General features: G+C 33.1%; 1 protein-coding gene, 1 long non-coding RNA gene, 1 other non-coding gene and 1 pseudogene across 5 annotated transcripts; 3 read left to right on the forward strand and 1 right to left on the reverse strand.

Annotated features, from left to right (window-relative positions):
• Window positions 1–1,068: 1,068 nt before the first annotated feature.
• On the forward strand, window positions 1,069–56,388 carry tsl (membrane-attack complex domain containing protein torso-like). 3 transcript variants are annotated; one of them, XM_090116838.1, is made up of 8 exons: window positions 1,069–1,411; window positions 38,297–38,410; window positions 50,941–51,165; window positions 51,701–51,823; window positions 52,257–52,431; window positions 53,831–53,965; window positions 54,452–54,586; window positions 55,018–56,388. In XM_090116838.1, exons 1-8 carry the CDS (start codon window positions 1,395–1,397, stop codon window positions 55,276–55,278), a joined length of 1,185 nt encoding a protein of 394 aa, XP_089972964.1. In that variant the 5' UTR covers window positions 1,069–1,394; the 3' UTR covers window positions 55,279–56,388. The 3 variants fall into 3 exon arrangements, with proteins under 3 accessions (XP_089972964.1, XP_089972963.1, XP_089972962.1); XM_090116837.1 differs by lacking the exon at window positions 54,452–54,586; XM_090116836.1 differs by lacking the exon at window positions 53,831–53,965.
• Window positions 22,553–23,717, forward strand: LOC149897201 (uncharacterized). Its single transcript, XR_016458231.1, has 3 exons — window positions 22,553–22,969; window positions 23,096–23,157; window positions 23,232–23,717. It is a non-coding gene; the product is annotated as an uncharacterized LOC149897201 (long non-coding RNA).
• On the forward strand, window positions 37,540–37,655 carry TRNAL-CAA (transfer RNA leucine (anticodon CAA)). The gene is made up of 2 exons: window positions 37,540–37,577; window positions 37,611–37,655. It is a non-coding gene; the product is annotated as a tRNA-Leu (tRNA).
• Window positions 53,187–53,417, reverse strand: LOC149897203 (cytochrome c oxidase subunit 6B1 pseudogene; annotated as a pseudogene).
• Window positions 56,389–60,846: the final 4,458 nt, after the last annotated feature.

Below are 60,846 nucleotides of genomic sequence, written 5' to 3' on the forward strand. Positions count from 1 at the left end.
TAATTAATAAATAATTATTAAAAAAAATTATGAGGCGTGCACTTTTGGATTTTCCAAATTATTTTAGTTTTATCATTAGAATTATATAAAAATAATCTTTTCTTTCTTTCAATCACATGTAGTTACTAACATTAAAATAAATAATACATAAAATAAATCATTGAGCTACTATCGATTAGCTAGTCAGTAGTCGATTAATTAAATAAAAGATACCTATTATACTTATAAGTTTTAACTAGATTGCGATTTGTAATGCGATGCGCTTAGATTATGGATTGGTCTCCAATCTAGGCATCTGCGATAATAATTATCTACTTCATATGTTTTAAAATAGGTATCTATGTATATTGTATATTAATTATTTTAAACTCACCAAAATATTCATAATGTTGAACAAGTTGAATCTCAAACCACCAAACTTACAAGTGCTTACGATAATAAATTCACCGTAGGAAACGCAAAAATAAAATATTCGAAAATCGAAATTCGAATCAAACTTAAATTCTGAAATCTTAATTTTTTTATAGTCATATTCAGCCATGTAATTTTTATAAAAATTTATCTTAAAATAAAAATATACTATTATTATTATAACATTAAATTATTATTTATTGTTATGTACATAAAATAGAACTGCACTGTGAACTGCACAAAGTGAGTTCAACATAAACGCCATCTGTGAAAAGATTGTAAAACTAAATACTACATTTGGTTTCGAGAACGAATGTAGCGGTATAACGTTGTGCTCATAGATGTCGCTTTTTTATTTATGTAAGCGCCATCTCTCGTTCAGTTTAAATACCTCTATAACAAAGCGAAATTATCAAAAATCCTCACAGTTAATTCTAGATGGCAGTTGTATAAAAAATATCAATAATATTTTGGAACTTTCATCACTTTTTAATTTTTGATAAAGTTATAATTATTTTTTATTGAAATAATAATATTTTTTACTTCTTTTAAATGTTCTTTATCGTGAATTTTTCTTAAACAAATAAAAATAGAACTTTTAAATCAAGTCAAGCAAGTTAGCTTAGTTTATGTAGATTACAGTTCAGTAGTCAGTCACAGTCAGTGACCGAAGTGAATCGTGAGAGGAGTGTTCCCGCGCTAAAAATAATAATCAAAGCGGCCGCGTCTTTTCAAGGAAACTCCAAACTTACATTTTTTGTGACAAACAGTATGAAGTTAATGTAAAAATCAAAGGAGACGGGACGTATACTGTGTCCGGTGACAATAATAATGCAGTTTGATTCGTAAAAGTTTATTTTGCTGTGATTTTGCGTTACCGCGTCCTGTGTCATATTGTTTGTGAATGGGTCAAACAGTGCTTTAGCTATGGAAGGATGTTATTGACGATTAAATTCTAAACATCCTTGACTTTACTCTATTTAATGGGATTTTGTTGTTGGTAAGTTAACTTTTACTTTGCTCCTTATATTTACGAGTGGATAACCTTAAACGATATTTAGGTCTGATTTTTTAAACTTAAGACCTTGAGAAAATTTATTTTGATTTATGCTATCTTCAGATTTCAAACCAACGTTAAATTAAAAAGCAGTTAACAATTATTTATGTTTATTTTACAACTTTCGACATCGGGAGGTAGATAGTCAAATAGGTACTACATAGGTATGTAGTCTAGATATCGAAGGTAAATGGATTTAAAATTGTTAACACTAGCGTACATTAGTCGTAAATCCATGTTTATTTAAATAAGCAATAAATATTATGTAATAAATACTTAATTGATAAGGATCTCCATACATAAACAAATATTATTTAATGTTCATTTACTATTAATTAACATTAAATTATGATTAGACAATGCAAGAAGGATATTATACCTATATAAATATAAATAAATATAATTTCAAATCTGTTTCGTGAACCCCCAAGGAATAAGTACTTACAGTTCATTCTATTTTTTGCACTCCCATTTCAAGTTTCTACAAAGACGCACCGACAGGTATTTTTGGTCTCATAGGTACCTACTTCTTATTTAACTTATTCATCTGTGTACTTTGAAGGCAATCTATTATTATATTGTCTGTGTCCTTATATAAATTAATTACCTTTGTTTTTCACTGATCGATTTTTCGATCGAAGCCTTTGAGACCCTTCGATATAGATACCTACATAATATTTCACGAAATGCTCTGGTGTTTAGTTGAAGGACAGAAACGCAATCCTCTTATTTAGGTATATATTTGCGGTTAATAAAATAAAATAAATAATTACTTCAATATCTTAAACTGATAGTAAAAGGTTAATGAATAAATAGACTATTAACTGCTTAATTTTATATCATTTTTTGTAAACTGTATATATTATTAATTAATAATTAGTATTTACTATTTATCATATTATCTCTTACCTATGCAGTTAATTTTTAAAGAACATATTGAAAACATTAGCATAAAATAATATGTAACCACTTAAATATCACCTTGGACAACACAAACAAAAAACCTCTTGTAAGTAGGGCATGCACCCGGGTTTACCCGGTTCCGAAAAACCCGGGTAAACCCGGGTTTTTTGATGATCTTGAGAACCGGGTCTGAATAGTATGAAACCCGGTTCTCCCGGTTCCGACCAAAATATTAAAATATAAAGTATTATTTATATTTTGCTGCATTATTTTAACAAATTTATTGTATCTGGCAACGTCAGACTCACGTGCATCGGGAATTTTCGTGCCACGCCTCAAGCGTGGCTCCGATTGGTTGTCTAACATTAGATGCTATAATTTTCCTACGGTTGTATTACCAAAAAAAATTAGGCTTCGAAAATGACAAAAATTAGGCTACAGAAATATTTTTATTAGATTTCTCGTGAATTTGAAAAGCTGTTAATTTTACTGATTCTGATGGTCCAGTCATGTTTTTGTTTTTGGTATCAAGCTGAAATTTATATCGAATACTAAAGTCTTCGGTCCCTTTTAAGTGAAAAAGTCGAACTCACAAGCCAACGCATCAAAAGATACAGCCGTAAATGCTGAAAATTTTCGCAAATTTCGACATTCGCATGGGACTCAAAACCTACAGCTGGGTACTTTTCATGTTTTTATGTGATACTAGCGGTCCGTCCCGGCTTCGCCCGTGGTACATGTTTACGTTTTCTCTACATAAAAACGATCCTCGTACTTCAAGGAATACAATAAAAAAGAATTATCGAAATCGGTTCAGCCGTTCTCGAGTTATGCGCTTACCAACACATTTTGCGATTCATTTTTATATATAAGATTATGATAACAAGAGCGCCGAGACAACCGTCAAAACGCTAAGGAATAGAATACGCTATCGATACAAATTGACATAAGCGTATGATGTTTTGCCTAAGGAATTTTCATCCAGTCGAAATTAAATAAATTGTGCAAAACACAATTAAACAAATTTTTTCGAGATCAATGGATAAAAAATAGGTTTTTCGTAGAAACGGTAGCTCCTAGGAAAAAATGTATTTAACCTTTTTTATAGATAATTTTATGATGTACAATTTTGGTTCCAGGTGATTGTATGATAAACTTACTGTCTCGGCGAAAATCGCAAAAAAAACTATTCTTTTATTAATTGACCTCGAATTAATTTTTTTCCGAGTACCGTAATGACGGGAGATTTAAATATTTTATTTTGAACAAATTTTGGCAAGATTTGAATTTTGGTCGTGGTCGTCATCGTCGTTGGTAGTTTGACCGAACCATTACCAAAATATCATGAGCTTATGTCAATAATTAGCGTTAGCAATTTCTATTCCTTGGCGATACTGACGTTTGACTAAGGGCCAAGGTACTTTTAATTTTTATAAGACTGATAAATAAAGAGAAGTATTGAAATTTTGTTTCTTTATTAATTTAATAAAATAAGACACAAGCCGCGTAAAATAAATGGCCTATCAGGTACTTTTACAGTTACTTTTGTTTAATTTAGTATTTTTTCCGAAGTATTATAAAAGAACCGGGTAACCCGGTTCTACCCGGTTCTGAGCTCGATTTGGAACCGGGTTTCAGAAACTTGGAACCGGATCCGGTTCTGCATGCCCTACTTGTAAGTAAAGGCCACTCAACTTAAAATAAAATAATAAAAAAACAACTTTTTTGGAAGTTGGAAGTTTTTAGTTTCATTGTACCTAGTACCTACCTATGACGTAGGTAGTTACGCATCATTGTCCCCAAATTTCCGCGTAGGTATATCAAGTTAAGCAAAATACAATCTTATATATAAAAATGAATCGCAAAATGTGTTGGTAAGCGCATAACTCGAGAACGGCTGAACCGATTTCGATAATTCTTTTTTTATTATATTCCTTGAAGTAGTATGTAGATGGTTCTTATGTAGAGAAAACGTAAACATGTACCACGGGCGAAGCCGGGGCGGACCGCTAGTTTATAATATTTATTTAACATCAGTTTCATTGATACATTTTATTACAAACAATAAGGTGATCAGCTTCTTATTCAGCTCTAGACTTTTATGAGACAGACATCGAACCTAAATAACTTCAACCTTAGAATAAACAGTGATTTAACATAGCCGAAGTCACGTGCCATTACTATAGCGTGGAAAATCTAGTATTACACATCACAATACCTACACGTGTATGTCGCTTAGCTCAGAAAATCTCGACATCTCGCATTGTTCACCTATTTACGGTAGATAATGGATTTTATCTTACATACATACACGCGAAACTGAATATGGATGCATGTTTGTATGTCTCTTGGAGGCAAAACGGCTGATTGGAATTGGATGTGTTTTTGTTACAAGGAAGATAGAATATAATCATAGAATATAATGTAATGAATAGAAAATGTAGGTAATTGTCTGTCAAATTTTTATCTGGATAACGAGTCAAGCCGTGATTCAGATTTATAGGTACATAATTTGAATGTCAATAATCAAGAAGAGCATGTAGAAGAACCACGGAGCGGCATTACACTATGTTACGTAACACATGGTAATACTTAATTTGTTTATTTGTTTATGATATTATTTTTAATAATACCCTTTAACAAATATATTCACTCGCACTTATGTGATAATAGTACAACTTTTAGCATATATGGGCATAAATTTATTACAGTGGATAAACAAATACAATTATCATTATAGTACGGGAGGCAGCGTTAAATTCTAATATGATTATTATTATTTATTTTTTTTTTTTTATTATTTTACGATAAGCTCTCTAGAATGCACTTTTTATATTTCTGAATCTAAATGAGCATCGTTCTAATTATTATCACAGAATGTTAGAATATTGTAGTTCCTAATTAATGCTATTTTTAACTATCGACGTCGATAATATTATTTCAATTTAGCGTAGACTCTCGCACTATAATGGATATTTTTTTAGCGTGTAGTAAACTTTGTATGTAGATACATATTTGTTATTCAATATTATGTTTCCTGGGTTTGTGTGTTAGGTATTTTGATGTGTTATTTTTGAAGTGAAACTTCTTTATCGGGGTTAGAAAAAAATTTAGTGTAACATTTTCCGTTACGCGCCATCTTTGATTCGACGTTCTTCTGTAAAGTTGCAAATAGTTAATTATTTTTTTTAAATAAGGTTTATACAGAAGTTTCACTTCTTACGTGTGTACACGCACACATTTTTTTTATTAACTTACGTTCGAAACTAATTTAAAATAATTGTTAAAATTAGGTAATATCGAAAGGAATTATAAATTATTAATTAATAATACAAATTATTAGATGTATAATAATTATCAGTAGGTAATCAAATCTTAGACCTTAAAAAATTATGGTTTTACCACTACCACAACGCTCAACAGCTGTCAGATGACACTCCAGTTCCACATCTTTCTCACAAAACCATCATCAAAACATATTATTCTTTTAATTGACCACAAATGACATAAACATTAATAAACCAACATTATTAATTAAAACTTCATTAATTCATTTCAATTTACCGTTCTTTTAGCGTTAGCTATAGGTACCTAGTACCTACTATTAAGCATTCTGTGATTAAAGCCACGTGATAAACAAAGCGTAGGTGTGTTCTATTTTAAATAATAATTTATTGAAATTGAAATCATTTCCGTAACATATCATATTATATTATCGATAAAACTTACAGGTTTTAAGTCCTTGGACAAATGTCACGCAATTTAAATCAGATGTGATATTACGTTTATATCTTTAAGTGCGATATGGTTATTGGATCCTAATATAATGTTCAATAATACATGCATCGATTTTCGTAAAAATTCCTGTATTGAAAGAAGCATAGCTATGTTCTTCAGGCACTACAATTTCAAAGTCGAGTACGAGTCTACTTGCATGCCAAATTTCAGCCCGATCCGTCCAGTGGTTTGCAGCGTTGATAGATGTCAGTCAGTCAGTCAGTCAGTCACCTCTTTCATATATCTAGAGATATATCAACCAAACACCACAAATTTGAAACCCTTTTAACTATACTAAACTTTAATTTCACCATCATTGCTATCAACGCGAACGTGGGCACTTAAAATCATTATTCAGTTTCTCTGATTACGAAGATGTCGTGATGTTTTTTTTTGAATCTGAATATATAAAGGGGAATCGTGAATTGAAATCACGATGCAAAATAAATACAATTAAATTATAATAACGCGATTTTAAGTTATTCGGTAGAAAAGCTGATTAGGAAATCGTTGCGTGTAATATTTATTTAAAAATACAATTAATAATAACGTTATTTTAAACTTATAAAAGTACTATAGCACGAAGGGTATCAATTAAATTTTATTCATTTAAATCGAGTATTTCGCCCTCTTCTAGTTTTGTTTTAAAAATGAGTCTATAGCCATTAATATCCTAAAATATTATCTCTTTATAGATCTTTATTTGTGCATATAATATTTATCTAAATTCGTACAAATATAATCCGTAGGTACCTATATAAAAAATATATATTGATATCTCTTGTAGTAAAATTGTGTCTTCGTGAAACAATTTTCGTGAAATCAACCCCTCCAATCCCAACCTGATGTAAACACATGTGCAACTTGTTTATATTAAGCACTCAGAATATAAACATAATAATTTCAATAATATTATGACGTATTTATCGATATTTTCCTTCAATTCGTCCTTCCATTACTTCGATGGCATTTGGCGAAGTTAGGGCTGTCGATGAACATTATTTTATTTATTTAATTTATCTACATTCAAAGTATCTATATATATCAGTTAACTAGCGGTCCGCCCCGGCTTCGCCCGTGGTACATAATATTTACGTTTTCTCTACATAAAAACCACCCTCGTACTTCAAGGAATATAATAAAAAAAGAATTATCGAAATCGGTTCAGCCGTTCTCGAGTTATGCGCTTACCAACACATTTTGCGATTCATTTTTATATATAAGATTATAATAAATGACAAACGTTACTAATTTCATTGAATACGCTTCAGTGTTGGATTTACTGATTCATTCAACTCATGTTACATAAGGAAATTAATCTCGAAATATTTTTCAAACTCCCTCGTTGGCTGTCAATATTTAATAATCTACATTCTACATAATATACCATTTCACTGGCTCTTCAACTCTATCGACCGATAACCGATTTTAAAAATTCTTTCACTATTCGAAAGCTACATTATCCACGAGTAATATAGGCTATATATCATCATGCTAAGACCAACAGGAGCGGAGTAATGCGGGTGAAACCGCGCGGCACAGCTATTATTTAATACGGAAACTTACGAAATATGACTAAAGTGACAACCCTATCTTAAATACAAGCAAAATAACATCCAAAAGGATTCTCGTGATGCAACAAACATGTTTGTCAAGAACACGTGTCATCGTCATTTTGCAATGGATGTTATGAATTTTGTATGCAATTTTGTTGTCAATATTCAAGTTGCAATTATTTTTTTGCGGGTAGATGTATGTGTATAATGTAGGTACTATGTAGATAGGGTTGTGAGATGTTTGATAATATGGAGTGAATTCTATAAAAAATAAAATACATATTGATTAATTGTAATATTTGCAGAATACTACAATTAATCCCTATAGTTTTGCACGCCTCATAAGCGAAGCGTTGAGGTGGGTACTACTGTCACTTCGCGCAAAACATCTGATTTTTCAAACTTAAAATGTCTTTATGTATCATACATTGCACTTGTAAGATAATACATACACACACATATTAAGAAAAAACACTATTTTTAACGTTCATGATATTTTTGATGTCATTTTTGTTATTTAAACTAGTTAAAAAACAGTTTAAAAAAGTTCTGTCTTGGACGTCCGTGTGTCTGTATGTGCGGATCCTTTTTCTTGTTAACACGATAGCGACCGAAATACTTTACTAATCGAGTCTTTTTTTTTCTCTTACGCTTGAGTATGCTCAGGAATAGAACCCTTTCATTTTTCAGGGTCTGATTCGATGTGGTTTAATTGTTATTAAATAAACAAAAATAATAATTAATAAATATTTATTAAAAAAAAATTATGAGGCGTGCACTTTTGGATTTTCCAAATTATTATTTTAATTTTATTTTAAAATTTTACACATGAAAAGCTCTGGGTTTAAGCTGATGTAAGAAGGCAGTTCAAAACTTGAAAGGCATTATCTTATATCACAAATTTTATTCTGAGAATTTATGTATCCTCTTAACCGTTCCCAAAAACGATTGAGGTTCTTTTTATTCGCCGCTACAGTAAAATAATTCGGATTTAACAAAAGGTAATCGCAGTGTTTTAATTTTAAATCTTGCCTCTCAATCATCTTGTTTTCAGTTCTTACTTGTTTCTGCAGCAAGCATCTCCAGCTCCACTAGGGTAAGGTACAACTTTATAGTATTTTCAAGATGGATAAACGCTATCTATTGGTGAAAACAGAATGCAAATTGGTGCAGTGGTTTTTGAACTTATTGAGAACAGACAGTCCCGGCCGAGATCATTTTATGTCTTTTAATGATGAAGACGCCATCCAAACATAAGGGGGCTGTGAAACATCCCCCATTAAACTGCCAATACATACAGTGATTGCGTATATCCGTCCAAGACGTATATAGGTTATAGGATCACTGCAGACGGGAAGCACCAATTGTGATGAGATCACGCGAGGTCAATTGCTATTCACACATGATTTGATGTTCACTTGACGGTTAAGTTGATTTGGATTTGGTGTAAGTAAATAAGGCATTGTATAAATCTAACGTCTTTCAAGAGTCTTGAAGTGAGTCTTTGAAAGGATTCAGTATATACTATATTGCTACTACTCATATGCTTACTGGAATATTGCGAGTTCCTATAATAACGACAGGGCAAAAGGTGCACACTATATTGTACTTATACTATACACATCGTATGATAGAATATCTATATATGAAGCAATTGGAACAATTCTTAATATTTTAACAATATAATGTTACATTGGTTATTTCCATTGAAAATTTTTATTTGTGATAACTCGCAAGGTTTCCAATTAGCTTGGCTACCTTATACCAGAAATAAGTTTTAAATTACAAAATCAAAACAAAAAATATATATAGTGCAATTTGACTGTCGGATTTTTTAGTTTGATAGGGCAAGGTTACAGTTTTTGGAACTTCCACGTTCGAAGCATATAAATTTTTATATTCATCAAGTTTTATCCCCCCGTCTTTACGTGCTTGGATAAAATAACTTTCAAACCAACAAAAATATTCAAAAAATTTGTCACGGCATGTCATAACCGTTAAAAATTTCTTAAGCCCAAAACGATTCGAATTGTGTATCATGTAGACTCGATTTGAATGGAAATATGGTATTGGCGACTTAAAGGTCATATTGCGAAACTGACCATCTCGGTATTCGGAGAAGCGGATTCATTAAAATATTATAATATATTATTAATGACGTAGCCATGACCTGCCTGCGTATTGATATTGTAGAGGCTTTAGATACAGTTGGTAAAATGCTTAGCAATAAAGTAGTAACTAGAATCTCTTTGATTATAGGAAAGCATACGGTTACTACTTACTACATTAGACTTTATCGGAGTATAATTTACGAATAATTCACGTAGTCTCTACTGAAATTACCTATTGTTATTCGTTAGCATAATTTTTCTCTTTTTAATTGAGTTCAGAACCTTCAGAGTTACGTTGTTTTGGCAATGTCGAATAAAAATAAATATTTTTAAAGTTATCACTACAGGTATCTGCTATCTACATATATCACATACATATCACCATGTAACCGTTCCGAAATCTATACAAACAAATTAAACTATTTTGTTTTGTATACTAGTAATATTATATATATTAAATTGTAGATGTATGTATAATTAGGTCGTATTCAGACATCACGTAAACAGTATTATCAACAAAACATCTGTTATCTAAGATCTAAAAGCCCCTATGCTGTGAAGTTGTATGCTGCATACTAACAGACATAATGCAGTTTTGTTATCTATAGATAGATAGATGTAATCTAATCAATAATGTGTGTTTGTTTGTACGCTTCTAATTAAATCGAAAAATGGCTGTGCCGATTTTAATAAAATTTTGCTAAGTTTATATTATAGGTTTGAGTTTGTAAATGAATAAATGACACCATTAGACCGGAAGCGGGAAATTTGGTTTACAGATAAACGTTATAAACAAATTTAACGAGTTATCATATTTTAAATCCTTGAAGATGAATAAAAGTTTAATTTAATACAATACAAATAATTTATCGTTTCATTTTTCCAATTGCGCAAGAAGCACAGATAATTAATATAATGAGTGTAGGTAGGTAATAAAATTCTTTGCATGCTGACGTAAATGCTTTGATGATTTGCTCGACAGGTGTCTTTAGAGTTTAGACTCATCTTAACAACATCTTAATTATAAGCGACACTACATCAATAAAAAATCCTGCAACCATTGATATTATAATTAAAGTGGATAGGTTATTAGCGCTCCAGGAGTGACACGTCATAAAGTGGCTAATTAGCCACCTTTTACCACAGGTTAGATACTAGCTTTAACTTCACTGGTCTCTTCTTGATGTTTCTTCGACAATTAATCATGTGTTTGTTAGTGTGCCTTTATCGAAGATGTGTTGTAACCACAGGTTGTAACCAATCTACACCTTTTTACTTATAATATCATTGCCTTTAACAATATTAAATTTATTTTTTAAATATTTAAGCACTCATATTTTGTTTTCAATAACTACAATTTTTAATCGACCTAAAACAATAGCTGTGCTCATTCGTATCGCATTTTTTGTCCATTCTTCCTTTCTGTCACATTGCCAGGCTACCTGTCAGCAAAGGTAGCACGGGTTGAATACTAAACAGGTGACCGGCTTTGCTTACCCCGTTACGATGTTAGCTGAATATCGTTTGACAGTGCGCCACAGTTCAACTTCTAAACAGTTAGTAACTGAGCGTGCGAGCTGAATTGCACTTTGTTGCTTAGTAACAAGGTTGCTACCCCGTTACCAATGTTAGGTGAATATCGTTTGACACTGAGCCACAGTTCACCTACTAAACAGTTACTAACTGAGCGCTTGTGCAGTCAAATTGCACTTTATTGCGCAGTACCATGAGTTCATATTTCCATAAATTGTTGTGTCAAGTAGTGCTTCTTTACATAGACTTTCTGAAGCTGCATTTACCGCATTTTGCCATCCCGTTAAGCCTTTTGATCTACTTTTATAGAAGGATGTTGAGACCGTAGTCGCTTTAGAGTGTTTATATATTCTATGGTATATTTAATCATATTAGTTCAGGATCCATCGCCCATTTTTGCACTTGATTACTATCAAGCTAATTTTCCGTGAGTAGCTTTATTTTGATGAGACGCCCAATAAGTTCCTGTACGAAACTCGATAGTGGTAGCTTACAGAGGTAACAAGGATAAAAAAATTTGATTTGATGGTTCTCAAATATTTATTACGCAATTTGTACCATAAATTTTTCAACATGGGCCTGTACTCTGCAGTCTATAATATGTATAGGTATAGCTTTAATTTAATCCTAGGGAAAATCGTCGAATATAAATTATAAAGTACTCCATGTATTTAATTAGACAAGATTCCAATCTTTTAACGTAATATTGACTAAATATAGTCAGATTCTTAAGCCATACCAAAATAACATAAAATATTTAGCACACAACTTATTTGGATAAAAATCTATTTATCACCATAGTTTTAGCAACACAAAGTTTACGCTAAGTTAATGGTTAAAAGATAATTGTTTATGCTTGAGGTTATGTCTGACAAATGTTCTGCAATATCAATGAAAATTCACGCATTTATCCTGCAAAACATACGAGTACATCACGAGTTATCCAACAATTAAACTTAGCATTTTATCTTAACCTCACACTAAAATAAAACCCATAACCTAAACTTCAAGAATCCAATTCATCTAAAACAACTTATCCAACCTACTAAGGTCCAAGATTCACCTTCAGTAGGTACCTAGTATTAGTCATCTAACAGTACTAAACACCTGTTAGATCTAGATATTTATATCAACTATGTAACTGGGGAAAGGTGAGCGACCTCGTTAATAAAATAAACAATAATAATGGTAAACAATTGTTCTCATTAGGTTTTAGTATCGTTTAAATCATGAGGTACATCATACATTAATAAATTGAATGAAGATTGATCAACACATCAATTACGTGTACCTACATAGGTATAAAATCAAAATTAAGAAGTGTTTTTTGTTTATACTTACAGAATAGCAGCTTGTTATTATTTTATATGAAAGTAAATACGATGCAAAATAAAATTTAAACTATTTTTTGTGCGGTTACTCCGGTTCTCCGAAACCACTCAACCTTGACTTGATGGAGCTTTTTGGCGATAAGGCAAACTTTAATATCAGAATAATTATTAAGGTTTCTCAAAAAATATAATTTAAATCTGACGTAGTGTGGCGTCAACTAGTTAGTCTACTATACTTTACTACTGTTTCCACAATTTACATATTTATTATAATTTGCAATATTTTCGATGGATTCTCCGCTATTGTACCGTCATGGCTGGCGTGATGCTATTTAGCCTACTGACTTCCTAGTTTGATGAGCTTTTCAATACTTATTTAATTTTAAACCAATGAGAATTGAGATATAGAATGAATTATAGACAAAGTAGGTATTTATGCCGTATATCAACTTTGCATTACTTTAGCACTGTGACCTTGTAATAGAGCAAAAGCACATTTCACATCTGAAAGGCCAACGGCCTTGTTGATTTGGTTCGCACTTTGTATTGTTGTGAATTACGAGATGATCTGTGAATATAGCAACACCTTTTGCTCTGATTTTGAGGAAGATAATTGCCAAATACCAAGGACACGGTTGTTTTGGCAGTCTGTTTGTGAGCAATTACAAACAAAATTATTTAAAAAACAAAAATACGATTGCGTCAATCTTAAAATTGGTGTTTTAAATTTTTTTTTTTTGAACTCGATTCGAAAGGTGAAAAAAAGAAAAAAATAGCACACAGTTTGGCACATTAAATTCGGCGTTTTAATATAATGTCCATCTGGTATCGATAAGTTCGTGATACAAAAGCAAGGAAATATTAACTTACCTTAAAAAAATAAATTAACAAATTACAATAGAGCAAAAGAGAGCAAAGTGCAAATCTACGAAATAATAACAAATTTTCATCGCATCGTCAATATATTTTATATTATAAATTATTGTGTAGACTATAAATCAAAATCTTCATTAATTACAAACCAATGGCTTTTTTACGATCACAATTAGCATTTACAAAAAACTTCGACACATCACACATGTAATTACAATTAAGTGTAAAAATACAATAATTGTAAGATTTAAGGTTCGTTATAAAACTAAAAAAACATCGCTCAATGACGCAGCCCATCCAATTTGGAGTTACGACGATATTATTGTGTTTTTTTTTCTCATTTTTCAAAGATTCCGGGTTGATATGGCTTGTGATCACGTTTTGTTAGAAAAAGTGGGTTTATCTAATTCTACATGTTTGTTTTTACATACGGTTATTTGTAAAACATATTTGGTGTTTTAAATCAGTGAAGGAAATCAAAGAACAGAATGAATAGGTATAATATAACTATGCACTGGTTTTCAAATCACTATTTGATATACCTAGTCAAATACATAAAGCTAGGTTTCGAAAACTTTATATAGTGACTGTGGCCACGTGAATTGTGCAAACTGTTTATGGCAACTAGCCTACAAGTTAACAGGCATTAGAATACAATCTAAAATTATAAATAAGAAAGTAGGAACTGGAAACCGTCAAGTAACAATTAGCATTAAATTAGATCATATTAGTACAATAAATACCTACATATCTAGTTTGTACATATTGAAGAATGACAAAAGCTATCTAATATCTTTTTTTGAAAAATGTTGAATTCGGGATTGAAAGCTCACCCAAAATAAATGCTCTGGTAACTGGTAAGAGGAACCGCAGTCATAAAGCTAGTTTTTTTTTTACAAATTAACTCATGACCACCCAAAATAAATTTCTATTTATAAACCATATTCGGCCTTTTACTTCCTTATAGCCTCAATAAACTATATTAAGATACAATAAAAAGTATACAAAACCACCAAATTTAACAACCAAACTTATTTACAATCTTAAAAACAACAACATAAAAGTATTTTACTATTTTCTATTAGCAATCTTAACATCGATCTTATATCTCTCAATATAAGTGCCAAATTACATTGATCTTTGATGAAACATAAACTAAATAAGACAATCGTCTAAATAAGCAATAGATGTTGCTACAACAGGTTATATAACGGTAACTCGGTCAATGTTACTCGTATACTATGTCCTGTATTGGTTTTGCAATTACCTGTCTTGCTCTGTGGCATAGCTACAGTACAAATGTCCCTATTTCTATTGGTACGTCGATATAGTTTTGTACCTAAGCGAATATGAAAGATGTATGAGAAAAACATCGATATCATAAATCATACCTAATTGAAGGAATATACCAAAACAATTATTATTAGAAGTTTTACCTGTTTGTAGTTGTACACATAAACTTGGATGTGACTAGTGGATTGAAAAGTATTGACTAATTTATTTAAGGTTTAAATATATTTTGTTTTTATTTCAAGCATGTCATAAATAAAATTTATATATAAAAAATTATATAAAGTTGGACGTGGACATAAATTTATATAAAGTCTGATATAAAGATGTCCACGTGGGTTGCGGGGAACACGTAGAAGTCATAAATTTGATTCCATCTCATATTGTGTTTTTATTATATTTATTTATTCTATTATATTATTTTCTTATTAGGATATTTACGATATGGAAGTTCCCAATTCGAGAGGTCGTTCTGTATATTGACGTCATTTTCCTGCCCCCCTAGTCAAATGGCTTTCTGTTAGCGTAGCGTTCAATAGAATAGACTACGAATGTATGAGATTGACGTAAGCTGTAGATAAACGTATCTACAGGTTACGTCAATCTCATACATTCGTAGTCTATTCAATTGATCGCTACGCTAACAGAAAGCCACTTGACTAGGGGGGCAGGACCTGTTTTGTTTCTTTCGTACTGCTAGAAATTGTTATCATACAATTTCAAAGTCTAGATTTACTTAGTTTTAATCACTGGTTCTTATATGGTTTTAGTGTAATCTTATTGATAAGTTTTCGTACTATATTATACTGATTTATATATTATAAGTTATAACTATACAACAATATAACGATATAATCCAGTAGGTACCTTAACACTGCAGTTGACGAAGGTCAGTGTCGATCCCATTTGTTGTTACTGCATGTAACTAGATATGTATATGTCGCAGACAAATTGTACAATTTCCTCTGTTTACAAACGGCGTCTGTCACTTTAAAACTACACAGAAATAGGTAGTTTTAAAAACTAGAACCTAACCTAACCCACCCCTTTATCCAAACCAAAAATTTCTGATTAGGTACGAATTCTCGACATATTACAAAATGCCGAGCGTTTGTAAACGGCGAAATAATACAATTTGCCTGCGACATATTATATAACATTGATACCAATCAAATATAATATAGCCCTAAGAAACCATTGAATTGATATCATGTTAGAACTTATGATATCAATTCAAATTCAAAAGACTAAGACGTTGTTAGCTTCGCACTTATACATATATAAATGTTCCTCTACTTAATCTTCCGATTTAGTTATGACACATCACACAGGAATAGATGTAAATGTAGACTACATCTTACTGATTACTCCAATAGCGTTTTAAATAATAAAATGATGTCTATGCAAATAAAACTAATTCTACAGATTTCTATCTTTATTTCTTACAAGTCACGTGCAACAAAAATGCAATGACGTTGATTAGACATAATATGTTCTATATCTATATTAGGTATGTGTTTTATTTGTTTGTTCATAATCTTATCCCGATACTAGAATTTGTTATCTGACCCATTTCCATTAAACAATTAAATAAATATCTTTAAACACTTAATATTTTCCTTAATTCCATAACATCGCATATCTATAAGTAATAAGAGATATAATAATAGCAAGGAATGTGTGTTATGTAATACTATGTAGGTACTTAATACTTATTGTATTATAGGAATGTATAACAAAGAAAAACGTTTAAAATACAATACCTACATTTTTGTGGTATTATTACTTTAAAACACTAACTATGAAATCCTGTTGATTTTGCTTCGTAAATATGATTATCTAAATATATAATATCTAAATGATATTCGGAAAGAATAGGAAATAATCATGTCAATAAGTATTAGTAGCAATAATATCAATTCAATGTTATTCCAATTTTATTATTTAACGAGTTATGCGCTTACCAACACATTTTGCGATTCATTTTTATATATAAAAAAGAAGATTTATTTCAATCCTTGGTTAAAAGTTAAAACTTATTCGTCGAATAATGTATAAAACTACCATTTTAAAAATGTGTTCTAATTGCCCGTATTTGACAGTTTACGTGACATTTTAATATTATCGTGTATATCGTCCAATAAAGTATTAAGTACTTTATTGGACGGATAAGTTTTATCCAAGCCTTATCCAAGCATTGAAAAATCGGCCCTAAATAATGTCAAATTAAGTGTCAAATAATAATCCGTGTTATAACAATTATGTATATCTACTTTCAAATAGTAACTAGCGAAAAACAGCATCCAAGTCAACAAAACAACAAATAAAATAGCTAGTTTTAATTAAATAATCATCATAGTACGTGATCTATTGTTGTAACAGTTTCGACACAATTCCCTATTTCTCTTATAACAAATAGACCGCGGTATTGTCACGATTTTTTCTTAGGAAATATAAAATGTTGCGCAATTCGCTATGGATCTTTTCAAGAGTAAATAATAATACCACGTTTTGTGTTTTCGTTAATCTAAATTCATTGAATTTATTTGAGAAATAGGTCATTGTTTTTTTATGTTGCATTAATCTTTATCCAATTCAATAATATTTAAGTAATAGTTGAAGTTTTCTTTTGCAATTGTTTATTAAAGCTAAAGCTAAGGAAGATAAAACAAGAGAATATTAAACCTGGCCAAAGTCTTTACTTTGGTCGGGTTAAAATACAATTATTTTATTTTTAAACATATTTTGTAATCTAGTTTTGCTACTGAGCAGATGTTACTGAGAATTACATAATATTATGTTAATAAAGCATTGTGTTACATGTTTTCCCGTGGGAGTAAGATAATTTCCCGCGTTAAAATGTGATCTTTGTTAGCCCACTGAAAAACGTGTTAATCGCTGTGTTTAGACATGATGGAAGGACAAACAAACAGATCCAAAATCTAATATCATTATTTATTATATTATATAGATATTATATAGATGTTTTAATCAAATATGTATAATAACTAATAGATTGTAGGTAGCCCTCTCTTTTGATATTCTCGAATACTCGTAAGGTACGAAAAGTATTAACAAAAATGTATTTAATTTATTCATCTATACATATAATAAATCTGTAGAAGGGTCAATTCTGTACATTGAAAATATTGAAAAAATAAATAGCAGGGGGTGTTACTGGATCGATACCAAACCCAAATATGTGATTAAAAAATTTTTTGTCTGTCTGTCTGTATGTGAAGACATCACGTGAAAACTAACTGTTCGATTTCGATGAAACTTGGTATAATTATACCTTATTATCCTGGGCGCAAAATAGGATACTTTTTATTCTGGAAAAATACGTAGAAAAAAAATAATCTTAATTTTTCAGTTTTATCCATAGACGTTGTTCTGTAGAACCGCGAACACACGTTGCGTATTATTATAGGCCTAGCCGTATTTGGGTCCAATAGATATTTATAAGATGTCATTGTCAGAGTTACTCAAAATGGAGACCATCCACGCGAAGACCGACATCCGCGCGGACGGAGGCGCGGGCGGAAGCTAGTAACTAATATGATCTAAAAATAGCACAAAAAATAAAGTACACAAAATCATAACACGCTACATACCAATACAAGGTGTTTATTGCGAATGACATCACGATATTTTCCTAGATCTCTTTGTCCTTATTTACGTTTGACATTGAGGTACCGAATGTTAAAGTATACGGAACATATCAATTGATTTATCGAATGAATAATAATAGGTACCTGTTACAGTACGATTCACGAAAGATGACCACAAATGGCGGCCGTCTGCCCACGTACATGAATTACTTTTTGGTTTTGCATTACCAGCGTTTACAACATTACACAAATTATTTAACCAACATCAAAATATTATTTTGTCTTAAGTCTGTTCATACGTGCGCAGACGGCCGCCATTTGTGGTCATCTTTCGTGAATCGCACTATACTTACTTTGAACATTTATCAATAAGTTTTTATTTGAGAGAGCTTTCCTCCTGAGGTACGTCGTTGAAATAATGATTATAAAACATCTAGTGATCGAAATATATATCTATAATGGTACTTTACTAAAAATAATACATAATAATATTATATTTAAAAAAAATGTTGTGTGGTTTTATGAAACCACGGTAAAAGTGAAACTTAGGCACAAAATTATCGTATTTGTACGATAATTATCGTACGGTTCGACCGTCACGCGACATGCGCTACACAGACCAAAAAGTTTGAGACGATGTAATAAAAGTTTCACTTTAAAAATCATGCAATTAAAATAAATTATTACTTACGTCTGTCTGTCTTTTCTTCAGGCCTAAACAAATGAACCGATTTGAATTAAATTTGGTGCAGAGACTGTGGGAGACCTTAGAAAGGACATAGGTTAGATTTATTCCCGAAAATCCCAGAAAGGATTTTCCTTTGACTATGTGGGCGAAGTGGGGGCGAAAAGCTAGTAAACAATAAAGCAATAGACATCAAACCATTCATATAAATTAAATTTCATAATTGAAGAATTGGAATCCTATAGCAGCTCAAGTAAGCTTTTTACAAAACCATACATAGGAAAATAGTTCCTAGTTACATAAAAGTGTAAACAATGGATAAATCTCAGTACCAGGGTGCCATGAACTGCCACTGTTCATAATAATATGTTTGTTTCTCAGACTACTAAACCCATTTAATATCTATTGTTATAATGTTGCGGGTAAAGTTTGTTCACTTTTATCTATATCTTAATCAATTATCACGATTTCAATGTATTTTTCTCAAACTAAATATTACAGTTCAAGGTTGGGATTTTTAGAGCAAAATTTAAATATGTAATGCCATTTTCGCACGCATATTCCAAAATATTGTAGGTACGCTCTTTCTTTAACTGACTTGAATATGTTCACCACTTTCTATGTCGAAACTAGAATCTAAGTAGGTTCAAAATAAGATATCTACTTATTATTTAAATTGAAAGAAATAATATTTTTATGTTAGGTTAGGTAAGTTAACTTCTTACTGATAAATATTTAGTATTCACATAATTTGAGCACAATCTAGGTACCAATTCCATGTACATTAGAATCATAGTCACCAGTAACAAATTCACCGATTTTTCAAATAATTTTCAAATTAATTAGAACATTTCAATTGCACATTGCGCTAATCGCAACTCAACTAATTGTATTTAATTGATTTTCTTTTAAATTAATTACATGGTTAATTTACGATTTGCCCCATGTCCCCACTTGACCTGCAACATAACTTATCACACCGCACCGATATAATGATAACGGTTAGTTTACACGGGGGATTGCACATTGCATGCTCTTCAATTGAAATTAACTGATTGTATCGTATTGTTTTATAAACAATGCAATTAAGGGTTAGTGATGCTTTAATTAATATATTTTTTGTAACATACACACACAATAATTCTTACTGTTAAAACACACAGAAATTAAATGTTTTGTAAACAATAGATAAAATGTATAATTAAATCATGATAGAGTAATTAATATTTTACTAAAATGGAAAGATGTTTCGAAATAACATATTATTAATAACTCAATCTAGGATTAACACAAAGTTGAGTTATTATAGAGTACCTAATCGATGAATGTAAGATTTTTTAAAATTGCCTTATGCCTACCTCGCCTCACCGTTAGAAGGAATAACTTTTTAAATTTATCACTCTGTTTACTTATCTACTAAACATATCAATGAAGATATCTTAAAAACATGGTTATTTGAATTATTCGTTTCATGCACAACTTTCAAAATAGTCTAAATTATCCTAACTTTTTAAGTCACTCAACACACAATAATCGATCATTAGACCTTTCAAGTTTCACTCTCATTGCCCAACGAGATATCAAGGACATCTAACTGCGCTATATATCGCAATATTGTTTACTGTTACCAACATTGTAAGTTTCGAGCTTTGTTTCGGATCTTCTGAATAATTAACACTACTTAAATTAACCTTAAAAAGTGTTGCAAAATGAATGAAGTCCGTTTGAGCTGTCGATACTGAAAAATTTATACCGCTTTAATATTGTAGTTATTGTCACTTATACTTAATACCTAAGGGCGCTTGTGCACTACAAGGAATTTTACTGTCCGGCATTCCGATTTTTTACGGTCCGGTGTGGCATGAAAAAACCGATGAATTGCTTGTGCACCTGTCCGTCTTTACTCGGATCAGTGCAGTACAGTTCAAGGAAGTATGGCGGTATAATAAATGATTGTTTTTGCATTTTACAAGAAACGAGTAGGTAAAAATATAGAAGGTGAAATATTATATTAGTTACTTCGTTATAATAAAAAGTAACGTTCCGTAAGAGATTTAAAATGCGTGTTTCACTTATTTATTTTAATCGTTGACGAGGAGCTAAATCTATTCCCACTTGAACTTTAACTTACCAACACTTACTTAGATAATAATTATAGGTCAATGCTTGGTCAATGTATATATAAAATAACAATACCGACTTCTCAAATCTCATTGCCAGCTAAAAGAAAGTAAAACAAGAGCTTGCTTTCAATTGGCATATGCAATAAAAAGAGTAAAATCCAAGCAAGTGGGCACTCGAAAACAATTATACCTACAGCGACTCGTAAACTCAAAAAACCATCCGGAATAGGGAAAAGTAAAATGTCGGACAGTAAAATTACGTATAGTGCACAAGCTAGTATTTAGATTAATTGCGTGCCATACCGGACCGTAAAAAATCGGAATGCCGGACCGTAAAATTCCTTGTAGTGGACAAACGCCCTAAGTGTACTAAGCTTGAATTAAATCTATCGAATCTAAAAGAGTTGGTTACAACTTAAATGCAACATACAGCTGAAGCTAATAATAGTTTAATATTTAGATACTAAATACTTAATTCTCTGTACCAAATATGATCCAGATCTCATCACACTTATTTGTTAGTAAAATGTAATAACTTTTTAGTAATCTGTGGTAAAAGTTCCAGAAATCCTTTTATAGCATAATAGTATTGTCACCATTTACCAATGTGATACCTATAATTACATATATCATATATGGTCGTTTTCGTATTACAATGCAGACAATATATCGAATGTATTTTTCATCACAATACATATTGTGACGTAGGCTAGTGCATTTAGAAGGTCAAACAAATACCGATATTAGTATAAAATATAAATTAATTAAAGCAATACAACTATTGGCATTATAATAGAATTTAATACGTCTATCAAAAATATTAAACTAATAAATGTTAAAAACTGCAACAAAAAACCGGAATGTATTGCACGCCTCATAAGCGAAGCGTTGAGGTGGGTACTACTGTCACTTCGCGCAAAACATCTGACTTTTCAAACTTAAAATGTCTTTATGTATCATACATTGCACTTGTAAGATAATACATACACACACATATTAAGAAAAAACACTATTTTTAACGTTCATGATATTTTTGATGTCATTTTTGTTATTTAAACTAGTTAAAAAACAGTTTAAAAAAGTTCTGTCTTGGACGTCCGTGTGTCTGTATGTGCGGATCCTTTTTCTTGTTAAGGTGATGAATTAATTTTTCTAACATTTACGGCCCTTTTTAAACCTTCGTAATTTTTATATTATTAAAGTTGTCGTGATGAAAATTCTTGACAAGAAAGTTCAATAGTAACACAATACGTCTACCGTTTTAGAAACATGATTGCATGATATTTTCTCGATAGAAAAAAAATACAAAGTTCTCATTGTTATTTTTTTTTAATCTCTGGCATCTTCAAAATAACAAACGTAAAGTTACGACTTTTTGGATATTAACTATAAAATATACAACCTATACGTCTACCGTGTTAGAATTTTGAAATATGCGATGGTTTTGAAATAAACAAGAAATACTTGAAATTAGCGCCTGACCAGCCAATATAGCGAGAGCCGCCCTGTACCTTCCTACCCCGATCGCTGCACGAGTCATTCCCGCTACGGCCGTCACACGGGGAACTTGTGTCGCTCGCGCAATCGTAACAAAGGGTGACAACACGATAAGACAAAATGAGACAAATGGGGACAATAAAGAAAATAAGAAGAAGAAACATAAAGGTTGGAGGAAAAAGAATGCTTACAATTGGAACAAATTAATGAAGTAAGTTGGTTTTATTTTAAATTTGATGATAATTGTATTATAGACGATGTTTGATATGTACCCCTGTTTTAAGAACATAACGAATGTGTAAGATTTTTTCATTTATAGCATAAATAATCTTTTCAGAAATCCGGAATCCAGAAGGAAAATAAACCCACTGATTGTTCACAATGTGAACCCACTCCTTGGTTAGTACCTTTATTCAGTCAAAAAAGTATGTTATCAACGCTCTACTGGTTTTATCGCATGATTCCATTTTTAGCAAAAAGCAACAAAGTGCAAAGAAATAAAAAATCATGGTGAACTTAGTGGAAGTATGGTGGACATAATATGGAACAGGAGCTCATTGGAGTAGTATTATATTTAAAAAAAATACGAAAAAATTTCAAGAATTACATTTCTTAGTAGGTGGTAGATAAGTATGTTGTATAAAGAATTTAATGTTGATACTTATTTCATTTATACTTACTACACCTGTGCGGGAAATTGCTTAGTACTAAAACCGGTTTATATTCATATTTACATAGTAATGTGAGTTTTCATTTCGAAAAATTTTGTGTAAGTATATTAAATTGAGTTCCTGGGTGATCTGGAAACACAATTGGGCCCGGAGGATGGCGCTGCAGTCACTCCTCCTAATCACATGAACCGATTTGGATGAATATTTGTGTGCACATTTCATTGTTGTGGGATGATTGGTTGATTCGTTTTCACATTAGCTAATATTATGTATTTTTGTTGTTAGAAAGTAAACTTATTTTTGGTATAAATAAGCCAGTGTTCGTCTCACATTGCTGTACCTGCCTACCTATCCTACCAGGGCCTAACTTTGTTCTCGCTATTTTATTTTGATTATTTGTAATGAATAATTACAATTATAATAGAGTGCAAAAAATAAATACATGCGTCAATATATTTTGTGTTTTTTTTAAACAATTTTTTTATTTAAATAAATATCATTCCGACCGCGGCTTTGCCCGCGTGGAATTAGGTTATATCGTGAATCCTGTTTTATCCCACAGAAGTGTTCAGTTCGGATAAAAAGTATCCTATGTGTAAATCCAGGCAATTAGCTATATTTTATCAAAATTGGTAATGGAGTCTTGACGTGATTAAGTAACAACTAACAAAAAAATATACAAATTAACATCCAAAGTTTCGCATCAGTTTTACTGTATTAGCGATATCTTCCACTCTTGACTTTGACTGAGAAGAATTAGGGTTTATAACTTCTTTCAGAAATAGTACCTTTCATTTCTGGGCATGATGTAATATCTACGTCAGCATCAAATTCTATCTAAATCAGTAGTCCGCTTAATTAGGTACCATTTCATTTTTTCAGAGTAACAATATTTTTTGTTATTTTAAAGATTATTTATAACCTGTATTATTTTGTAATAAAGTAAACATTACGAAATAATAATAATTAATAATTATTAATAATGTCTAAGTAGTTGTTAAAAAGAAGATAATTTTGTGTTTATAAGCAAGAAAATAAAACCAATAAATCAACAATTAAATATATGTATAACAATATTATAACTGTATGACGACTCCATACATGTCTGTCCCGAGTCGGCCAGCGGCAGCGCGGCGAGTATGCAAGAATGACTTCGCGCACACCCGCGTTCGCGATAGCGAGCTATTAGACTCCGCCCGCCAAGCAGTGGATTTTTTTTTGTGTATCGTCTTAACACGATAGCGACCGAAATACTTTACTAATCGAGTCTTTTTTTTTCTCTTACGCTTGAGTATGCTCAGGAATAGAACCCTTTCATTTTTCAGGGTCTGATTCGATGTGGTTTAATTGTTATTAAATAAACAAAAATAATAATTAATAAATATTTATTAAAAAAAAATTATGAGGCGTGCACTTTTGGATTTTCCAAATTATTTAAGTTTATTGCTACTCGTAATTCGACTTCCTTAAACGAAACGTGATAAATTGGTTTTAAATGATTATTGATATTGTGAAAGATCCATAAATATAAAATAATAAGCAAAATATAAAAATGGTACTTTAAAATTCTTATTAGAATCGGTTTAGAGATCACAAGGTCACTGCAGATTGAGAAATATCGTATTACTATTCCTCAATGTCAATATTATAATAGAATGATGTTATTAATTTATTCTTAAAGTAGCATTTGTATGTCCATGTTAAATACCTTTGAAAAATGTATTTTTAACTATCGAAAAATATATTATTTAAAATGCCAATATACCTATTAACTTTACCTGTTAGTATCTATACGTTTGGATATGTAACCGAAACCTTTAGATTCGAATTTCATCCATTTTAAACGGACTGATTTAAGTCATAGGTACTTTGTATTGGTACTTATCAAAGATCGACTTTATAAGCGTGTTTTTTTAACTATATTTTTTAATGTTTTTTCAAAAACAAACAAATATATTTACCTCAAGTATTAGAAAACAATATTTTTTTTTACCTAAACACAACCTTAACCTTTCTTCTAACTATTCATTTCGCTCTGATAATTCTTCTTAATTCAGAACAAATCTTATATAACTGACATAACCGTGAGCTGCAAGGTCATACGTGACTTCCTCTATATTTCCGAAGGTCAGAGGAACCGAGGAAATACGTGCTATGATATTGTCCTTTGTTTTTGTAAACCTCTGTGGATTTAAAAGCCGAATGTGTATTTTTTTTTTCGTTTTGTTGCGGTAATTGTAATTGAAGTATCGACGTGATGTGAGTATCATGATTTTATCCTTTAGATATATTTAAATATAAGAGGTTGTTATGGAAATCTTATAGAGACCTATGAGAACAATCAAATATTGGGTATCCTGATTTACCGCAATGTCTCACATTTGCTTAGACCGTTATACATTTTGTTTATAATGATTAAATGTTACAGTTTTAATATTTTACTAACTACAAGTTACAACACTCAATTCAATCTTGGTAAAAAAATTAAATAGGGTGTTCTCAGAGAAATTAAACGTCTTATTAATGTAGACGTTAATCATCATTACTTAAATTTCACTCTATACACACACACACTCTATACTATAGAGTAGAGTAAATGTGTAGTTGCTATACCTACAGTCTATAGCAACATGAAAGTATGATTAAACTTAGGTAGGTATATAGTTAATAGTTATACTGTGGTTATACATACTAGCTTTTCGTCCGCGGATTCGCCCGCGTTTTCAAAGGAAACCCGCGTAGTTCCCGTTCCCGTGGGTTCTTCGGGATAAAAACTATCCTATGTGTTAATCCAAGTTACCCTTTATATGTGAGCTGAATTTCATTGTAATCGGTTCAGTAACATTTGCGTGAAAGAGTAACAAACACACACACATCCTCACAAACTTTCGCATTTATAATATTAGTAGGATCTAGCCACGTACAACAGCTTAATTATACTGAAATAATTTTTATTTATTGTAATTACAAACACACTGTAAGAATCATATTTTACAATTAGGCAGTGGTTCATAATTATTTTTGCTTTATTAGCTCATAATAAATAACTGTGTTCGTGAGAACCCATTTGACATATTGAGCACAGATACCGTTAAAGTTAGCACGCATACAGTAGGTAGATAGGTACCCACAGATTATCCTAGACTAGTTTAATAAGGTCATTAATAAATAAAATAAAAACAAAAGACTTTATTACTATTAAACAATAAACTTAGGTCATTTATACCTCCTGCCATGACAGAAAAAAACTTAAATCATTGTTTATGTAAAAATCTTCTCAAAAAGTTTGTTTACGATACCTCATCCTAACTCTTAATTTGTTGTGTCTAACTCTTAATTAGACTTTAAAAAAGGAATAAATAACTGAGTGTTAACATTGGCCTTGTAATAATTTTGTGTTATTGTAAAAATTACAGGTCGCTTAAAATTAAAATATATTAGCAATATTTGCTTATATTATTATAAGGCTACGCGCACACATACAGCGTTCTGCGTTCCGCGTTCTGCGTTCTGCGTTCGTCAGTTCTGCGTTCTGCGTTCTAGCGCACACAGGATCCGTTCAAGACATTTGTGTTCTATTTCGTGACTCTCCGCACGTGAAATATGTCTCTCGAAAGTTCATCTTCCGAAGATGAAGCCTTGCTTTTGTGGAGTCTAGAGGAGTCAAAAAAAGTAAAAAATGTTGGGTACACCCTATCAACACGAAACGAGATGATATGGGAGAATTTAGTATTCTTATCCCTGAGCTGCTTCAAGATGAAGAGAGATTTTATATTTATTTTCGAATGTCAATAAATAGCTTCAATGAGTTACATGACTATGTAAAATCTGAAATAGAAAAACAAGATACCAATTGGAGAAGACGGACCAGCCATAGCGAGAACGCGAGTTCTTTGTAATTCTGTACAGAGAACGCGAGAACCCAAGCGTTCCGAATGACCGCCGCGGTCTAACTGTGTTCTATGTGCGCCGGCGCTATAGATCCTTCACATTACAAAGAACGCGGAACGCAGAACGCAGAACGCGGAACGCAGAACGCTCTCTGTCTGCGCGTACCCTGAAATTATCATTAACATCTTCTATATAAAACTCAACTCATACATTTATAAACAAATAAAATATATTCTTCGTATAATTAAAAATAAAAATACTAATATTACTTATCTATACTTACTAATATTATAAAGCTGAAGAGTTTGTTTGTTTGTTTGAACGCGCTAATCTCGGGAACTACTAGTCCGATTTGAAAAATTCTTTCGGTGTTAGATAGCTCATTTATCGAGGAAGGCTATAGGCTATAATATATAGGTCATCACGCTACGACCAACAGGAGTGGAGCCACGGGGGTGAAACCGCGCGGAGCAGCTAGTATGCTCATAAAATAAAAAATGCAACCAATTTATTTCCTTCTAATTTGACTTATAACTGACAGTTTCCATGAACATAAATCCTTCAAAAACAAATTATTAATACATCCTGTACATTATCTCATAGATCCCCTGTATCATCGTTTGAACTTCAAATGTCAGAACTTGTAATTTAAGCGTTCTTGCGCACGCGCAAGTAAAATGTCATCTTTGTTCGCGCGCAGCTAGCATATTACGATTAAAGTTATACATAAGTTATACGATACGATTATATGTGACAGATTTAACTTTGATTGAAGATAATCGTTTAACGGTGCATTTACATCAAACGAACATATAGAACATATAGAGTATTCAGTATTAGAACATTGCATAGAATCTTTTCGAACGCACTATGAGCAACGAAAGAATATACTACGCGTGTTTACACTAAAAGAATTTGACATAGTGGGGTTAGTATGAGCATTCGCTCGTTTGATGTAAATGCACAGTAAGAATGAATCAGACGGGGTTTTTCTTTTAATGCGGACGTTATTAAGGGCACTGACTCCCAAGTCCCAAGGCTTCTTTGGCTACATGCTGACTTTGTCACATTAAGAAAAAAACAAAACAAAAGCTTAAGAAACAAGATATTATTTTCCAGTAGGATTTTATACGGTACCATTTTGGCTTATGTTCCCATACCGTGAAAAATCGATAATCGGCGATGTTATGGATTGACAATTTCTCATGTTTATTTTGCAAATGTCTGTCTAGCATTGCAGTTTGCTAATTCTACACGAAAATTAGTCTGTATTATATAAAACTTGGTTTTATTTCCCTCTGCATAATTGATATGATTTTCTAGATTTTAATCTATATACTTATAATATTATAAAGAAGAGAAGCTGCTGAATGCTGAAGAGTTTGTTTGTTTGTTTAAACGCGCTATTCTCATGAACTACTGGTCCGATTTGAAAAATTATTTCGATGTTATACATATAACCCATTTATCGAGACCAACAGAGCTAGTGTAAGTATATTTAGGTACTAGATTTTAATGTAAGTAGGTAGGTATACAGATGGTAACTACCTTTTTCTTATAAGAGTAAACATTTATAATCGTTTCTAAGAGAATTCGATTAAATAACTGTTTGAGTTCACATCCGTCACATACTATTTCCATCCACATGCTTTGCTTGTAAAAACGTAACCCGATTCCCATAGTTATAGTTTCATTCCAACGGTGTTCACTTACACAAGTAAATCGATACTGTAAGATCCTATAACAGTGTTTTCTACTTATAAATACACAGATTTATAGTTAGTAGAAGTAACAAAAAGGTCATTTATTTGAAGAAAAACCTTAAACATAGTTATATTATTTTGTCTTTGTCCTTTATATACATTGCTACACATACCTAATTTGCGTTAATAATAGATAAAAATATATTATTGATACATTTTTTATTCATAATTATAAGTTAAAGTAACACTTGTTTTTACACAAATTATGGAAATAGGTGATGTTCTTGACACAGATGGCCGACCTTGGCTCTACTAAAGAGATTTCTAAATAAAAACATTTATTCACAATGTTTATGTGCAGTGAATTAATTCAATAACCAGTTTTGTTCACGTGTATTGAGAAAAATGTCTTATTGTGCTGTGTATGGTATGGCTTTATCATAGCTTGCTTTTTATTGGATATTATGATGCTGACTTCTTAGAAGGTTACGTCTGCGTCTTTCTTCAGAGAATATTTCTTTGCAAGTTAAGTAACACTATACTAGGTATATGTTACCTATATTTAAGGGGTAAATATATCTCGCTTTGTTCAAACTTGAAATGAAATTATAGGTACCTTATTAATTATTTTAATAAAAAAATACGTCACGATTTGCGATAAGTACTCACTTTTTAAATCGACGTGAATTCGATTTCAACTTGAAAATACAGCAAAACAAATACCTTCTTGTGTTCGTACCTATTGCACGAGTATGATTCAACTACCGTCAATTAAATCTACACTATGACACTTGACTTGTAAACTAAATAGATAACGATAGCTAATTTATTTCAATTCGAGCTATTTAGTGCAGCGACCGACTTTCAAAATTTGTTATTTAATTTGCAATACGTAATAGCTAGTAAATAGGTTATATGTATTACAAATTAGTAATTAGGTAGGTACTATGTATTTAATGAATTTGTCTCTCCATTATTTTGTAAAGACGTACTCTTTACCTTTACTTCAAGCCTTTATTGACTGTAATGGAATTTTGATTGTAAAGTTTTTAGATACTTTGTTATTTATAATGAAGAATTATATTACTTACTAGCGGTCCGCCCCGGCTTCGCCCGTGGTACATATTTACGTTTTCTCTACATAAAAACCATCCTCGTACTTCAAGGAATATAATAGAAAAGAATTATCGAAATCGGTTCAGCCGTTCACACGTGATGCCATGACAACGCGAAACGGGTGCAGACCCGCCGCCTTTTTATAGCTCCCGCCGCCGCGAAGCGCGTCGAACGCGGCAACTGATACACAAAAATAATCCTTATGGCTGCATGATTCTGTATTCACGCGCGATGACTTATAGCGTATTTCATGTATAACTTTGGTGTTTCTACACCGATTTACATGATTCTTTTACTATAACCTGCCCAGGAGTATGAAGAATAATTGTGCCAAATTTGGTTAAAATCCGTCGTGTAGTTTTTGTTTCTATAACGAATATACAGACAGACAGACAGACAGACAGACAGACAGACAAAAATTTTACTGATTGCATTTTTGGCATCAGTAGCGATCCCTTATCACCCCTTCATAGTTTTTTTTTTAATATATTTCATGTACAGAATTGGCCTCTCTACAGATTTATTATAAGTATAGATATAAAATTGATTAACTTTTACAATTTATTTGTAATTTCTTTTAAATTGGTTTCCCCTTCATGACACTAATTTTGTATTTTTATTGTCTTTGTTGTATTTATTTTATTGCCTACAAAAATTTCAAGCTCGCGATTATTGCAAGAAGCATTTAATTTGTTCGCTACCGTTGCCTCGGGTAAAGTACCTAATTCCGGCATATATAGGTACTTCCAATGTCTTGAAGTACTTATTCTCATTATTATTCCATTCTAAATCTATCCAGACCATAGAAATCTAAATAACAAATCCAGACTATAATACAACAGGATATCGATACAGGGCGTTGCACCCAAGTACAGTTGTTCATGCCTGGTACCACTATAGGTAAAGGCTAGACGTAGAGACTTTATATGGTGACTCGTAATGTTCCTTTGTTCAGATTTGAACGCGTTTACACTATTTGCATCCTTTTACAAGTCGAAAAGGCTATAAATGTTCTCTGTAATTTTATGTTTCGGGGGTATGTCAGGTTTCACCCTCGTTATCCAAACAAATAAAGAATAGGCGGGTCTACACAGAGCGAGCAGTATCGCGAGTCAATTCCTTTTTTTGATATTCGACAAACAGCAAAGGAGCAGTCAAATGCACTTGAGTCTTGATGTTTCGCGAGTGCAGGTCTTCGCACACGCGGCCCCCGAAGGAGGCTGCGTGGGGGATGCTGTTCAGGACGATTCGTCCTCTGCAGCAGGTTGATAGCGCTGCCCGCTAATACGTTGATGTTTGGTGATCACCGCCGCCTATAAGCAATCGAAAAGTAAGGGAACATTGCGCTTATTCTGCCGGCCTTGAGACTTTTGACGGCTCTCTTTGCTATGAAGCAGCAGCAAAAGCTGAGGAAAAACGCGCTTATTATATTTTGTCGTTTTTTTCGGACAAGCCACGTCCACACTGACCGATCTGCATCGCGCAGCAATTGCCTCGCGAGGCTGCTCGCTCTGTGTGAATCAAGCCAATGTATTGCGAGAAAATTAATTGAGAATTTCACATCATTAAATGATTATCGGGTAAATTCCCACGAGCCAATAGTTTATAAACATTAGCTTAGATAACGCAAATGCGAAAGTTGAGCGCGATAACATTTGACCGTCTTTATTTGATTACAGTTTCCGGCTGTAATTGCTCTGAACTTCAAATATTTGAACATACTTCACTTGCGAGTTCATAGATTATTATATATACATAGATTGTTAAAGAGGCCAACGCTTATATGCACTTAGTAACTCATGACTTTGGTAAACATCTCTTACATACGAATTATATGCCAGTCCCAATCTGATAATAGACAAACAAGAAAAAATAAACGTGTTTCTAAATACCTCATCGGTATCAGTGCAGTAAGTAGTCGAATCAGTTTAATAATTTGTAACCTCTTGAATTCTAGTTTAATTTGATCAATCAGATATCAATTGACACAGATACCACCAGATACCGAGTGATTCATAATGCACATACTAGCAGAAAAGATTCAATCCATAACAGACAAGTTTTATCAATATCTACCTCTCAATATTACAATAGTTCCTATATTACTTACCATATGGATTCAGGAATTCACACACAACTTGAAAATGTAAACAAACAAATTGCAACTCCATTTATTATTGCGCCAAGTATGTCAAGACTACTAATGACTGTTATTTCATACATTAATTCTCGGTTCAGGTTGTATTTACGAAGCCATTCACCTGTATATATAGGTATGACAGGAAACCATGACTCATCTAAGAGTGTCATATATTTATTGCTCCCTCACAAAGCTGACATGAAATTAGATGAATGTCCTTGATTTCTAGATTCAATGAACCTCCTACTTCAATTTATTATCAGAACGAATTGACCATTTTTAAGACAAGCCAAACAAGAAGCAGATATGGAACCTGCCCAATACCAAAATTAGAACTACTACCATTGATTAGTAAATACAGTACTACCGAATAATATAGCCTACATTATTTATAGTGAGTCGACTTTAGCAAAGCCAGGTCAAACAGCTAGTTATGTAGGTATATTTACATAATACTTATTATTGTTATGAATTCATTTTAAATAGGTACCTACAAATAGTTCACGTGGACCTGCGGCTGCATGTCGAAGCAAATAACAAGATACAATTAGACTCGCTTATTATGTACAGAATAATTGCTTATATAAAGTTGTTATATTATATGTGTTTATATCGTCATATATTTGTTGTTCTTGGATCTAATTATTAATGGAAGTTAACTATTTTTAGTTGTTTTCTGTTAATCTATTCTAAATAAAATTCCAAACATATGTAACACTAGATTTCCGCCCGCGGCTTCGCCCGCGTTTTCAAAGGAAAACCCGCATAGTTCCCGTTCCCGTGGGATTTCCGGGATAAAACCTATCCTATGTGTTATTCTGATGTATAAGCTATATTGTGGTAAAGTTTCATTCAAATCCATTCAGTAGTTTTTACGTGAAAGAGTAACAAACATCCATACAAACTTTCGCCTTTATAATATTAGTAGGATATTTTGCTACATAATAATACAGATTTTATAAAAGTATACACGCACTCTATTAACACAAAACCCCTTATCAAAGCACTATCCGTGCTTTGAATTATAATATGTACTCAGTAAAAACATACACAATATTCAATAAAAAACATATTATAACAACGCAGCCATATTTTAAAGCGTTCTTTATAAAGGCCATATACGGCAATAATTGTAATATATCGGTGTGAATCTTCGCATAAATTTCATACCATCATTTAACATTTTGAAGGCAAACCGTTTTGCAATCGTCGACGCGCAGGCGCAGCGTCAGTACTCAGTCGTAATAAAGCTCAAGTCCATCAGAAGCTCAGATTTAAAAAGTAATTTCGCTTACACTTAACTAAAATTTATGCCAAAAAGGTAAAACTAAACCTCAAACTTGACCTCAAAAAGCAGGTTGAGTTCTAAACTTTGAAACTTTGGAACCATGAGTCAAATAAGCATTTTATTTCTGCATTATGCATTTCTGCATTCTTATATATAAAAATGAATCGCAAAATGTGTTGGTAAGCGCATAACTCGAGAACGGCTGAACCGATTTCAATAATTCTTTTTTTATTATATTCCTTGAAGTACGAGGTTGGTTCTTATGTAGAGAAAACGTAAACATGTACCACGGGCGAAGCCGGGGCGGACCGCTAGTCACTAATATAAGTAAATAGAAACTATTTAAGGATGTTTTCTTTGGAACTTTAATATAAACTTTCTGCAAGTGAAACCGTGTGTCCAAATTAGTAACAAATGCAACAATCATACCTTAATTGTATTGTACTCTGCTTTATGGCGACAAAGCTGAGCAAACATCTCTTATCTTCAATTAACAGATCAACGTGAACTCATTCAAATCCGGTAATCCTAGTTCCCGTACCGACAGCAAAACAAGCCAATTAATATTTGAATATTTATATTATAATTTGTAACATTGATTGTACGAGGTAAACTAGTATGAGTAAATAAATAGATTGAAGAAGGCTTTATTGTAAGATTTATGATATGCCAGTAGTCAGCACCTGCTTCCTATTTCTACATGGCCATAAGGAACATCTAACGTGTAAGTTTTAATACGTGTAAAATTTACACGTATTAAAACTTACACGTAAAAACACTGTAAAAATTTATGTGCGCATTTTTTATTAAATTCCTGAAATCATGTTCATACACGTACTCCTGCTTATGGTCTAATAAATATAAAAAAACACATATTTTGTAAATTTAGTCCATCTACAGTTTATTATTCCTAGAATATTTCATTTTGTATTTTTGGTGTTGTATTGTTTATGTCCATGTTGTATTGGATGAAATAATTCAAACACTTCCTAATTTAAACATATCTCATTTACAGTTACTGTTAAATAGTCTAAATTCCTTAGTTAAGTACCGTGACGATCATTGTATTACATATTATTCATACAATAGACTTTATAATTAAAAAGGTAACGATGACCATGCAGCGTAACTTGTATTAATTTAAGTGTTGAATTACTTCAATGCAACACTAATCTAACTGCTTTGCAAAGTTTTGCTAAATACTGTCATTATTTCTTAAGACAGTTTCGTAGTTGGTTCTAGACAGGCGTTTCTAATACAGATTTAGTATGCATTTCAAAATGATTACTGTAATTTTGTGAGTCAGGGCTTGTTTCTTCTTCAGCACATTATTTCAGTGCACATTCTTTTAATAGGAGACAAGAAACATTTTAGTTTGGATACGAACTGTGTTCCTGAGTTGTTTCAATAAAAATATTAGAATATATGTACCTAGGTGTCGCTGTTAAGATAACATAAAGAGTTGATTTATTTTTGTTTTTAATTTATTTTGAATTAGCCCTTTTTAACAAATAAATATATATTACAAAAATAATATAATAACACACATAAAATAAATTATTTAATCAAAACCCTATATTCTGAATTCATTAATCAGCAAACATTTAGTTAGGTACACTAAACCAAGTTCAGCTACTAAGCTGATTAGTTTTATCATTACGAGTGCAGTTAATACTGATAGCCGCGCTCGAGTGCGATTTGTCCAGAGTATAATTAATTATGTATTACCAGTCTTGATTATGTATGAGGTTATCAATTAGTACTCACTAGATATTGTCTTGAATCGATATTATATTAAATGTCTTTGAAGGATTTCGTATCGTATCGTATATGTTATAAGATGAATATAGATTTACTTTTTATGCACATTCTTACACTAAATAAAAACAATGTCATTACTTTGTACAAATTGACGGTTCAGAAAACTATTTGTATTTATTTCAACTGAAAATAGATAATTTACAGTATACCTAGAGTAGGTAGCGCTACGCTTGCTTTGGTTTTATTATAAATATTTCCTCTATTTTTAAAGGAAAATAAAAATAGCACTAGGAGTAGAAAGCACTGCTACCATTATAAGAGATGGCTTAACACCAACAATAATTAACCCAATACAATACTAATTTATTCCGCTCAAATTACAACAATATTATTTGTTTGCTAACCGTACCGTACTGTTTAAAGTTTGTGGGCTAAATATATTCCCCCTTTGCATGCTTCAAACACAAACATTTACTTGCCTTATCGTTTTTGAGAGGTTGCAAGTTAATTAGTTATAAATAAGTTATTTTAGAATTTACCGTTCCGTCAATATCGACGAAAATATAACTATTTGTTTGTTGTTCATTATTATGCGTATGTAAAATCAATATTTTGTTATGTTGTCTGGCTTTTTATTAGTTTCTGGGATATTAATATTGATGATCAAAGATTGAAAGACTCTTGATGTATCACCGTTTATTTATGTTTTAATATAGACATGTGATAAAAATTAAAAATAAACTAAGTACATATAGGTATTTACATAGGTATCTATTCCTTAGTTACATAAAATTTAATCTTTGGTACACTAATTTGCAAAACAAATATCTTCCATAGGAGATATAGGTATTAATTCGGTAAATAGGTATTTACTATGGGCTCCGAAATAATAGAGTAATATCACTAATATGTGGTTTCGTGATTGAAACCACAAGATTCTTAGGTTACGAATAAAAGTTTAGAAGTCATACATTGTTACGAAAATTGATACAGCGACATCTAGTGGCAAATAGCTAAACTTTTAGACATACTTGTTTTTAAACAATATTTTTCTTTTTAAAACATCAAAAATAGCATAAAGTTAGTATAGCGTAAGGTGAGACTGATATATTATTATCTACGCATCATTTTCTTTTATTAAAAATTATAATAGGTACGTAATAATATGTAATGTTTGTAAATTATTTACTACCGGACGAGCCTGTAATTAGCGTACTCAGAATTGCATTATGAGCAATTGAGAATTAAATGCATTATTACAATTGGAATATCTCGAGAGCTCTCAATTAGTGATGCAATATCGATGCTAGCTATCAATGATCGAAATTACTTCAAGTGTATTGATACATATACCGATACATATACCAATACATATACCGAAAGGATGTTTTTTTTTAATTATTATAACAATTATAATAATTATTATCGTATTTTTTAAACCAGTATCCTCTTTAACCACCATAAACAGCTGACGTACCTATGCATATGTCATGAATCTATTGTTATTTAAATATTTTACGTCAGTATGGTAGAATATTAGGTATTATAAAGATGATGAATTTTGAAGATGACGAAGCTATTAATGCTATTACCACGTACCTACCTAGATAACTACCTATTTTATAACTTGTGCCACTACAGAAATCAGCAACTAGATATAACAAAATTTAATAGCATAAAGTAATTTTAAAACGATACGAAGATGCTGAAACAATTAATTTTACGGGTGACTTATTGTAAATTAAAATCATTCGTGCGTCCTAATGCGATTCGTTTCTTACAATTGATGGCCAATCTTGGTCAAGGACTATAAAAATAATAATTTTAAGTGTCCCTTACTTTGTTGTGAATCGTGATTTTTATCTGTTTTAATATTAACATAATTATTCTTGATTGGAATCACGTGAAGTTATTTGCGCCGTGTGGCATTTTGTCTTATTTTTCTTGTGGTTGATTGATGAGGGCAAAATTAAATTAGGAGTGTTTTATTTTTTAAGTTTGTGTTGCGAATATCATCCATAAATCATTAAAATATTAAAAAAAAAAACATGCTCTAGCAATTGAAAAACTTTCGACATTGATTTATTAAACAGTGAATTAACAAAATATCACTACTAATCTCAAAGACATTCCCATAGCGCCATCTGGTATCACATAATGAAACTAAAGTAATATACAATCTGTTCGCCTATTTCGACACACCACGTATCTGTCAGGATGGCCGAGCGGTCTAAGGCGCCAGACTCAAGGGAAACCTTGCCTGTCAAACAGGTACTGAGCTGTTCTGGTCCTCTCTGAGGGCGTGGGTTCGAATCCCACTTCTGACAAAATTTTTTTTTTTTAATGCTTAAAATTAGAAAATTACTGTAGAAAACAACATTGAAAAATATTACGATATTTTTACCATGAAATATTTTTTTTTACAAATTTTTCTATTGAACATTAGCGGAAAATTTAAATACTTACGTTTTTTTTTATAACTGTGATTTAGTTATTTCACGCTAGCGTGTAAAATTGCTTCAATATAATAATAACCGAACAGAATATCAATCAAATAATATTTGTATAAAAGACTGTTGTTTCCGTGTGGGAATATTTTTTATTGTAAGTATTCATATCGCGTGCGTGTATAATTTAGCTTTAGAATATAGAAAACTAGCTTTCCGCCCGCGGCTTCGCCCGCGTTTTCAAAGTAAAACCAGCATAGTTCCCGTTCCCGGGAACTCCGGGGATTTTCGGGATAAAACCTATCCTATGTGTTAATCCAAATTACCCTCTATATGTGTGCTAAATTTTACTGTAATCGGTTCAGTAGTATTTGCGTGAAAACTGAAAGCGTAACAAACCTACACACACACATCCATCCTCACAAACTTTCGCATTTATAATATTAGAAGGGTAGGATTAGGATAGGATATTATTTTAAAATATTATGCTTATTAATTAATAATTAATTAAATGATTCCAGGTGCAGTGCGTGTGTGATGCGCGCTACAGTGCTGCTGCTCGCGGTAGCACTCTGCCGCGCGGGCTCGCTCGACTCCGAGCTAGGTGTTGGGAAATCTATTAATATATTTATGAGGTAATTATATACACTTTAAATATATTGGCTAAATAAACAGGGAGAAAATAAAACAAAAATTAAATAAGTACCTACTTGATTTATTTCTTTTTAAAAACTTGAATTATTTTTTATGGATGACCATTTATATTTTATTTACCGTGGGGTGCCGGTTTAAGAATAGCACTCCCCCATCTCCTCCCGTGGGTGTCGTAAGAGGCGACTAAGGGATACCTGATACCGGAACGGGCAGCAGCGTTCCGTGACTTACATGCACATCTACTGCGCTCGCCAACCCGCCTGCCAAGCGTGGCGAGTATTGGCATTAAATCCCCTCATGGATTGTACACCTTTAACCAGGCCCCTAGTACCCGGCAGCCCCGCTATTCCTGGCTACGGTAGCGGCTATGGTAACGGCGGGGCAAGGGGTGCTAAGAATCACCGGATGCGATCCGGCTACCACTCCCGACGACCCCTGGCCCTGGCAACATACAATGCACGCACATTGAGGACGGATGAAAAGATTGTTGAGCTGGAAGAAGAATTGAGCAAATTACGCTGGGATGTCATAGGGTTATCAGAAGTCCGAAGAGAGGGGGAGGACACGGTAACGTTGACGTCCGGTAATTTGTTCTTCTACCGGGAGGGCGACCAACAGTCCCAAGGTGGAATCGGGTTTATCGTCCACAAATCTCTCGTCAACAACATCGTAAGCATTGAGAGTGTGTCGAGCAGGGTTGCGTGCCTTATACTCAGAATATCTCAAAGATATTCGCTGAAGGTCATACAGGTTTACGCACCGACCTCGGCTCACTCCGATGAAGAAGTGGAGGTTATGTATGAGGACATAAGTAGGGCCATACATACCTCGAAAACACACTTCAATGTTGTGATGGGAGATTTCAACGCAAAGTTGGGCAAGAGAGGCGATGATGAGTTGAGAGTGGGACAATTTGGATTTGGACAACGCAATACGAGGGGCCAGAGACTAGCAGACTTTCTGGAGAAGGAGGGTCTTTTTATGATGAATTCCTTCTTCCAGAAACCGACCCACAGGAAGTGGACCTGGCTCAGCCCCGACGGGAAGACGAAAAAATGAGATAGACTTCATTATGACCACGAAAAGACAAATATTCAAAGATGTCTCCGTGATCCACAGGGTGAAAACCGGAAGCGATCACCGAATGGTACGAGGCATCTTGAATATCGATGTCAAACGTGAGAGATCTCGTCTGATGAAGTCTACGCTCCGTCCTTGCCATGAACAAATCCAAAATCCCGAAAGCTTTCAACTGGAACTGCAAAATCGCTTCGATTGCCTCGACAGTAGCGTTTCAGTGGACGATCTAAATAACAGGCTGGTAGAAACTATCCGCGCGGTTGGGTCCCACTTTAAAACCCGTAAAGTAAACCCGCAAAAACTCTCTGACCACACTCTGAAACTTATGGCAGACCGGCGCTCTATGCCACTGTGCACATCTGAAGATGCTGAGTCATATAGGCAGCTCAATAGACGGATATCTAAATCTCTGCGACACGATATTCGCTCCTTTAATGCTTCAAGCATTGAGGAAGCGATTAAGCGAAACCAAGGCTCGAAAGTGTTTGCAAGAGATATGTCTATTGGGCAGAGCCGGCTGACGAAGCTGAAGACAGACCGTGGCGTAGTAGTGTCGGCCAAGTCAGAGGTATTAGGAGAGGTCGAGAGGTTCTACCGGCAGCTTTACACCTCAGTTGCCAAGCCTGTTAATAGTCCGGCGAAAGACCCAAGAGCCCGACTAACCCGACATTTCACCGAAGATATCCCGGACATCAGCCTGTACGAGATTAGGATAGCTCTGAAACAGCTTAAGAACAACAAGGCGCCGGGTGAGGACGGAATTACCTCTGAGCTGCTGAGAGCGGGTGGAAAACCAATCCTCAGAATGCTCCAGAGGCTATTCAGTTCCGCCTTGCTCGAGGGCACAACGCCTGAAGCATGGAGCAGGAGTGTGGTTGTTCTGTTCTTCAAAAAGGGAGATAAGACCCTATTGAAGAACTACAGACCGATATCACTCTTGAGTCATGTTTATAAGCTGTTTTCAAGGGTTATCACGAATCGTCTCGAACGCAGGTTAGATGACTTCCAGCCTCCCGAACAAGCCGGTTTCCGTAAAGGCTTTAGCACCATAGACCACATCCACACGCTGCGGCAAATTATACAGAAAACCGAGGAGTATAATTTGCCACTATGCTTAGCGTTCGTGGACTATGAAAAAGCCTTCGATTCGATCGAGACCTGGGCCGTATTAAGGTCTCTCCAGCGGTGCCGTATTGACTATCGGTACATCGAAGTATTGAGAAGCTTGTACGAACACGCCACAATGTCAGTCCGAGTACAAGATCAGTGCACAAAGGCAATCCCATTGCAGCGCGGTGTTAGACAAGGCGACGTGATCTCGCCCAAACTTTTTACCGCTGCTTTGGAAGATGCTTTCAAACTGTTGGAATGGAAAGGACTTGGCATCAATATTAACGGCGAGTACATCTCTCATCTTCGTTTTGCCGATGATATCGTAGTCATGGCAGAATCCATGGAAGACCTTAATGCAATGCTCGATGACCTCTACAGAGTTTCACAACAAGTGGGCCTTAGCATGAACATGGACAAGACGAAAATCATGTCGAATGTCCATGTTGTGCCCACTCCAGTCTCTGTTGGAAACTCTACTCTCGAAGTTGTTGACGAATATGTCTACCTCGGACAAACAGTCCAATTAGGCAGGTCCAACTTCGGGAAAGAGGTCAATCGTCGAATCCGACTCGGATGGGCAGCGTTCGGGAAGTTACATAACATCTTTTCATCCAAAATCCCTCAGTGCCTGAAAACAAAAGTCTTCGAGCAGTGTGTGTTGCCAGTGATGACATACGGTACAGAAACGTGGTCTCTAACCCTGGGCCTTGTGCACAAGCTCAGCGTCGCTCAACGTGCTATGGAAAGGGCTATGCTCGGAGTTTCCCTACGAGATCGAATCAGAAATGAGGAGATCCGTAGGAGAACCGGTGTCACCGACATAGCTCGCCGGATTAGCACGCTGAAGTGGCAATGGGCTGGGCACATAGCCCGCAGAACCGATGGCCGTTGGGGCAGAAAGGTTCTCGAATGGAGACCACGTACTGGGCGACGAAGCGTGGGACGACCACCCACAAGATGGACAGACGACCTGGTCCGAGTGGCAGGGAGCCGCTGGATGCAGGCCGCCGGTGACCGGTCGTGGTGGAAAACCCTGAGGGAGGCCTTTGTCCAGCAGTGGACGTCCCACGGCTGAAACGACGACGATTTATATTTTATACAAACAGGTATTAGGTATACTTTTAAAGACGTCATCACACAATGTTTAACTAAGTTTCAAATTAAGAAAATATGTATAGGTAATAATTGTTAAATAACTCTTTGGGTTTTTCACAGTATCTATTGTTTACCTCAAGCTTGCTATAAATCATAAATTCCAGCTAATTAACACTCTAATACTAAAAATCATATATTCGCATAAAAAGTATCTTAGCATATGACCTATGATGTAGTATATAATGTAGCATTGTCATAACATTTTATATCAAGTAATCAAGTATTTATATGATCTAAGTAACACATAACTCCTAACAAATTATGGCTCTTGGTCTATCGGTCTATAGTATCAAATAATAACTAAAATGGCACCAATAATAATTCCATTCCCACCGTCTATAACACCTGAGAATGCAGTTATGGCCCTTTGTCCAATTCCTTATTATACCATCATTTGTTTATCATTGCAGATGCATATTATGTGCAAATAATGCATCATGTACATCATAATGCCATAGGAATATTACAACAATTATACATAAGTACTCTGCTTTTATGCTAGATACTATCGGGTTACCTTACCTACATAGAACGACTACCTAAAGGAAGACGCTAGACGCTTAGACGCTTCTGGAACATTCCATATAGACAAGTAAATATAAGCGGATCATATATTTGTTGGATTTTAATTTTTAATGATACGTTATAGATACGTAATGCACATGATAGGAGCCAGGCATATATTCCTATTCTTAAAACATAAACAACTGCAAAGTTATAATATATACATATATCTAGATAAGCAATTTACAGTTTTATTTTCTCGATACGAATTGTTTGTTTTTTATCTGAATCAAGATCCTTAAATAAAGACCTCTAGGATCCCATGAAACAGTCTTAGGAAATTCTGTAGCATCATGTATTTAAATTACCATATATGTATACCAGAAAGGAATTAGCTTTACAATGTAAATAGCTGTGTTTTACCTGAAAATAAAACACATATTAAATACTTACCTATATTTGAAGCTTACTTCATTGAGAAGGTACCTAGCTTTTTCCGCCTATTTTTCCCTCTCTTTCCGTTGTATGTATGCTATCTCTCTCGCACACCTCTCCACCAGGTGGCGGGGCGCACGATAATGTCGGGCGCTGGATGTTTTTCATTGAGTCGAAATCCACAACAGGTGGACGTTAAGTGTAAGCTTCAAATATAGGTAAGTATTTAATATGTGTTTTATTTTCAGGTAAAACACAGCTATTAAACACTTGACCGTAATTTGAAGCTTACTTCATTGAGACCTGTTTGTTACCCACCTGGTGTACAATATATGGACGCCAATGTGAATTTGAATACATAAGTAATTACTTATTTCTTTATTTGAAAGAGTAAGGTGTGCAGATAGCATACCTACCAATAAATCACACAAATTTTTATATTATATAATATATTAACAATCCCAGATGAAAAGTTAATCAAATAAGAACCAAAAAGTTAATCATAATGATTAAAAGTATTAGAACTTATGAGATTGGTTCAAGCGTACCTTAGTTAACCTTTTGGGCTTGAAAAGTTAAAGTTACTACAATTTTCACTATCTTTAGCGTAAATCTGCAAAAGCGCCAGTAACGACTTTCAATTACGCATTTAGATGTTACTTACAAAATGAAGCAACAGCTGATCCCGACGAGGCAAAAATACCTCAAACTCAAACCTTTATTTATTCAATTAGAACTCTGTAGAAGCACAATTGAATCATCTTAACATAGAATTACCAACTGTCTCAACTCACACAGTTTTAACCTAACCTGCTACAAGCGGACAAGAAGAGAACTTGGTCCTTACTTTTGGGGTCAGAAATAAATTTAAAAGGTCACCCCTTGAATAAGGCAATAAAATATCAAAACAGGTAAACGGTTTTAATTATAATACAGATTTTTAACATCCAACCAAACCGTGCGCTATTAATGTTTAGAGCCAACGCCACCAATCATAATCTAAACATGGCTAGTACTTTCAGTACAATGCATGAATTATTTATTTAAAACTGATAGGTCATAAACTCTGTACTGGAAACAAATATACTGAACTTAAGAGACTAAAATGATAAGGAGCTTATCTGTGTCCCAAAACTGCAATTACTACAGCCAAGTACGTTACTTTTAATCAATTCGGTTTTAAGATATAATTATGATTTACATCAGAACTTATATACCGAAAGCCTCGGGACTACATAACGTGACTTATCTTCTTATTCTTATACTTATATAAAAATGAATCGCAAAATGTGTTGGTAAGCGCATAACTCGAGAACGGCTGAACCGATTTCGATAATTCTTTTTATATTCCTTGAAGTACGAGGATGGTTTTTATGTAGAGAAAACGTAAGTACCACGAGCGAAGCCGGGGCGGACCGCTAGTTTATAATAATAGTGTTTGTGCACAACACTAGGCAGTCAACAGCTATATGAACGTCAGATAGGAAAAGAGCCAAATTTATCCAGTCAGTAACAAAGGATTTTAACTATAGTTACTTTATTCTAATTCAACCAACTACTACTAGCTACTCCGTATGTCTTTTGGATAGACGGAGGCAAATAGGATTTTTATTCCAACTATATCATTTGATATTTTGAAAATGTACTCCACATTTTCATACCGTCAGAGTCATTTTGCAGATTATAGTGGTGCAGCACTGAACACTGTCTATTAGGTGGCTGATGCTGCTGACCGGGCCTTCAGTTCCGCTTTCCAGAATACCTTCACCCTTCTAGGTGTTACTACTACTGAAATAGCGGTACTCTATCGCGTCGTTCAGGTCTCTAACTGACTAGGATTTCTCATATTATCGTAACAACCCTTGCTCGTTCTAACGAGGATAAATTATCGCCAAGGAATTCTGCTGCAGGATAATGGCAAGAGAGATTATAAGCTTAACTATGCATTATTATGTTAAGGAATATGGTGGGTTTTGAATACTATCGTCGTCTGAAAGTATCTCCTTTCGATTAACTGCATTAAGGATGCAGATCTGATCCCATCTTTGTTCCGTAGGAATGCTACGACAGTCTAAACGTTACACTGAACAAAGAAAATTGCCCTGAATATAGTCGGTTGTTCCAACATCCGTAATATGGCTAGCCTAAGGTTAGTTATCCCTTGATTGTAACTGCTACCAATGGAGGCATTGCTCTTGTGTTGTCCACAGTTGTGCGAGTGCAAAAATGAAGAACTGAGCTCGTGGGGAGCTATGTCGAATGAATCTGTGTTAAGATTATGACAGTATAGGACAGTTAGCTGTGGATGCGAAGACAGGACATTACTTTATTCATCCGTAAACACGCGAGGCAGCCACGGACAGCGATATAGCAAGAACTAAACTAGCAAAGTTTAGTTCGCTTACCAGACTTTGTCATGTTTTAAATGCAGTATATCCTCTGAATAGCATTGCATTTATGACTATTGGTAAACTTAATTCACCCGTAAACACGAGAAGCAGGCACGGATAGCGATATAGCAAGAACTAAACCACCAAAGTTTAGTTCGCTTACCAGACTTATATTTTAAAAGCCGTATAGCCTGTACATTTCATTTATTGCCCCCCCCCCCTCAAAGCAAAGAAATGAGAAGTCATTTGGCAGAGCTTTCTCGTTAAGGGTAGGGGTTCCAAGTAATATCTAATAATAAGAGGCTTTTGTTTGGAAAGATTGACTTTCCGTTATTTATCCTCTATCCTATGTAACTCAACAGTCAGTATTCTCAGCATTCGTTGAGTACTTAAACGTTTTACGTTAATAGTTGTATATAACTTTATTATACAATATAATAATCCTGGTGGGATGACAAAAAACTTGTCTAACAAACGATTATCCTAATCCCTCAGCGATTTATTGTTTGAGCCCCGAAGAAAAATCTCATGGGTGCAATAATGAGGTCAAATGGGTTGAAAAACGAGTCAAATAAATTGCCTACAAGACCGGGCAACTAAAATAGGCCTATGAGAGGTCAACTATACGTAATCAATCGTCATTTGTTACATTCAATCGCTTTGCGAATAAAAAATCTCTTCCGATGTTTGTATATGAAAATTGGTCGGCTAGTGCCATTTAATTACGATACCAAACATACCGTTGACACAAGGCTTGGTGACAATCCTCGAAACCACCGCCACAAATCATCTGCGAGATGATATTTGATCCGACTCGCCTTCCTTTGTTGCGATTAGGCTTTGCATTGGTAAATACAATTTGTTCATTTCCAATTTCCATAATTGGTAAACCAATGGTGGTTTCCTGATTCCTGAAGCGTAAACTTTTAGGATACGAAGTATCAATTTCATGCGCCCATTATTTGACGTATCTAACCTTTATTGTATTTATTAGGTCATTTACTATACTGCCCACTGTGAAGTAGATTTCAAAACCTTTTTCTACCTACCTTAGAAGAGTGAAGATCCGATACGGTCATATCCAAAACTTCTTTCGTGGGTCCTCGTTGACAAAAGCAAATATCTATGATCATTTTAATGATCAATCCTTTGTATATTTGCACCAATCGCCATTAAAGCCCCGCGAGGGCTGATATATATTTGCACCATTTCCCCGTGGGGACGGTTGTTATCAAAGCCCCGCGAAGGCTGATATATATTTGCACCATGTCTCCGTGAGGTACTGTTGTAATCAAAGCCCCGCGAGGGCTGATATATATTTGCACCATTTCTCCATGAGGGACGGCTGTAATCAAAGCCCCGCGAGGGCTGATATATATTCGCACCATCTTTTCCGTGAGGGACGATTGTAATCAAAGCCCCGCGAGGGCCGATATTTATTTGCACCATTTCCCTGCGAGCGACAGCTGCGCGAGGGATGTTTGTAACTAGAAATAAGTAGGGCCTGCCAAAAAATGCTTAAGAGACACCCTGCGAGGGTGAATTTGACCTGGCTAACCCCTGCGAGGAGTAGTGGCCACATTTATGTATTCTGCTTCGAGCAAGAATACACCTTAGTGCTAATATAAAATTAGCAGTAAATAATTCATATAAATAATATAGCAATTAACAAGGTCCTTTAACTTATTTTCCAATGTTAGCGACATTTAATAAATTCATAATTCAAATCAATTCACTAAATTTTAAAATGAACTTCGATTCATATTTATTTTTGTTCATGCAATCGATGTAACATTTAGTTGCTTTATATCCGTTAACATTCCTTACGAACGCAACCATACCGTCGTAGGACGTTATATTTAATTGCACAAAATAATCTCCACTCACCCGCAATTTTTTACTTTTTGTCAAGGTGTACAAGTTTATAATATTATTCTAAAACGTTAGAAGTGAATTGTAAATCATTTGAAATAAGTGTATCTAAATCGAATTTATATTAAGATATCTCGATAATTATTATACGATAACCCTTTCAGCACAAGTTCAGTAAACCAAAGAATTTAATTGTAAAATTTTTGGTACTTACTCGTTTTAACAAAAAAGTTGCATCATTTGAACATAGGAAACGTAATTTTCAATCAAATTAGCCGTGTGTAATATGTCTATTTTCACATAAAAACGGATCAGAATAATACTCATAAAAGGACACGTATAGACTACGGGGATAGTTTTGAATGTGTGGAACATTCATGGTACGTATCTACTATACATGAGCGAATTCCATCATTATTCAGTTGAGCGGTAACTCCCGTACGATTTATAAAATAATATCACAACATGTTCTGACATGTCGTGACTTCTTGGAGCTGACTCATCTCGTTCGATAATTTTTAGTAATAAACTATGATAGGAATTCCGAACCGTTCCTAGCGATAACGACAATGTAATAAAGTCGTTGCAATGGATTGTATGCCTGTAAAGCTTTGAGTTGGCTCATATCCATACTAAGTATTAATTGTAATTTTTCCACGAAAAATTCACTTGTACCCTTGTAATAAAAACACATTATTAAAAATGAAATAAAATATTAAAAATATCTATATACAAGAGAGGGTATTTGATATATCTAGTAATATCAAATAATCACAAAAGTAATATTAACGATTCGAGTAAAGCCGAACGGTAACACCGTTAAAATAGCTTTACTCACAGTATTAAAAATTCAATATTAATTAGTACATACTACATATTGCATAATGAAATATTTCAAAAGAAAAGTTACTATTTCAAGTAAAATGTAACGGTTGTATCGTTAATTTTAAATATCTTTATTCATGCTATTAAGTATTTAAGCATATTGAAAAATAAACTATTGCTGAAGGATTCATTAAAAACCTCAGCATTTTAAATAAAGTCCAACGATTATACCGTTGACTTTAAAGATTTTTACTCATTTTTAAGTAAAATATTATTAGAATAGATGTAAAAATAACTCACTGTACCGATCCGACGGGATACACTTTTTAACACTTTTAGCACTTGCTTTAAGCAATACTTAATACTTAATAGCACCAAGGTTGTAGTCTTGTAGACAACCTTCTCGCGGCGGAAGCTAGACGCCAAATGAAAAACATCCAGCGCCCGACATTATCGTGCGCCCCGCCACCTGGTGGAGAGGTGTGCGAGAGAGATAGCATACATACAACGGAAAGAGAGGGAAAAATAGGCGGAAAAAGCTAGGTACCTTCTCAATGAAGTAAGCTTCAAATTACGGTCAAGTGTTTAATTTCACATTACTACTGGTTTAAAAATACGTCATGTACACGTGTTTTCGCAACAAATAATTATTCACAACGTAGAATCATATTAATTCATATTGCATAATCAATTATTGGCATACAGATGACAAGTGCATACATCACACATATCTATTGAGTGACAAGGCATGAGAATATGCTAATGTTTAATTAAAATATTTAATAATATGTATCATAATATGGTAATTGGTCAATAAAATGCCATAATAGATTAAATAGTTTCCTAACAAGGGTTAAGTATAATATCTGTTACAAGCAGGTCTGATTTGAATAGATATAGGCCTAGTTTTTATGCAATATGCCAGAACTCAGAAATCTCTCAATGAATTAATTGCTATGTTATTTATCGTTAATAGGAAAAGGTATGGTAATTGAAAACAAATTAGGTATAATTTATTTTATATTTTTTATCAAGCAACATTGTTTCAGACACTGACTTAATTTCTATTCAAAAATATCTAACATGTATAGGATAACAAACAAAATATTTTTATATAACACAAACAAAACAATTAAAAAATAATTCATTTCGAACGCCTACCGCATTCTGCAATATATCATTTTGTATAATTCAAACAATGCGTTGCTAACAATTATTACCTTATTTGTATAAAAAGCTCATTTATAGAATAACAGACTGTTGATATTTAATATTGTTATCTAATCACATGCCAACAATAGTGTTTATTTCATTATTGGAATAAAGGTTCAGTGTTTTTATTTTGTACTGTTTAAAATAGTTCTTTGTCTTTGAAATGTTATTCGTAGGTTTGGAATATAAGTTCTAAATACCTATTAATATTGCACATCTTCTAGTTCCCATATAGATTCTTTGTTTTAGAACTATATGGCGCTGTCCGAAGATCTCATAAATACGCAATACTAGCTGTGCTCTACGGTTTTACCCGCAGTGCTCCGGCTCCGCTCCTGTTGGTCATAGCGTACCTAATGGTACCTAAGCTTATAGCCTTCCTCGATAAATGGGCTATCTAAAACCGAAAGAATTTTTCAAATCGGTCCCGTAGTTATCGCATTCAAACAAACAAACAAACAAACTCTTCAGCTTTATGATATTATAGATTTTATAATATTATAGTAGGGTCAACCGGGGCAAATGCAACTATGGGGCTATGGCAACTAGTTATCATAACTAATTTATTAGAGTTGTTGTAATATATCGCCACCTATGATTCAATAACTCAACGACTAATAAATCTTACAAGTAATAGATGGTGCCCCTACGATGAAAACTATTTGATTGATAGGCCATTGTGTCAAACCGCTATTTTGAAGTTGGTGTGCGTAAAAACAGGTGTCGAGTTTTACAGACAAAAAAATTGTTTAGGAGTGATTTTTTGCAGGTGTTTTTGATTGGACACGATTATCACAAGCCGTTAAGCATATTTCATTTATATTTTTAATGCGTTAGTTGACTCTATTTTGTGTTATTGATGCAGTTACAATTGCCTCATGAAAATTTCACTGTGGGGTTATTGCAACTGTGAGGTTAGTTACAATAGCCCCTTATATTTTTGTATGAAACTAAAAACACTAGTGATGTGACAGTGTCGATATTTTTATTATGTATCCTTCTTGGTAGTCAAAATATACTTTCTTTATGATTAATTAAAGAAGAACCATCGATTATTTCTTCGATATTATACCCAGAGACGGGTTCATAAGTAAAATTAAAATTAGATAAAGCGTGGTTAAAGACTATAAGTAACTAAAAACGATAGGTAGGATAGTTCTGTGATTGTTCAAGTAATTTTTAGTTAACGGTTGATTAACTAATAAACGTATTTTGTTTGGTTTACGTTTTTAACAATATTTAACACAAAGAATATTATTTGTTCTGACCAAAAACTAAAATTGACTTAGTAGGTACTAGGTAGTACACTGTAATTTTTTTTTTTGTTGCGATTTAAAGTGGTAAATCAATGTAGGTACATGAGATTTTCCTCTAAATAATGCGGCGCCATCTACGATCGCAACGTTATTGTATAGATAACGTTATTGTATATATATATAGAATAATAAAAATATATCGATGAATAAGTTTTTTGCATTCCCCACACTAATTCTCTAACAAATAGTTGCATTTGCCCCACATTTAGAAAAATAAGATTTTTCCTGAAAACTCGTCCTTGCTACACGGTAATCCAGTTCAAAATCCTATGAATAACATGAAATCTCATAAATATATTCTATATTCGTTGTTTTATATGAAATAGAAGAAGAGCTATGGCAGTTAGTTGCATTTACCCCCGACTAGGGGTTAATGTAACTTTTTCTACCAATTTTAGGAAATATTCTCACTACCAGTTATTTATAAGACTACTGTATTGCTTGATTGGTTTAAAATAATCTTGAATAAATACAAAAAACAATAAATGGGTCAAATAAATGACCAAATATAAAAGGAGATAACTGCAACCGATCAAACTTGAGACTTGTTATTTTTTAGTTGCATTTGCCCCGGTTGACCCTATAGATTATTCTTCTATCCCCTTACAGATATGGCTACCTCAGCATATGCATGCGAGTGGTGCCTCGGAACGACACAGAAGGCTGGGTGTTCCGGGAGCCCACGGTATCCGTCTTCCGAGACGTTGAGAAGTATGCGCTTGCGCCGAAACCGCGGCAGGCCAAGACGCTGTTCGACGGCGACTTTCATATGGAATTCTGCGATAACTTGAAGCAGTTGTTGCAAGCGTATTTTAGGGATTTTAGTTTTGAGAGGTTGGTATTTAATTTTATGGTTTTTATGTGATGAATAATGAATGTAATAATTATGATAAACACGAAATATTTTTAAGCACCGATTCTTCTTAGTTCCACAATTTATATCATTGGTCAGATTCCTCAACTTCATTCTTCACACTGCTTCAGTTAATATTTTAACAACAAACATTGTATAGTTTGAAATGTTCCCTACTTATAGGTACAATACGCATGTACTATTTCTATCAAAAAGTCATAATTCAATCCAGAATCAATACCATCTTTACTAGTTACAAAATAACGAAGGCTACAGCCATTTTCCATTTCAGCCTATAAGTAGCAACTTCAATGTTATTAATTTTATCTAATACTGGCCTTTCTCCGCGGTTATACCCTCAGTGATCCGATATAGTCTTCCTCCATAAATGGGCTATCTATAACACCGAAATTTTTCAAATCGGACCAGTAGTTCCTGAGATTAGCGCATTCAAACAAACTCTTCAGCTTTATAATATTAGTATAAATTTAAATTAAAACTCTTAACTAAATGCAGGTTAGAACGACCCTGGCGTGCTTTTACCGCGGGCTGGCCCACGGACATCATGGCGCGGAACTTGGGGATCAATTCGTCGTTTATCAATGGAGATCATTGTTATGTGCTGGTTAGGGTGTCTAGGTAAGTATTGTTGTGGATACCAATAAAATAATACTATTTGTAAATTATACCAACAATATAGATGGTCGGAATTTATTTGTTACTTGCAAAAACAGAACATAATAAATATCATTCTTTTATACTTATTTGCGTATTTCCTCTTTGGGTAGATTTTGTTACTCCAATCAATAGCTAGAGCAAATATTTTGATCAAACTTGCTAGTTCAGTAGTAGGTATATAAAGCGGAGGCTGTCGATTTATGGTGCTTCTAGATTTGAATAAAACATCGATAAACATTCAAGTTTATTAAGAGTTCAAACTACTATTTATATCCTTTACCAGAAATAATTAGAAGTAATTGTTATAGAAACTTACCTTTATCCAATTTCTACCTCATTTTAAAAACTAATATCGAACAATAATACTAATACCAAAAACGAATACCAATTCCAGATTTCGCGAAACAGCCAAGCTAAGCGACTTGCCACCAAACATACCAGTAGAAGATGTGGTATTTGAAGCCATTCAAGACACGACTATTGGAGACACGGTGTCTATAGCTGACTTTATTAGGAAATATGGATCACATTATATAGCGTCTTATATAACGGGGAATTCATTGTATCAGGTGAGAAAGAACTATTTAATATACGAAATTAGGGCGTATTCAGAAAGAAAGCTTGAAACTTATAAGCGCTTATAAGCGCTTATCGGCGCTTATAAGCGCTGGTAACCCGCGCAGGAAAATATATGAACATGCGCTTATAAGCGCTGATCGGCGCCGACAAGTTTGTTGAAACTTGTTGGAACTTGTCGGCGCTTATAAGCGCATGTTCATATATTTTCCTGCGCGGGTTACCAGCGCTTATAAGCGCCGATAAGCGCCTATAAGCGCTTATAAGTTTCAAGCTTTCTTTCTGAATACGCCCTTAGTTAATACATACTTGATGATAGAATTTTTGAATTTGACCTTTTTTTAAATATTGTCTATTTTTCAACAAACAGGTCTAAGTTTTATCTTTATATATTTTGGTATTCTTTGATACCTTTTTGAGAAGCAATTAGGTCCCAATTTTTGATTCAAAATTAGCCCTCATACTTACTTCTGTCCTATTTATTTAAAATTCGCTTAAAAATGTCGAAATAATGTGTCACACAATTTTACATAGTAAAATTATCAATGTATAAAGTATCCGGGTTTGTTTTCTAAACACGCCTCACGTTCTTGACCATGCTCTTTGTCACGAGTCACGATATAACGTGATTTCAAATATATCACAATGTTCAGTTACTTCATGTAGTGTTAGAAGGACTCAATTAATCAATAGAAAGAATATTATATTTATATATTTTCAAATGTTTATTCAAATCATCAAAAGCTTTTCAAATAGGGCCAGGGAAAGCTCCTTTTCCGCGCAATTCATCCCAGTGTTCAATCCAAAAATTGGGACAGATTGTTTCGAAATATCGCTTGAAAATTTTACAATCATCGACATCTCCAAGAAGTCGTGTACATTTGTAGTAATCGCAGTAATTATCGTAGCAGGCTCTGGTTTGATTTTGAAAAGGATATCTAGGATCGATTCGAAGCGTTCTAAATTCTTGGTCACACATTTTGATAAATTTTGATTTCTATAATTTATAAAGCGATATATAAGTAGAAATTATGTAAAATTACTTGATTCAATATCGCTCATGTCCAAAATTTGAAACAAAATATGAACATAAAAATATTAAAATCAAGTCTTGGTCAGTTATCTCTTAGTTTTTACTGTAACCGTTACAATTTAATTTTTATAAATGTGTCTTGGACATTTTGGTCAGTTTTAATTAGGAATCGAACCACGCATCAATATTAACAAAACTACGGAATCTACCCTCTCGATCGATCGATCGATCTTAACTAGAACCAGAGCTGCAGACTGTATACAAAAACAGACTTTAATTCCATAGCATTAAGAACTAGCTTTTAAGAAACAGGTCTCAACAATCCAAAACTATTTAAGTCTAATCCAAGCTCTTCCCAGGTATTCGTGTTTTCCCGGGGCGTGTACTCCCGGATAAAAGAACGGGTAAAGTCCCGGGGTGTGACTGACATTCCTCCCGCGGAAATGAACAATTTCTTCTCCCCCCTTTACGCGGAACATGTTGGCGCTGTCAAGGTTTGATGTTTCGGATTGGTGCTACGCTTTTCTTCGTCATTTCATTTCAGGTTACCAGTATTAATTCCAGGGTGGAAAAAGGACAAAACTATATAGGTCGTATAGTGCCATCACTTTTCCATACTGGAAGTAATACTGCTTTAAGACATCATGGACAATTCCAGAACTTCGAATGTCACCCTACAGATGATAAACGATTTTAAGACATCATTCTTCGTGTTCATGTACAAAATTACGTCATTGGAAAACCATAGAATCAATCCCGAATATAACATTGCATCATGACCGCTGACCGCATGACTGTCAACACCATAAACTTCTTTTCTATTCTATACCATTGGCATGTCTACATTGCACTTTCATCACAAAAATAGACAAGATAAACGAAATAAGAAAAGAAGCTTATCAGTCCTCGAGTCCACGCCCGAAAAAATAAAAAAAAAAGTAAAAATAAAATCGTGAATCTTGTCTATGCTCTCACTCCAGGTGTTTGTGTTCTCTAGAACCGCATACTCTATGATCAAAGAGAGACTTAAAAGCAAAGGCGTTGCCGATATAACCGCCAAAGAGCTGGAGGGTTACTTCTCGCCGTGGCAGGCTAAACATATCGGCCAGATTAAGGTAAAACTATCCTTGTGACGATAACCTGAAAGACCAATTTTCACTGGCATCAATGACATTGTCAGACCATAGATTTCAAATGCATTCCATTTTCGAATCATTCTATTTTAATATGGCGGGAATATGTATGAATTGTGATACTTACAATTATTGTTTTAAATGATGTCATTTCAGAATTATTACGATTTCATGTGTATTCTTGTTATAATATGTTCTTGTCTATTCATGGCATGTTGCATGATCACATTATTTTGTTTAAATTGAAATCTTTGTTATTAATTGTATTAATTGTATTTTCTTGTATTTGTATTAAAATGCTTATAGAATATGCATATTGCATATGTCGAATAATATGAATAATTCTGATATAAATTTATCTTTACTAAGTGTTTATTTTGCAAGATTATAAGAAGCTTACTTTACATTTACAGGTGGCGAGTGGTAACAAAACAGTGGAAAGTTGGGCCATGAAAAGATTGCGGGTACATTACTATATATTTTCGTACCCGAGTCTACTTAAATTGCACGGAGAACCAGCCCTATTGAGAAATCTAGACACATTGTTAGGAAATGAAGCCTTATTACAATTAGAATTAAAGACATTATCGCCTGCGTTCAAGGACGATAAAAAGAAACAGTGGTTCGAAGAAGTCATAGACAATTATTTGAAATTATGGGAAAGTAACATGTGACGGTGCTTAAAATTGTGTTGTGGAAAAGACATTTTAGTTAAAAAATTATTGATTTTACAAGATTATTATTTTTGATTCTGTGATTGATTTGAATTTGATTGTTTTAGATTCACCAGTGTAAGTACAAAAGTCAATTTTGAATATTCGTCCAATTTTTATATAAAAAATATATTTAATTCCATAGTATAAATGTGATATGAGAGTATATAATAAATAATATTTTTATATACATTTATGGCAAGATGCCTAACTGCCAAGTATTTCATGCTTTTAATTTCGATATTTATTTATTAAAGCGCCATCTAGTTGCATTCTATAGAACCTTTTATTTAAGTGCAATATGTAAAGTATTATTATGATCATAAAGATGATTACAGTCTATGTAATGAAAGAAATCCTGAATACATTTTAAATACGAAATATTTGTACATCAATTCTGGGACCCAGATAAATTGTATTTTTTGTTAAAATTGTCTGTAAAATTGCCTATTATTGGATTTCTTTCAACCAATATTAAAGCCAGCTGTTTGTTTTAAATAGATTTATGTCAGAGACCTACTTATTAGTTTGATTAAATTGATAAATTCTGATTATTAAGATTTTATATGAAAACAAATGAGCCTGCACATTGTATACTACAGAATAATATACTAATTTTAATTAATACCGAAGACATCCCTAAAAAAAATATCATAAAGTGGTTCAATTACATTTCGTTCTAACTTTGACTATTAATGACTGTCAAAATGACAGTTCCCGCATATAATATTGCGTATAAATGGGGTTGATATACTTTTCTATCGAATACTCTTTTTTATCCTGAACTTTATAAAATAAACGTCATGTTCAACGAAAGTCTTTCTTCCATGAGCAAAATTATTTGAAACTTAAACATTTTAAATAACTAAATAGTATACAATGTGTAGGTATTAATCTTTTAGTTAATAAAAAATATGCCAATAGCTACCTTTCTACTTATTTATTATAAATAATATTCTACAAGCACAACACGGGATCAAACTTGATAGTGCATTTAATGTTCTAGCTGTTAATTAAATGATTGTGATGTAAATATGTAGTTTGTAAGGAGAATAAAATATTTTATGACTTCGCTTTTGTTTTATTATCACCTTATATACACACCGGCACAATTAGCGGAACAGAAAAAAAAGTGAGACTATGAGATAATAACGCATATATTTGACGAAAATGTAATTAGACACAAAATAACAAATTAATTAACATCTTTTAACAACGACTTTGAAAAGTCTTTCGTTATTTTTTATTGAAAAATAAAGAAATTTGAAATAAGTGAAATTTTTAGATGACTATGAACCATCACAAAAAATAAAAAAAGTAAGCATTAAATGATTTAACAATAAAATTAAAGCAAAATTAATAACGAGTGTTTCCCCCTCTTGCTCTGATTACGGTTTCCATTCGTCTGGGCATGCTAAAGATTATGTTATCGATGATTTCTTGAGGCAACCGCTCCCACTCCTCAAGTAATGCGTTTCCAAGTTCATTCAGATTGTTGGGGGGTGGCAATCTGGATTTAACCCTTCTTTTTAGCAAGTCCCAGACATGCTCTATCGGATTCATATTGGGGGAATTTGCTGGCCACTGCATCACCGGTATACCTACGTGGCACAGATATGCATGTACCGATTGTGCACTGTGAGCACGAGCATTATCTTGCATTAGAATAAAGTCGTCACCAATAAATGGGGCAAATGGTACAACATGTTCTTCTTAAATGTCTCTGATGTATCGATCTGCTGTCATGGTCCCTCCTTTGACTATCACTAACTCCGTGCGAGCTCCCAAACATATCCCTCCCCAAACCATAATCGAGCCGCCACCATAAGCCACTGTGTGTTCAAAATTAGACTGTATGTGGCGTTCTCTTTTGAGTCTCCATATTCTTTGTCTCCCATCGATATGTTTTAAAAGAACTTTGCACTCATCAGTAAAGAGAACCTGCTGCCATTCGTTAAAATCCCAGACGATGTTCTCGCGCATCGGTTTCTGTTCCGCTAATTGTGCCGGTGTGTGTATAATTCTGAAATAAGATTTTATAATTTACACCTACATATAATTTATATCATTAGTTACACTTAAAGACTAATAAATTTTTTCATTTTATCTTCCAACACTATAATATGACTATCTGTGCCACGTGGTTTCACCCGCAGAAAAACCAGCGGACAAAAGCAAGTAGGTACTTGTATAACTTAAGTGTTATTCCGGGTACATAAGCTAAATTACTGCCAAATAGTAACACAATCCGTCGAGTAGTTTTTTCGTGAAAGAGTACCACATACATACATCCATTCTCACTGAGAATGGATGTTTCTCACAAACTTTTGGATTTATAATATTAGTAGAAAGCAGGATAGGATAATGCTAATTATTACATTCATAGCTATTTGATACACATTAAGGATTTAAACATAAGGACTATTATTTTACTTAGAATTTAGGTAATGAATACTATTGAACTAACATGGAAGGCATAGATTACAGAACCAGCTATATACCTATATATGTACCTACTTTTTTTCGTAAGTTTCTACAATTTAAACAATTTATTTATTTGATAGCATGGCGGTGTGGTCAGAAACATTTGGAACTTCCCTTTTAAGTTATATAGACCTACAATACATTCCAAATTAAAACTCACACCACTAATTAATGGATATAATTACATTGTATTTTTAATACAAACATCCGGACTCTGTGATTTATGGCTTATCATTAGAATTGAGGCCATTGCCTGAATCATAGACAAGGCAATTTATCACAAAGCTAACCCGCTGCTGATAATGTGTCGTTCAACTTTTGAATTTTTTAAACACATGCAAATATTTTTTCTAAACATTCCTTGGGAAGTATCTTGGGAAATTGTTGCATATCTTGGTATAGAAACAAGCTTGAGCTTACGCGTTACACTCCTTTACTTTCATGTGACCAACTCTTTAGTACTTATTCATATAAAATAAAAAATTGTGCACAAAATTATTAAGTATAAAAAATGGAGTAAAAATAAAAAGATATCAAATATCAGAAGGGCTCAACAGATATTGCTATCGGACTTCGGAGCAGCTGTTATGATTTAGATATTTTTCAGCATTCGATTATAACACAGAAAATCAACCAGTGAAAAACAGATGAGAACCACCTTTTCTCCTAGAAAGTAGTAAAATTACTTTTTTATGTATGTAATAATTGTATGTGGCAAACCTCTTATGCTTAGATTACAAATTACCTATGCTTTCACTAGCGAAAACACAAATCAACAGTTACCCATCAACTGCTCTTAACGTTTTTTAACCTGCAACTTATTCATTTAAGGTTTAAATTATTCGTAGATTAACTAGGTACAAATTATTCATAGTTAAAGACCAAATTATCTGTACTAAACTATGCGTGATGATTTAATTTATTTTTTCTTTAACATGCAATACTTAGTCCTAGATATCATGGATAATCTCTGAATGCATATAGGTATATATAAATATGTCTAATTGTTCCACGTATTAATTCCACGATAAGTGGGTTAATAGAATTAATTATATTTATTAAGATGACGTGTGCATAGTGCAGTAAGTACACGTCATACAACATACAATATACTAGTAATATGATATTGCACCTGACTTTATTCCTTGATAATAGTTATCCCTCGTTTGACGCTTCAGAAAATAATATTTCTTTTATTATTAGCTAATGATCGAGTGAATTTCGTCTGCATACATAGGTAGGTACTACTACTACTAGGTAAGTAGTAAGTTAGTAGTAGATGGTAGTAGTACATATTATATAGAAAATGGTCTGGATATCTTATACCTACTGTTCGTACAAATTACTTAATATACATTTGAACTAATCAGTAATTATTTTTAAAAAAATATCTGCTATTTGCAGATATAAAGTTTAAACCGTTCGTAGATAGCAGAGTCATGTGACTGAAAAATAAACAATTATTAAAATGTATACCAAACTTTGATAGAGTAAAATAAAAAATACAGTAATAAACACTTGATTGTTAAATATTTAAGATAAGGTCAATATAATAGTTTGATCAAGCTAATTTAACGATATTATATTGTAGGATGTATTTTAAAATCTTTATATATATCTGTAAATTTAAAACCAACTAATTTAAGAGTCAATGTAAATGATAAGGGTTGGTTCGCACGGTTCAAAGGGTTATCTAAAAACGTGCCATGAATTACTGAGCTAAGGCCTTGAATTTTGTCACTTTTATATCTCAATTAGGGCATTTATTAGTTCATCGGTCAGAGCAGCAAATAAAATTTTTTAAGGAAACTGGCATGTCCAAGAATCAAAAATTTAGACCTAACTAGTTACATAGGTACATAGTGTAAATCTAGATACCTACTAATGCCGGCTTGACGAAATGTAGCCAAAGATCATTAGATTTAATAACATCAATCTTTTAAATAATTATTAGCAACACATATTGGGATAACATATATCTGTGACTGATTGGATTTAATTTGATATAACTTGAGAAATTGAAGATAGATTTTAAAAATAATTTAATATAAATTCAAGAAAATTCTTGCAACATTTTTCGTTGGATTCTTTATCGTTCGATTAATTTTGTTTACGGACAAATAGATCTTCTGTGTCATGTAGATTATAGAACCCAGGACCACTGAATCCTTAGCCATTGCCCATTACGCTTATATAATAGGTACGAAGTAAATCAAAAACTCATCACAGTAAAGCATATTTCTAGAAACAACTATGATCCTAATATAACACGTGAGAACCCAGAGGATGTAGCTTGTTGTCTTAATGTCACATTTATTGTGAAGTAACAATACCTACCTACATTATCATAATAATTGTAAATGCAATCAGTCTGCACTGGGAAGTGAGATCAGATGAGATCTGTAAATGCTTACCTATATGAATGTTTGTTTGTCAGTTTGTTCGTAATTTATAAAATAAAACATGCTATTTAAAAATGCGAACTTTGCTCTACAATTATTTTTCTGTTTAACCTAGCTGCTATCTACAAATTTGTGGTGAAAAAAAGAACATCCTACGTTCATTTTCCGGGTTTACATTTTCCATGGCAACATATCTGGAACAGGAAGTATTTCAGAAGGGCAGATATTTTATCTAAAATTTTATATGGAATGGTATAAGTAAATTAATTATATTTTGAAGATAACTGAGAATGAAAGTTACTTAAATTTTTACTCTTCCAAGTTTCTTCCAAACTCTTCCAATTTTACTACCTATTGTGAAATTTTTTCCACAACAAACTAAGTACCTACTTACTTACAGACTTTGTTTTTTCACAGGAAAAAAAATATTTTTATAAGGTCAAATAGCAAGTCCAAAGTACAGGTAAATCTATTAAACATTTGCACTAATTTACTTTGGACACAAACGCAAATCACAAAATCGACCAACATTTATGCATGACCTTCATCATCATTCATCAAATCATAAATTAGAGAATAATTGAACATAATCACACTTAATTTTGAATCAGGAACATTTTCAGATAGTAGAGTACCTACATTA

This window comes from Colias eurytheme, chromosome 26 (genome assembly GCF_061535395.1).
Source record: "Colias eurytheme isolate Ceu_HAF_F1 chromosome 26, ilColEury1 Martin Lab GWU primary, whole genome shotgun sequence".
NCBI lineage: Eukaryota > Metazoa > Arthropoda > Insecta > Lepidoptera > Pieridae > Colias > Colias eurytheme.

Bases quoted from the DNA above. Each gene is read 5' to 3' on its own strand.
- tsl (XM_090116838.1), top strand. The intron at 51,166-51,700 runs GTTGGTATTTAA...AACTAAATGCAG, and splicing joins AGGGATTTTAGTTTTGAGAG to GTTAGAACGACCCTGGCGTG. The intron at 54,587-55,017 runs GTAAAACTATCC...TTACATTTACAG, and splicing joins AACATATCGGCCAGATTAAG to GTGGCGAGTGGTAACAAAAC.